We start from the raw sequence: 72089 nt of genomic DNA, 5'->3' as shown, positions 1-72089 counted from the left end.
TGTAAACAAATGTGCACAAAGCTGCATTAAACACATTATTACTCAATGTATATTTGAGTTCTCCTTATAGGAAAAAAAAACTAAAATTATAAAATTATCCACCCACATTCACATTCATAATACACATTCACCAAGACAGGGAGGCAACGCCGGGTGAATTACGCCACGATCTGCCAATGGATCGTGGACGTCTAGACTAAGGGATCAGTCTCAAGTGTTGTCCGTTTGTTTCGTTTAAAGTGCTATATAATCTGGTGCGCCTCAGTCCCAGTCTGGTCCCTGTCTCAGTTCTGGTCTCAGTCCTGATCTTGTCCTGGTCTGGTCCCAATCTCAGTCCTGGTCTCAGTCCTGGTCTGGTCCCGGTTTCAGTCTGGATCTCAATCCCGGTCTGGTCCACGTCTGGTCCCAGTCTGGTCCCGGTCTGGTCCCGGACTCAGTCCTGATCACCCGACAGTCTACGTAGGCGCACTTCTGGGCCCATCCCGACACTCCAGGTTCAGTCTTGGTTAAGTCCTGGTTTAGACCTGGTTTAGTCCTGGTTGAGTCCTGGTTTAATCCTGTTTTTTCCATTATTCATTTAAGCACAAAATCGAAAACTGAAAAAAATAAATAAATAAATACAAATAAAAATCATTATCTGTTTTTGTTTTGTTTTCATTTTGGTTTTGGAGACAAATAATGAAGAACATTTTTATTTTTTCATGTTCTTATTTTTGGTTTTATTTTGAAAAACAAATGAATGTTTTAAATGGCATATAATTATATTTTGTTTACTTCACACCTATTGCTATAACAGAAGAATTTATTACTTAAAATAAGATACTTTTTCCAAGATTATGTCACATTAGTATGGATGCAAATTGTAACTGCAAGTGCAATTATAAAAGTATTTACGGTTTTATTGTATGATATTCAGGAAGTGCACGTTAGCATCACTGCAAAACTCTGCTCTTGTGTCTGAGAGTTGTGAAAAGCACTTCTAAACTTAGTCAGATCATGGCTACCGAAGATGATCTCTTTTCTATTGAGATCATTTAGCGTCTATTATCTTGAGGATCCCCGTGTAATAGTTCCCACAAAGAACACATCTGAAAGTATTCTGAAGTACCATTAAATCATTATGCACCCTCTGTAAAGAAATTTCTGAGAAAAAGCCCCCTTGATTCACATGACATTTATATGACCGTGAATGACAGCAATAATAGTTGGGGCGAAAATACCATCTCTCTACTCCCCCCCCCATTCAGGTACTCGATTCAGCCGTATCCTAGCAACATGTCACAAAGGCTACGCCACCTGAAGCCTACGAGAAATCTGAGTATCATAATAATAGTAATAAAAACAGACGCAAACTTTCAGAGATGTTTGCAGCATACATTTTAAAATACAATGCTGTCAGAGGGATATTAGAATTGAATGACAAAGGGACAAAAGCTGTCACATTTCTGTCCATTGGGGTGGAACAGGTGTCAAAAGTATCAAAAATCAGATGCTAATTGATACTAAAGCTCATATCGAAACTAGATACACATCTGAGCAAGGTGCATTGTGTAATTTTTCTGGTAGGGGGTCCGTCAAATCTTTTTTTCTCCATGGAGATGTAATTGCTTTGTCTGGAATGTTTCACAGAATGGCATTAAACCTTTCTAACTTCAAACCAGACCAAGTTACAAGTCAGATCTGTGGAAAGGCAACCCCAAATTCCTGTTTTTCTAAGCATTTTCGAACTGTAAAACCACCTGTAATTGAATAAATGTAAGGTAGAGCTATAATAATTAAAAAAGGGGACGAGAAAAAAAAAAAGATTTGAGATTGTAATAAATAGTAAAAGATGTTGAAGGGAAATAATGATCGTGAAAATAAATATCATAAGTATAGGAACCAAAAATGTTTATTAAAAAACTGAAAAAATGGAGGGGAAAAAAAAGGGAGGAAGAGAGAGAGAGAAAGGGATTTTCAAATATAAATTGGCCAAAGATATCAATGTAAGGCACTGCTATGCTGCTTTTGTTGTGTTTAACTGAATTTGTGTTGGGGCAGGGGTTGTTTTGTTTGGTGTGGGTGCTGCTTTGTGCTTTTGTGTATTGTTTTTATGTTGACTATTGTATTTTGTTAAATGCTATATTTTGTTGTCTATAATTTTTTAAAAAAAAGGTAGAGCTGTTTAATCTCATACTGTGGAACATTACAGGCAGAGCCATAATATATCCATAGAGACAAGCAGGTGACGGACCCCCAAACAGAAAGTTAAATATTGCATCTTTAGTTGGACAAAATTTTCCAGTTTTAATGTCATTTTGTAGTGTCAAAACCTTATGCTACAATATTTTGTGTATGAAAATTACATTATATTACTAAAAAAGAAGTGTTTTATTTTTATTGCGGTATCATAATCGGTATCGGGTATTGAGTCAATTCCTTAGTATCGAAATTGACTTTGAAATTTTAGTATAGTGACACTAACAAATAGGCGTTCAGGTTTTTGTTGTGCATTTACTTCTACTGTTATCTGCACCACATGATTGGCCGTTTCTATTCCAGGGTTTCAAGGGTTTTTCTCGTGTTATATGTAACAATCTGAAGTGTCTTGCTTATGAACACAACAACAGTTTCCATAAGAGTCACTGTTACCTGCTGTGGCAACTATTATTCCCCACAGTCTCCCATCCAAGTACTAAGCAGACATCACCGTGTTTGCTTCATTTGAGGTCGTAACCTATAGCTCTTCCAAATTGCTCGCCTAGGGATTTCTGAATTATACCTATTGAACTGAACTTTTACCATTGCTTGTTCGCTAATAGCTGGATAATGGTTTTCTTTTATATGCATCTGACTGGACCCCATCTGAGGCCTGCCATGGCTACATACAATATTTCTTGCAAGCCCTAAAGTAGTGAGTAGTGAGTAGCTTTCTTTTCTTCTTTTTTGTTTGGAAAGGTAGTCCGTCGGAAGAAAAAGGATGGGGACCCCTTGTATATGGCATTGTAAAGTGCTTTGAGAGTTAGAATATACAAAGGCGATACAGAGGCTATAAATTGCCACCTAGTGACTCCGCTCAATATAATTTCTCTCAAGCGACTAGGTCAGGAATCGGAATACACTAGACGGTTTTTACAAGAACCCCGGAAGTGGAAGTTCGGGCACAAGCCAATCAGCGAAGAACCATACATTCTGTGTTGACAACGATTCCCGAGATCAAGGATTTAAAGTCGGAACAAAGACAATGAATGAATTTTATCAAGGGGAAAGACGTTATTGCCCTTTTCCCTACGGGATTTGGGAAAAGCTTAATATACCAGTTAGCTATTAGCGGCGCATTACATACGTCACGACCAAACAGCAGCAATTGGTTAAATTAAAAAAGTACCCGCCTACCATCGAGCGAACGAATCCTAATGCTGCGAGGTCAGACAGTTTCCACAAAGTGAAACCGGCTGATGAATCAGGCTAGTAAATTATGGAGCCAGTTTTCACATCTGGTTAGTGACGGCAGATCAGAGGCATTGTTTAAAAAGAGTGTGAGGAAATGTTTGATATTTCATGATCATGTTTGATCATCATTCAATTGTGGATGTTGCATTGTATTTTAATCCATGTTTGAATCAAATGAATTTCATCCAAGGTGTGTAATGTAAGTTTTTATTTTTTTATTTATTTTTTTATGCACAGCGATAATGTTCAATTTTCAATGTATTCATAAGGTGGAGGCTTTAGTATAGGCTCTTTTGGGGTTTTTTGCCTCTTCCTTCACCTACTTTTTAAAAATCTAGTATGTTTTTTGTATTGTTATGTTATACGTGCAAAATAAATAAATAAATAAATAAATAGGGATTTTTCCATAGGGGCAACAAAAAATGTTCCCTCAATCTAGTTATTTAATCAAAAATCACTGTTATTTATTTCTATATACATGTTAAAGCAATGCTGTCCTTGTACATGCATTTCAAGTATCATGACATACGGACCTACGTATATTGTTTTGAAACAGGCTTTAACCTGGATGCCCTTCCAGGTCTAACATCTCTTCTCTGGCTTAAAAGTTGAAACTCATTACAACCAAAACATTAAACAAAGCAACGCTGATTACTACAACACTCTGATTGAAATTCTTATTAAGGCATATAAACCAGAACTTTCAAGGGAAATAATAACCAAACTATATAAATGCATTCATAATTTGGTCAGCCACTCTATCAAATATATCAAAAATAAATGGAAAACGGAAGGTAATTTTGCTCTGACAAATGAAGAATGGGAATAATATATATATACATATATATATATATATATATATATACATATATATATATATATATATATATATATATATATATATATATATATATATATATATATATATATATATATATATATATATATATATACATCTCAATGGAGGGCCACAAAATCATATATCTGGAAAGAATTTGGGTGGAAAAATATATCATGTTTCTTTTTTTTAATAACACCATACGAAAGTGCCCATTATTCACAGGGAAATACGGGCCAACCATTACCATATGTTTTGAGATTGTCATGATCTATAAATATTGGACAGAAATGAACAAAACACTGCAAACAATTTTTTATGTGACTATACCACTCGACTTGAAAATTATGTGCCTGGACCTCAAAATCCCGGCCGTGGACACAATGAAATGGATATCTCTGGAGCTTACTTCTGGCGGCAGGGAAAAAGGCCATTACAAAAATTGGATGACACAAACAGCGCCATAAATCAAAGACTGGTCAGAAATTATAAATGAAATTCAAAAAAAATGGAATAACATTTGGATTTAATTTGAAAATGGACCTCTTTGACAAACTTTGGACTAAATGAGGATGCAATTTGTCTAATTTGTTCTCTCTCTACGTCGTGTTCAGTGTTCAGTTCAGTTTGTTATGTGCTGTTTATCTTTTTAGAAATGCTGAAAAAAAATACATATAGATATAAAAAGAGCTGAGACTGGCATGGATAATAGATAGAACAATTATAAGGCAATTATAAATACTCCAAAAAAATTACTGAAGTAGAGGCAGAGCTTTTTATCATGTGACCTACCCAAGCTACTCACCCAGTTTGTGTCTAAAGCCGGACAAACAACTAGGCCATATTTGAGCCCAATACTGTACTCCAACACTGAAAATGTGAAAGGAGATGAAATGATTGACAGTGTTGCTCGCTGGAAGAGAAGATGTCGGTGAGAGTAAATGAAAAGGGCAGGCGAGTTTGTTGTTTTGTTTTGTCTGCAACTGCCTAAATGTCTTATATTTCTAAATGTTACCACTCACTGTTTTTGTTATTTTACTTTTGTTCTGTTCTGCTGTTGTATTAAAATTTTGAAAAATTTAATAAATATTTCAGGGGACGACATTTTCGATTTGTTCAGGCTTAGTGCTTGTTACAATCAAATAGGCAATCTATATTATTTTCAGTATATGGATGAAACTGAATATATGTACCAAGCAAACCTATTCTGAATACTAATTTTGAGTACCTACCTAGTATTCAGAATGCAGTTACTTTTCTAAATTACAAGGAATACCTGATGATATTTGTAATTCATGTCGTTTTGGTTTTGAATAATTAGATGAGATGAGATGTGTGCGTGTGTGATTTTCAACTTTAAGTAATGCATAAGAAATTGCTGTTTGTAATAATATTATATTTTAATTCTCTAAATCAACTGTCTCCAACCTGTAGCTCTCCCACTCGTGAAGGGATTTCTGAATTATACATATTGCATTGAAAAACTCAAATTTGATTGATTAAATACCTATTTCCTTTGTAAATCTATAATTTTGATACCTAATTTTGTGCACTGATAACTGGATAATGAGTTATGTTTTATAAACATCTAACTGTACCTGATCTTTGGCTTACCATGGCTCTTATATTTACAACATTTCTGATGACCGCTAAAATTAGTAGCTCTCTGGCATTTTGGTTTTACATAAAGTAGTTCACAAGAGGAAAAAGGTTGGAGATCCCTGCTCTAAATAATGCTCAATATATGTTTCAATATAATGCTACTTGGTGTAAAAATATTCAGAATACAGTACTCTGATTGGCACAACTATCAGAATATGTTACAAAATACATTTTAAATTGGGTATTCAGTGTTCTGTAATTACATTTTGAGTATTCTTCCCATCACTAATTACATTATTAGACTTGCACACACACAAGCTTTAGCAATATACTGCAAATAAAAGCTATTATTCATGTTTATAAGTACTATTTTGAGCACTTCTCATCATTCAAAATATGGACTATATTGTTTTGAAGTGTGAAATGCTATTAGGGGCTGATTGAGTTAGGAAAAATATCTAATTGCAATTTTCTGATGAGCATCGGGATTAGATTTTCAGTTTCTGTTTTAATAATTCAGTTAAAAGTTCAGATTTTAAACACATCCAGAGGAATAGACAAAAGCACTGAAATATGAACTGACAAACAAATATAAAAATCACATTTCAGAACATGTTCGTGCTGACCTAAACTACAGGGGCAGTGTTTTCTATGCAGAATGAGAGAGGACATTTTGTTGTTTGTGGAGGTAATTATGGTACTTCAAAAACTGCAGCTTTTGCGTTTCACTAATTGCGTCCAACTCTTGTTCACAAATGAGGAGCGTGAGATTGACAGTCGGCTTGGTGCAGTGTCAGCAGTGATGGGGTCGCTGTATTGAACCGTTGTGGTGAAGACAGAGCTGAGCCGAAAGGCAAGGCTCTTGATTTACCGTCAATCTACTGTGCGTTCCTACCCTCACCTATGGTCATGAGCTCTGGCTAATGACCAAAAGGATGGGATCATGGAGACAAGCGGCTGAAAAGACTTTCCTCCGCGGGGTGGCTGGGCGCTCCCTTAGAGATAAGGTAAGGAACTTAAAGTCACACGGGAGGAGCTCGGAGTAGAGCCGCTGTTCCTCCATGTCCAGAGGAGCAGCTGAGGTGGCTCAGGCATATTTACCGGATGCCTCCTGAGTGCCTTGCTCTGGAGGTGTTCCGGGCATGTCCCACTGGAAGGAGACCCTGGGGAAGAATCAGAACACACTGGAGGGACTATGTCTCTCAGCTGGCCTGGGAACGCCTTAGGGTCCCCCCAGAGGAACTGGAGGGAGTGTTCGGGGTAAAGGAAGTCTGGGAGTCCCTGCTTAGACTGCTATCCCCGTGACCCGGCCCCGGATAAGTGAAAGAAAATAGATGGAATTGCGTTTATTCATATTGTTTAGATTTCATTTAGATTAATCTTGCAGCCCTAATTGCCATAGCAACTGTGCCCACTTTTCACTCTAACACCCATGTATAGGCAATCTATTCCATGACACATAATCAAAAATGTAATTCATTCTCTGTTCCTTCTGTCGTATTTGGCATACCACTGCTTGCATCGCTTTCACCCCCCTCCCTGTCGATCTACATGTGCGAATGTTTCTCTCACCTCATTGACCGGCTGCACACGTGGGCGGGACTAGCGGGAGCGCATAAATACCCCGCAAGACGCACAAGCAGCCCAGAGAGATCCACATTGTTGCGCTCTCTATCTCTCCCTTTATCATTCCCATTTACTCACCTAGAATCATGTCTTTAGAAGTGAAGGAGAAGACGGAGGTGCGCTTGGTTTTCCTTGGCGCAGCCGGTGTGGGCAAGACCGCTCTCATCCAGCGGTTTCTGAAGGACACGTTCGAGCCCAAGCATCGCCGCACCGTGGAAGAACTTCACCGGAAAGTCTACGAAGTGGGCGGAATCAAAGTCACCATAAACATCATGGACACGAGTGGCAGCTACTCCTTCCCGGCCATGCGTAAACTCTCCATCCAAAACAGCGACGCGTTCGCTCTGGTCTACGCCGTGGATGACCCGTCCTCCCTGGAAGCGGTGAAACAGCTGCGAGAAGAGATTTTAGAAGTCAAAGAAGATAAATTCACGCCTATTGTGGTGATAGGGAACAAAATAGACAGGCAGAACGAGAGGCAGGTGTCCAGCGAAGATGTCCTGTCCACGGTGGAGTTGGACTGGAACCACAGCTTTTTGGAGTCGTCCGCCAAAGACAACGTCAATGTTTTGGAGGCGTTCAGGGAGCTGCTCCAACAAGCCAACTTGCCCAGTAGACTGAGCCCCGCGCTGGCCAGGAGACGAGAAACTTTCCCCAAAGACAGCAGCAAGCATCCGCCTATGAACAAGACCAACAGTTGTCAAATATCATGAACGACCAGCAAAAGACTGACACATGTTTTTTTTTTTTTTTTGTACAGCATTGGTTTGCATAGACAATTTAGATGCAAAACCCTCTGAAACGTTGTTATAAAATGTGTTACAGCTGCAGCAGTATACTAGACCGGCTTTTAATATGCTATTTATGTCATATTTCAAGCTTGTATTATTACAGTGTTGATAAAAGTGCAATATCTGTGTTTTTTTATGCAAAGTGAAAGCAAGTTATAAGTGGCTTTTGTCCATAATCTAATAAAATATAGGTCATTATAACTGTATTACACAAAAGGACACTCTATAAATGATGACTGCATATTAAAAAAGTGTAAAGGCCATTTACTGTTACTCTGTATTTCAACTACGTCAAAGAATAAATTATTTTTTTAGTAACCGTGTTTGTTTTTCTTGTGTACTTACACTTAATATTTAACTTAAATGACACTGTGCTACTTTACTTCCACATATTTCTCAGTAAGGTGTCACGTAACTGCATTGTTCGTTGACAAGTTGACATTTAATTGAAAAAAAAATTAAATAATTACCAAACATGGGACATTTTTGCTGTAAATATGAATAAATAAATAAATAAATAAGTTAAAAAAAAATAATAACAACTCGAAATAAATATTACGTTATGAATTATGGGTAAGGCTGTCTGAGGTGATACTGCCCTCTGGTGGACATTATAATTAGGAACTTGAATTAAATTGGTTTAAAGTTATGAAAACGTAATTATTAGGCAGCACAACTTTACGGCACATCTCAAAATATAAGTGCAAAATATAATATAATGAAGAAATAGCATAGCAAAACAAAAAACAAAAAATATTTGACGCACACGTCTCCAAAAACGTGTAGAAAATTCAAATTCTAGCTAAATGTGCCGCGCGTACGCAAACTTTACGCACAAATTAAATTCAGGTAGCGTTTTGTAACTTTTTTTTTTTTTTTTTTTTTTTTTTTTTTTTGCACCTGTACCTGCGCAAATTCCCCAACATGGCCACACACATCTAGAAATTAAAAAAGATCCGCTTCCTCTTTCCATAAACGTTCACAGACTCGGTGCATTGTTCCCCAGAGTGTTACGAGGAAGTACCTTTGATTATCGGGTTTTAAGTTCCTCTTTACGCACGGTTTTAATACGCGGCTGCAAGTGCACAAAGACCGGTCCGGCACAGCACGCATGGTCACGGTTCGAGGTCGAGGTACCAGGCAGCTTTACCAGGTAGACATCACATTACTTTTGGTTAGTTTTGCGTCAAATTGATTAAAAATTATTGTCATGTTATGTTTGTTTTTTCAGTGATGGTGTTGTTTCGTATCAGATGTGTTCGTGGCTGTGCTCCTAGACTTGGTCAAAGCTCCTCAGTGTGGCATTAGTGGACTGAGAAGTTGTGAACAAGTGTAAGATCATTTAAAGGCCTATTACAACTACGCCTGGACTAGTTTCTCTCAGAAGATGTGGATAACTAGGCCTAGAATATCATGTTCTTCTAACTACTCTTTGTAGAAACTATAATTCAGCTGTAATTCATATTTTTAATAAGTTTACGTCTTAATTTTTGTAAAGGTCATTGGTGGTTTTCAGATTCTACAAAGCGATGATGCCATACTCCCAGATGCAGGGTAAAGGGTAAGAGCCAGATTTGCCTATCCATGAGTCCATGAGTTTCAGAGCTATAAATAGCTAGCACCGTTATCATAGCAATTATTAACTCAAAAGAAAATGTCAAAAGTCCTCAGATCTCGTCTATAACAAGGAAGCTGAACCTCATGATTCATAAAACTGTATTTTCATTAGAAATATTCCAAAAGTAAACTAACAAATGTTGAACCTGATCGTTTCTGCCCTCAACTGGCCCAAGAACCTGCCATATCACAACGGAAATTTGCATATACAGTAGCAACAATATTCATTTTAACGACCTGTATTAAACACTGTTGACCTATTGAATGTTGTGATATCACCTGAAATCCAGGACTATACATCATTATTGTTCCTGAAGTATATAAAAGAATGAATGAAAGTAGAGAAAGGAGACTGTATTCTCAAGTAATTGTAGTATTTTTATAAAAAAATAAATAAACAGAGCTCAAAGAATGTACTATTTTGGAATCTAATTTTAGTAAGTGACATTGGTGCTATTTTTGTAACCATGACATCAGATATCCTGGTAACAAAAGCTTTATTTTATTATTAAACTATGCTTATTTTTGATTATTAAACCCTGCTTTTAATACATTAAAAACTCCATTGTTTCTTTATTATCTTTTGGCATTTGATTCACTTTTGACCCATGGAGAATAACCCAGATGTGTGTAAAATCAATATTGCAAGTACCTGACAGACCAGAGCAAGCTTGTAAATAAAAAAAAAAAACTTGATACTTGAAATGTTCATTATTGTTAGAATATTTCATAAGTATTTATTTGAATACCCAGGAGACACACATGTAGCTTAAATGCTTTTATTTCATGTACAACAGCAGACCAAGGCCTGAAATGTAGGACTTGAAATATACAGAGCAGATGACAGTTGACAATGACCAGAATAGAACTAGCTGGTGGAAAAAAAACAACAACAATACAACCTTGTACCACCTGCGCCATCAGGCAGGAGGAATCTGACTCTGTTAATACAAGAAAATGAAGAAGTTTAGACAGAGGAAGGACAACCTGTAAATGTCAACAACAACAAAAAAAACAAAACAGCGACACAAAACACACAAATGGCTTAGAATATCCCTGAGCACAGAAATACTCATACAAAAAGTAGCAACCAGCACCAACCTAATTGAATTTTGTTAATTTAATTTAGTTTCTATAGGGTAACATACAGCTCAAGATATAAACAAATCGATAACTACACCTCGTAATAAAGCATGAACAAAGACATAATGGCCAAATGATTAAGAATGATTCAGGATTACTACTTATTACTTATATGAGGGTTAGGACTTATGGTTATGGTATTCATTAAAAATATTGTATTGTTGCTGGCCTTTAATCACACTTTGCTTTGGCATCTCATGTTTTAGAGCTTAAAATGATGGTTATCTACACCCAATATACACAGGTATGCTCAGTATACTGGGAACTGGGGTTAGGGCTCCATCTACTGGCAGCAGAAGGAGTTGCTATTGAATAAGTAAAGAAAAATGACTAGGTTTAGTAATATTTTCCAACATGAGAACAAGTATGCAGTTGGAATGAACAAAATTTGACAGCAGAATTGCTCCAATTTTGATTTATGGACTTAAAACATCCTGGACTTTTACATGTGATGTAAGAATACTGGTAATTTAAGAGAAACTTTACTGATCCACAAGGGAAATTACTTGGAGACAGTAGCTCATACATCACATCATAATAACAAAGAGAAAATATATATAATGGTCATAATAAATTCTGCATAAGTAGCAAAAAAAAAAAAAAAAAAAAAAAGAGACTAGACTCAAATAAGGCATATATATTAAAGTATATATACAACTAAAAATACAATAATAAATAAATAATAATATATATAAAATTGTGAGTTTTTTATTACTAAGTAGGAGCAGATGTGTTAAATTAGTGTGAAAATACAAATCCAGGCATGTTTTTTTGATGAGGGAACAATGTTAAAAGCTCTAAAAACAAAATTTCACTGAATCTGAAGTCTGAATCTTAATAAACTAGTCTTTGTTCATGCTTTATTAAGACTATTAAAATGTAGTTATTCAAAAAACGTGATCTTATTTTTTTGATTGCATGCTGCTGTTTAAAAATAGTCCACATACAGGCTCTTTATACGCAGTACGCTACATATGAAAAATAGACCCAATAAGATTTTTAAGACAAGACAGAGAAATTAATCACTGGAATTGGCTGAATTGTTTAAATATTAAGACTTTATTTTCATTACTATTTCATTTATGTTAAAAATATATCTCTTCTTTCTCGTTTACATTCAAAACACCATATAGATAAATGCGCACAGTGGGTTTCTTTATCCCATTAAACGCTAACACAGTGAGGTAAACAGTAAACAACAAACTGCTACTGCCCTGTTCTCCACCACCATCACGTCCTACAGTCTTTCGATGGTTTATTTCGTTTTTTTCACAGCAGAATTCATGTATATACTTCCATGTGGCAGAGTGTGCAAAAATCCAGCAAACGAAACAAGACACTTGAACGTCGTTTTAAAATACGCTTCTGTGAAAGTATTGCAATTAAAATCTAAAGTGAAAATATTGTCATTTATTTGTTTGCTTCAGTCAGTTGACGTGAGGTACCATAACTTGTGAGCTCAAGTTTTAGGCAGGTGTGAAAAAATGCTAAAACAAATCATGTATTTTTTTGTGTGTGTCATTTGTGGTTAACATCTGGACAAGAGAACTTTTACCATTTTGAGGAGGACAGCTGACTTTCACAATAACAAGGTTGATTATAAGGATTACACAAAGTTTATAGGCACTATATTTTCATTACCGGTCTGCTTTTGAGGAGGGCTGAGCGATGTGACGCACTGTGATTGGTTCAACCCACTCACGGCATCGCAACTTCCCATTCATATTTTGCATATAGACTCAAAAAAATGAAGTACGTCATCAGTGTATGCGGCTTTTGGCACCGGTGTACGACTTGAGGGGACTCTTTAGAGGTTAAATCATATCTTGAGCATATACACTGCTTGTCAAAAGTTTTACAACACCCTCATTTTTCCAGTTATTTATTGCAATTCAAGTCGTGCAAGTCCAATGAAAAGCTTGAAATGGTACAAAGGTAAGAACTGAACATCCAGAGGTTTAACAAAAAGATAAAAGATACAAAACACAAGTCCAAGCTCTGCCAAAACTACCTCAGGAAAAAGAACAAAATGGTAAACTTGAAAACATGGAGTGTCCAGCACAGTCTCCAGACTTAAACCCCATCGAGCTGGTTTTGGGATGAACTGAAGAGAAGAGTGAAAGCGAAGAAACCTACAAGTGCCACACATTTATGAGAACTTCTGCAACAGACTTGGGAAGAACTTTCTGAAGAATATTTCATTTCTATTGTAAAAAGAACGAGCCACGAGTGTGTTCAGATTTTCTATCTGCCAAAGGTGGACACTTTCATGAATCAAAAGTTTAGAATACGTTTTGGTAACAGTAGAGAGTAAAAAACTGGAAAAAAAAGTGTGGTGTTCTAAAACTTTTGACCAGTAGTGTGCTCCCTGTGCAATTTAATACTGTGGAGATTTAAGGTATAATGGTACGCGGTAGGTGTTGCTGAGGCAGTAAATGGAACAAAAATTCATAAAATATCTCAGCAATATACAATACACATTCTACTGTGTCATGCCATGTTGCAGGATTGCCCCTCAAGTCTGTAAAAGTTTATTTAAAACGACCCAGACGCACAGGGAGCCATGAACAAGCTTATCGCTTGTCATGCAGCGGGAAACTAGATTATGAACTGTATAAATCGCAAATTATCAACAAAATGACAGATAAACAGAATTTTAGGTTTTGAATTTTTTTTTTATGACTGAAAATCTATGTCTCATGAACAGTTACACTAGGGCTGTGCTAAAATATTGAAATATCAATATCGTATTGTATAATTTATTGTGATAATACAGTATTGATATCAGGGGCTGCTGTGTCGATGTATCGCCAAGAGTATTTTTTGGTATATTTCACTAAATTATTTTTTACAGAGCTAGAGTTTTATTTCTTGTTTAAAGAAAGGAAACTCATTTATGCGACACATTTGACATCTTCACAGTTTTGAGGATTAAAATGTTTGTGTTTCATATTCACTTTGCACAAGAAGTGGTTTAACAAAGACTTTTCGTATTACAGCAATGATTTAGCCATTATTTTTTACTGAAACGTATTGAATCGATTTGAAATGTATCATATCTAATCGAAAGGGCACTGTATCGAGATATGTATCGTATCGAAGCCTATGTATCGAGGTATGTATCGTATCGGCAACTTCTTAACGATACCCAACTCTAGTGACCACATATTATGGAAAATATGAATGGGAAATTTACACCCATAGAAGACATGATTGTAAATTTTCATTGCCATATCGCTCAGCCCTACTTTTACGTTTTTTTTTGCATTTTTTATTCACAAACTGCCTAAGACTTTTTTTCAGCACTATTTCCGCTTGAATTTTTTTTTTCAAATGAGCAGCATTACATTAAAATCCAAGCATATATTTACTCTTCTCGACTTATTTTCAGTACCGCGTTTTACAATTTACACCGTCTGAAAACTTCAATCTCTTTTCATGTTTGTTTCTTTGTTACTTTATGTAGTGTATTGTATGTGATCCTGGCAGGCATAGCATAACTTCATATTTGTACAGTTTATTTCTCACAGTTGGACCCACCTCCGCAGGTCTAGTCGTCAGTTGTGATGTTACGGAACAGGTAGGCCATGGACTCTCCGTTGTGGATTCGCCTGATCGCCTCGGCCAGGATCATGCTCACGTCCACCGTCTTGATTTTGGGACACTGCAGCTTCTGGACTTCGTGTGGGACGGTGTTTGTCACCACAACCTGATGAGAAAAAAAAGTACCGCACTGTGACTTTAAATAATACGTATGAAAGCACTGAAACTGGTTCTGGGCGGTTGACGTAGAAGTATTATATTTGGAAGGTACTATTGTGTGCTTGAAAAGGGAAGTGACACCTGAAACTACACAGTATAGTTTTAGTTCACCTCCGTTTATTAGTTTATTAAGCATGTGACAGTAACACAGTTGTACATAGATTACACTGTAAACCCGAATGTTCAATGTAATTAAATATACTCAAAGTTTTAGAAATAATCCTACAACTTAATTATGTCAAGTTGCTGTAACATGTTCTTCTTTTTGAGTAATTAACTTTTTTCTTTTTTTTTTCATTAAAAGGAACAAATGTGGGTATAAATGAGCATAATTCAAAAATATAGATGAGGTACAACTTAGTAAAATTAAATACTGTAATTAAATGCCGGGAATGATAAAGTCCTGTTATTTTTATTGTTTCAAATAGAGATGATTTAAAAATAAACTTAATTTATATAGTATGTGCTAAAATACAATACAATTTCAAAGCGCTTCACCAAACAAGTACTAAAATCTATCATAACAAATAAATTGCAACCACAAAAACATAATCATTTGATCAAGGCAAATGGTTTGAAATGTGACTAAATGTATTATTTTATTTTATTTGTATTGTTTTTAATTTGTATTTTATTTTGAAGTCATAATAAATTAAAATAACTGAGCTGCCTTAACAAAAAAAAATATGAGTCATATTAACTGCAAATATGTGACTTAAATTTATCAGCTTAAAATAATTGAGGTAATCGATTGGCTCAATTATTTTAAGTTCTGGTAACGTATTTGGGTTTATAGCGTACACTGTACTCGGTACCGTTATATCAAATTGTATTTTAATGCACAGTGTAGTAATAGCATTGGTAGTAGGATAGCACTAACATTATAAATGGAAAAATAAACATTTGCAGTCCTATTTCCATATCATTACAAGGAAAATATTGTCTAGGGTCGAGTAGAGTCTTCATTCTGAGTTAAAGATGAATTATATCACCACAAAACCAAGTAGATGTGTCCTGTTTTTATAAATAACTACAGTAAAATGACCATGATTAGGCTTCTTCTAATATTACACAAAATTGACTCTTATGAGCTTTTGGCAATATTATAATGCTGTTAACTCAAGTTGTATTTGGTTTCATTCACACACACCCTTTGTTATTTGTCTGGCTGCATCTCCAAAGCTCAAAATGCCATGTTCCACCTTGTGATGTCATGTAGTGGTAGTTTTCAAGTTAACAGCTCCTTTTACCTTTAGTTGAATAGAGATGGCCAATTCCAGAGCTGATATTATCCAAATTATTCTAGTGATGGAATAAATTTACAATGTAGCTTCCCTCACACCTTCATCCTCTGCACTAACAGATTTTCCCAGAAGCCCCAGCTGCCCTCTCACCTCGTCGATGGCAGACTCCTCGATGAGCCGGGGAGCGTCTGCGGACAGTAAACCGTGAGTGGCCATGATGTAGATCTTATAGGCTCCTCTCTCTTTGAGGAGCTCTGCGGCCGCAACAAAGTCTCCCACGTCGTCTATGATGTCATCCTGTCAAAACACAAAACTTTATTACTTTTGGAAGATATATAGATGAAACTGGGACTAAACACTGTAAAGGCCGCCACACACTAAAGGAGAATTTGCCAGATTATGGCTGTGATTTGCTTCTCCCCGAGTTCAGGAAGGGGTGATTGGACTTTGTGTCTGCGCTCCTCATGTGTGGTGCGATTCCAAGCTGCTCTTTCATATCATATACGGTAAAAGACAATAAAACAACAGAGTGTCAGGGACAAACGGAGTTACGGACACAGGGGTGCAAGATACAAACTCAGTATATTGAAAATAATTATTACTCACCTCTCGCAAAGGTGTAAAGTTAAACTGCAGTATTCATTCATATTAGAATTTGCCCTCTACAAATAATGACAGCCAGTCCACAAAACAGCGCTATTAATCCAGTTTGAGGCTTTCTTTAAAGTAAAACAGCGAGAATAGTTCCTCGTGTGTGTCCGTTTATATCCACACAGCGCACCGATCGAGGTGAAGCTGCAGATTAGTGATAGGGAGTCTACTTCCTGTGGACTTTATCGTTAGCCTTCTGTGCATTAAAAATCATGTATCTGAAGTTTTGCATCACATTTCACAAATAAACACTCAGATTTGACTTGTATTTTAACTAGAAGTGCAGAGCTTTGATCTTTAGAACACTCAAGAGTCTCAAAGTGAGTCATTTTAAGATTGCGCTCAAAAATGTATATCCTGTGGTCTGCAGACATTTAAGTCTCATAAGATTCTCCTCGTGTCTGTGGTGTGTGCTTTTTTTGTCACGCGTTTAAAAATCGTTTAAGACAGAAAACTCCTGTAGTGTGTGTGTCTTAACTCAACCCACAGCCACATTTCAATTGCTTTAAAAATTGCATTCATGTGAAGTCAGAAGATTGTGATATTATTTCAGATAGAGGGCAGAGGTCATTAGGACCTCTTAGGGTGATTCACAGTTTTTGTTTTACCTTATAATTTGTAAAAACTGGGAGAAACAAATTTTCTAGATTAATCTTGTCAATTTAAGTCTTCAACTATACGCCTGTGTCAGTGTTAGAATTATTCCACCATTTTAATACTAGTGGAAGGACTCATTCTACCTCATTTGTGTTGACGAGAAAGACACTGACGTTTATGGTAGTTCTTGTTTCATGTGGATAGGCCCAGTAATTACAAAGATATCAATCATAAACCAGGACAATACATAACCTTTTTACCTGGGACAGTCCCAGTTTTGAGCCCTGTGTCCCCTGTCCCAGCAGACATACAAAACCACTGATTTGTCCCAGTTTTATACAAAGAAGAAATGCCCCAGGTGTCCCTATGTTTGACCAATTTGATCTAACCAGGTCTAAACCAGGACTAAACTAAGACTAAACCAAGACTGCTCAACTGTAAACCAGGACGAAAACAGGGCTATCACAATTTTTGACTAATCTGACCCCCAGCAACAGTCAAGAGGAGCATAAAATGACATTTACTTAGCCAAAATACAGAAAAACATGTTTCAGAATGACCATAAATCAAAAAACAAAGCAGCAACTGAAGTCCCTCAGATTATGACTGACACAAGAATGCACAGTTTTACGCACTGTTTACACAGTTTTATTTATACCAACCTAGTGTCCTAGTTTAGAATTTTGAAAATGTGGTCACCCTAAAATTTTCACAATTAAAAATAAAACGCTATCACAGAATTCTGACCTGCCTTAATATTAAACTATAGACTGTTAGTAAAATGTTGTTTTGCCACGTGAATGCCACCTACTATTCACAAGAGCTCTAAAAATAAACTTTTTCTCATGAGGTTGTATAGATGGGAAAGTATGATGCAAGCACGGTAACACTTATGTAAACTACAGACAGTGACTGTTGCTCTTAGACCAAGTGGCTGATTTATTAGAGGGAGGTTTTCCTGTAGCCACGACCGCAGCTGTTCTCAGACAAACATTTATTTGCTGAATTAAACTCTGGGTGTAAATATGTATCTAGAGTGCTTCATAATTTACCATAGACCACCACACAGAAAGCACTCCTTTCCACTCCCTTTCTGTCAAGATTGTCCGACTAATGTTTAAGCTAATGCAGGTCCTGTTTACTGTGCCGGCTAAACACGCCCGTCACTCAAAGTAAACATACATTAGGTGTGGCGAGGAGGGCTGCGCCGCTAATAGGATTTTCATCAATTACTAATTAATTACAGAAGTGGGTGTATAAGGGGCATTTAAGGGGCATTAATTTTGCCCTTAAAGGTCCTAGATTACACGAAATGTATTCGCCGAGAACTTTTAGCCGTGCTGTTACCTCATCGCAAACATACCAGGAGGATTACACATGTTTGAGTAACCCTAAAAAGGCACTGTTCCGCCTTGTGATGCCGTGATGTCATGATGCAAATGATTCTCGTGAAGGCGTATGGAAAAAAACACAGAGGAGCGCTGTATTATCTCATCACATCACACATCACAAGGTGGAACATAGTGTATTCTATTTAAGAGAAGAACTCAGCCTAAATATGCAGGGCTTGTATGTTGAACATGTGTGAGTGAAATAAAAGGGCCCGGTCAAGCAGAAGTATACAGCAAGGTTAAAAATTCAAGTTAATGCATCTGATATAAAAATGTATTCAACAGATACATATGTACTCTAGTTTATGAAACTGTTTACCTTTTTTCTGTACCATTTTTGGTTCTAAAGTTACATAAGTTTTAAACAGACCATGTATGTAAAAATTTATTCCCAAATTTCAAAGACCTGCAAATCATGTAAATAAATTGATGTATTTCATCATATCTTGTGTTATTCGATCTTTGAACTGTTGATGAAGGTACATGATTAAAAAAAAATGTATTTAAAATGATAAAAATTTGCTTGGAAGGACTGACATATTTTATAGAAATAGTTACCTTTCATTTTGAAGTAATATTAAAGTATTCAGAAGAAAAAAAGCTGACAAATTATGCAAAATCATGCACCTTCTACTTGCTTGCACAATTTTCCCTCCGTTACTTTTCCCTCCGTTACCATGACCTTTCTTAATAAAAAATCTCATTACTCAAAAAGTAAGAGGTTTTTCAACCTAATCTTGTACCATATGGTAGAAAACTATATGAAGCAAATATTCAAACCAGTTTGTTAAGGATATGTGAGAACCGCTAGTTATCGCTGTTTGTATTTATTGCCCAAAAAGTGCTGCATATTTCATTCCCTCCGTTACCGACATGAGTTTTAAAATTTTTTGTCAACAACTTGAAAGAATATCACAGGGTTAACTTTACCCTGTTGGAGTGTTAACTCTTTCCTACATTCTAATACCTTACTTATTTCAATAGTCCCTCTAGTTTCTGAATAAGAGCTATTTGAATGTAAAAAATCTGCCCGTTTCCCTCCGTTACCGCTTGACCGGACCCAAAATTAAAACCCCAGGTATGTTTTTGATGAGGAAACAACAAAAACTAACATTAGGGATGAACAGATCCAAAATGGGCATCTGATAACGGCGCTGATTCTTAAACATTTGCTGAATTACTCAATATCCTAGTTTGGTTTATAAATTGGTGTAACCCTCTTCACAAAGGATAAGTACAACCTGGGGATGTCTGGTAATTTGTAAATTACCGCCCCACTTTTGTGTTACTTGCAGCGTTTTCGCAAGGGATAAGAGAAGTCCGTAAATGACTCTATTTTCCTGACTTTGACACAGAGATTGAAATAGAAAAGAACGCAGCAAGAAAAGAAAGAGATTGAAAAGGCGCGCAATTACAACAACTAGTATTATCACCTGACTCCTGAGTCTGGCGAAATATAGCAGGTAATTTGCGGCACAATTTTTACACACTTTTACAAATTACAGACATGGCACATTTGCACGTGATTAAGATCTTAAGCGTTCTCCATAATTATTACAAATCACCAAAGGTCCACAGGTCATACTAATCCTGTGCGAATAGGGCTTTTTCTGGTTGTAAATGGTCCAGAAAGTCTCATAATGTTTGAATTTTTATTTACAGCTGTTCTGTTGTTATTTCACAGATGAATAACACCTCCATAACATATCTGGAGCAGTTCAGCCTTATTTTATTTTAGTTTAAAAAGGAAAAATCTCTGTACTTGTGTCAGTTGATATCAGGGATCGGCAGATATTTAAAGCTATGGTATCGAAATTGAACGTGTTATTTTGCCTGTAAGTAAATAAATAAATGCCAGATAGACAAGTTTAAGGCCATACTGTGGACCATTCTAGCTAAAGCAACAGCATCTCCACGGAGAAAAGCAACTGACTGAGACCCCATCCACACTAGTACGTATTCGAGTTGTTTTCGTTGTGGATGCAGTGTTCATCCACACTCATCCGATTGAAAATGGCTCCACAGACGGATGAATTCATCTGAGTATAGATCTGAGTTGGCACTGTGTGGACACCTAAAAACGCTGATACGCTGATGTAGGTCTATGCACCTCGAAGTAATTAACGCAACGTAAGTAAAGCTAAGAGAGAATATATGTCCATTCATATATACGGTCTATGAGTATGACCTGCAGACGGATAATTTCTGAAAAGTTTAACATGAACCATCTCCAAAGTGATAGAGACTCACCATTAGCAGAACAACCCCTGTCACAAAAACACATATAATCCACTGAGTCGTGTCCTTTAGTCCGACAGAAGCTGAACCGCATCAGCGCACAATACCGAGCTGTTTTTTGAGCGCTCAGTTTATGCAAATTAGCCATGCGGTTTTAAGTTTTCTTTCTGTAAAACGTAAACAAATACGCTCAAAGCTGTGTGGATAGGGAAGACTCACGAACACAGAAATGAAGTGTGTGGACGCAGATCGTTTCCGATACGGTGATTTGCGGATTCGTTTCAGTGTAAAAGTAGTCTAAGCCTCACTAGAAAAGTTATGCATTGCACCTTTAATACTGATGACAACTTACCACAATGATGGCAATTCTCCCTCCGACATCTCCGACTACAGTGATGGGAGGCTTCTCTTTGGCCATCATCACTGAAATGGAAAACACACAAGAAGTCATATAAAAAAATAATAATAATAAAACATGTTCTGCATTAATCAAATTCATCTCAGGAGATTGGGTAAAATGGGTTGAGAAAATGCTTTGTGCTTGATGCAAAAATCATCATCTTCTATTATTGTTGGATTTCTGGGGCATATTACAGAAAGCAAATCACAATTTTTCTAGAGAATAATAATAATAATAACAATAATTGACCCCATTCTACCCCACCTGGAGATTGAACTGCGATGCCAAACAGAGTAGAGCACATGCCATGCAAAACCATCCGATGCAATGGGAGGGGGGCGGGTTTTCTGCCCAGGATACCCAATCAGAAGTCAGTGCTTGGACACACGCACACATACAAAGGCACATCATTGGCCAGGCCCAATACGGCTGTGGCAGGAACAATACAGCTGTCTGCATACTGTACGTGACCAATATGCAACAGGCAACTTGATCTTACAAGCACTGAGAACTTCACTCCAGACAGGTGAGGTCGGGGTTAGTTTAGCTGGACATCGCCGCTGCAGAACGCCGCCTTTACATGCACAAGCTACACCTCAAAAAACAACTATTATGTACAGTATTTCTATCGAGTATTTCTGATAAAAATGTTACGTAATAGGTTGGGTTAACATGACATCTGGGGGACTTACGGGGGATGAGGAGCGGGGTCTAGAGGACTAAAGGGAAGTCTAAACGAAGAGGACTAGGTCTGGAGGACTAAAGGGAAGAATGAGAAGGGGCAAGGTGTGAAGGACTAAAGGGAAGAGTAAGAGGGAGCGAGGTCTGGAGTACTAAAGGGGAGCTTGAGAAGGGACAAGGTTTGGAGGACCAAAGGCGAAAGTTAGGAGGGGCAAGGTTTGGAGGACTAAAGAGGAAGTGAGAAGGGGCAAGGTGTGAAGGACTAAAGGGGAGACTGAGAAGGGGCAAGGTTTGGCAGACTAAAAGGGAGACTGAGAAAGGGCAAAGTTTGGAGGACTACAGGGGAGCGTGAGAAGGGGCAAGGTTTGAAGGATTAAAGGGGAGAGTGAGAAGGGACAAGGTGTGAGGGACTAAAAGGGAGAGTGAGAAGGGGAAAGGTTTGGAGGACTAAACGGAAGTCTAAAGGAGAAGGAGTAGGTCTGGAAGACTAAAGGGAACATTAGGCAGGGTGGGATCTGGAGGATTAAAGGGGAGAGTGACAAGAGCCAAAGTTTGGAGGACTAAAAGGGAGATTGAGAGGGGTCGAGGTTTGGAGGGCTGAAGGGGAGAGTGAGAAGGGGGACGGTTTGGAGGACTAAAGGGGAAATTTAGGGAGAGTGGAATCTGGTGGACTAAAGGGGACAGTTAGAAGGGGCAAGATTTGAAGACTAAAAAGCACGTGAGAAGGGGCAAGGTGTTAAGGGCTAAGGGGAAGTGAGAAGGGACAATGTTTGGAGGTCTAAAGGGGAGAGTGATAAGGGACCAGGGTTGACTTACGAAATCTGAAAAGTATGTCATTAAACTCAAGAATGTTGTGACTCATGAACACAACCTATTCTTTCAGAAATCGCATGCGTACCCGAACTAAACTTAAAAAGTATCTGTCTAAATGGAACATTTAAATTTAACATTTAAACTAAACTTGAGCGTGTAAGCGTGTGCATGTAAACGCAGCGTAAAAGGGTAAGAGAGAAAGCAATCAGTCAGCCCATCTGATTGTGAAGGAGCATTAACAGAATAGATGGTTTGTTGAATACCACGAGGACCACAGCTTCAGAACCTGTCACACGTTTGCACGAGCGAATACACTATATCAGAATAAAATACAAAAAATACGTATGTAAGTGTATCAATGGATTCCGATACACACATAGTAGCTGACTTGGCTACTTAGGGCTGAGCTGGGCTGAACCATTCATTTTGTAGACCTCCATCATACCATCATTTAGCATTTTAGGTTAGCTTTCAAACCATGCTCAATCGTCATTACATGCAAAGAACAAATGTTAATCAGGTTTAAAGTAACAGGCTTTCAATGGGTGCACCATGTGTTGATTGGCAATATGAGTCCAGATATGAAATAATTTGAAGTTGAAATAAAAAGAAAAGTAGTTTGGCATGGTTTAGATTAGGTTCGTTAAGAATTTGGAAAACAAACTGATCACAAAAACAGGTCGGGTTTTGGGCATCTTGTTGTATTACCAGTCTGGCATCCAATACGTTTACAATGGTGAGAAAATAACTATCATAACGCTGATTTGAAGATTGGTTTCTGGCGTGTACGTGGATACCTGACTGGCAAATGACATGATGCAACGCAAACCCTGCTTAACATGCACAGATCCAAAAAAATAATAATAAAATTGAAGAGGAGTCAGTCATTTCAGAAGTACTCAGGTAAGTTAAGGTTACGGTCGTACTTGGGAGCTCTATGCCAGGGAACGGAGCTTGTTGTTTGCCTGCTATTATCAACAAATAAACACCACGTTAACAAAAAGCACATTTATCTGACATAAACATGTGAAGCCAAGACTGGAAAATCCTCTGAAAATAAAAGATTATTTCATTCATTCATTTTTGTCTTTGTCTGTTTTAAAAGAGGATTTTAAAGTCCAGGTTATCAGAGTTTCTCTTATAGTCTTAACGACAGAAGTGCTTTACATGTCTCGGCTACTTCCTGTAGCTTTTGTCAAAAGTATCAGAGGTGGAGTTGGAGTTTGTCCGGTGAAATGGTTTTGCTGAACAGCAGGGAAAGCTTCTGTGCCCCCTAGTGTCTGACACCTCTTCCAGGAGACAAAAGCTACAAGGAGTAGCCAAAACTAGTAAAGCGGGATACACTTCTGGTTGACTAAAAGAGAATTCTTAAAACTGTTAAAAGGTTGTAGTCTAAGAATGAACACAAGCTTACAGATACAGACAAAAATTATACTGGACAAAATGCTTGGAAGTCATTTGCCAAGGACACAATCTTTAGAAATTTTAGTATCTGTTTACATATGAGCTTTACACAATGTAGACACTGCAAATATGAAAAGAGCTGCACAGGAGCCTTGTTAAGACTGTCGGCAATTTAAAATGAGTCAATGAGCCTTAAAGCCATAAAGTAGATATTTAGTACTTGACTTTGCCGGTTAGTATTTCTGCTTCATGGAGAAACAATAATGCATATGTACATGCAGCGGCACAAAAAGGCACATCTGTGAGTATAACTGATGATATGAAGGATCCGTAGAGTTGAAATGTAGTGACTGCACGTGTCAGTGGTGTGACAGAGGAGTGGTATATAAGGATATATGTTGTGGTGCATCTTACAGGGCAGCTCAAGGCCGGTGTGTCCGGTGGTGTTGCGCACACTGGGAGGGGAGTGTCTGCCGTCAGCCATGTCTGACTCGGAGCATTGAGCCTCTCCGTGGATCACAGCCAGTCCCAGCCTGAGACGCTCTGCGTACGACTGTGCTCTGCACACACACGAAAGCACAATTACACTTCACACGTGTGTTTGTGAGGGGCTATCAACAGATCAATATGTGTCACAAACATTTGGTCCAACATAAATATTAGTTGGACAGACCTCATATGCACTCTCTCTGTTGTTGTTACTCACCTCTTGGCTGCTGCTGGTGACTTTGCAACAATTATTGCATTTCTGTAATCTGGAATCTGTCAACAGAAGAGAGTTTGCACTCAAACTAGGTGCAATATGTAATGTCACATTATATCACATGCAGTAAGATTTTAAAGTCCTTTATTACACAAAATTGACTCTTGTGAGCTTTAAGCCATGTTACAATGTTGTTACCTCCTCAAAAACAGACCTGGAGTTGTGTTTTGTTTCACTTCAAAACTCAAAATGCTCTGTTCCACCTTGCCCTTTGTTTTTGGTTTTGTTTGACCTTTTGTTGCATAGAGAATTCCGGGAAGTAAATGATGCACATTATTCCAGTAAAGATGTATGGAGTTTAAAAACACAGAGGAGAACTTCTTGTATTACCACACTACATCACAAGAACTCCAGGTAAGTTTGTGATGAGGAAACAACATAATACTGCAATATGGGCCCTTTAATGGTTGAATTGAGTTATAGCCCATCAATCAATCTTGCTACGGCGCTACCTATACACATATATCTCTAAATTTATGTGCTTTATGTTGTGTTATAACGTTACCTCCTCTTGAATATACTGTATCAAAAATGGGGAGGCACGGAGGTTGTCCACAGGAAAGCTGAAGAAGCCCTGGATCTCCTTCTGGTGTAGGTCCATCGTTATAATGTGAGTTAATCCTACGAAATACAAGAAATAACATAGATTTTTATACTAAAGTGTCACATAACCTAACAGTTACGTACCAGCTTTGGCCAACATGGACGCTAACAGTTTGGACACGATGGAGCCCCTCTTCCTCATCTTGCACTGTTTGCTGTAGGGGAAATACGGGATGACTCCGATGATGTTCTTGGCGCAGGACGTTTTGAGAGCGTAGGCCATGACCAGCAGCTCCATGATGGCTGTGTTAACATCTCTGAAAAGAAAAATCCAGAAATAATTTAACAAGGTAATCTAACATGTGTGTAAAGATCAAAATAATCATTCGGTTTTGCACTTACCTGGGTATAGTCTGGATGATAAAAATAGTCTGGCCACGTACGGACTCTTTGACATCCACTCTAGTCTCTGTAATAAAAAAGAGTAAAAGAGTAAAATACTTCTGAAAATGTTTAGTCTTTTCCATTATTTACATTTAGAGGATATAAGATCACATACAAAATTGAAATAATGAGTTTTTAACATCTTCAATAAGGAATTCGTTCATGATATATTGATTGTGGGATGAAATTTTTATATTGTTGAAGAAGTTGTTGAAACTGTAAACACAAATGACTCCATGGGTTTCAGAATGATTAAAAAATTCTCATCATCCAGTTTAAGTCTCAACTCGTTCCATGACAGAAATAAGCCTGAGTCTCACCAAATTTAACTCAATGGGCTAAAAGTGTGATGTTTTTGATGTTTTTAATGATTTGACTAAACGAGAGAGGAGCCACAGCGTGCACGGACAAGAGTTTGATTTGGGACACAGAACCTTTCCGGTGTTTCTGATCTGAGGAGCAAGAGGAAAAACACAACTCCCCGCTCTCCTGTTCGCTTCATAGGCACAGAGGAGGCTGGTTGTGGAGTGCAGAGCTGGTTTAATGCGGGGTACAGAATTAAGTTGCCTAACCTCTTCCCGATGCAGATGTAGAACCAGTAGATCTATGGGTAGTATGCACGGAGTTTAAGTAAAAGTAAAAACAGTAACGGAACTCTTCACATGTATCCTAACAAGAAATTACCAAATCTGTGTCGACATGTTTGCAGTTTTTGACAGGGAGCGAGAGACGGGAGAAAGAGGAGAAAGGGGCAGACGTGATGAAGGAGCGAACAGACAGAACCCACTGAAAACTAGTCCATCCTCAGAATCTAAACCAGCGTCTGTCTGTGCCCCTCACAACAGTCACATGTGCAAGATCATTTTAATATATTACCTGTGCCTTTTTTTATGAGTGCAGTGTCCACAGACAAGTATACAGCTGGTAAAAGTCTCAAGCCACACGCGACTATAAAAGTCACTTTTTCAACTATATCAGACAGAGACAGGTGTGTGACCGCACATGCTGAAGCTTTTGACTACACTGTTTCGTTAGACGTTCTTGGAGCCAGACTTTCAGTTTAGCTCGCTTCATGGAACACCCCCATAGGCCAATATTTAGTTTTGGTCTATCCACTGCCTAAAAAATACACACAAGGCTTTATTTTAAGTTTAACACTTTAACACTACACAGCTTCTGATTAAAAAAAGGGCTGTGGGTGATTTTGCAGTGAATTTAAACTATATACTGAGAATTAATTAATGAATTATCAAAATTAGTCTCACATATCAACACAAAAATATTGGCAGAGCTTATCAACCATCAGCTGCTTTGGATTCCATCAGCATTGGTCATGAAAAAACACATATCGCTCGATCTCTAGTGCATCCATTTTGTGTCGTCATCCTTGAACTTCAACTAAAATATTTTATTCCCGGCACATTTCAGCAAACTTCTGACAGATCGTAAAAATATTATTATTACGGCCATCCATTAATGCATCGAGTGATTGATGTGGGACAGCTTTGTTTGTCGGATTTGCGAGAAATTTATGCTTTGAGTGAGCCCAGTGTGTACAAAATTGTGAAACTAAGTAAACTAACTTGTCCTCACCTCTGTTGGATTCTTGAAATACCACAGACTTCCCCAGTTCAACTCCGAGTCGTCTGAAAAACACACACACACCCAGAAAATTTAAATCAAATAAAGACACGCGGTTTGAACGGTAACATAAATATTAGTTAATAAATTGAAACAGACAAGATGCTGCACTGGGGAGGCCAAAACTGTAATATAATTTTTCACACATATTTCTTAAAAACAGGCTGGGGAAAAAAATGGCAAGACAAATCATACTACACGCTTACGGTATGGTCATAAATTTAGAACTACCCAAAGGTTTCAGAATGATGAAAATGTAGGACTGTTGCCATAGTGATTAACAATAAAACAAAGAAATTTTACGTTTTGAAAGATTAAAAAGTCCAAAAAATGTTGGAGATGGACAGTAAACTGAAATGTATGAATATTTAATCTGTAATCTGTCATATTTTAGAGACAGTAAAGTGACATTTATACAGTATACACGTCAAATATTGCAAAAAATAACGTGATTAAAGCATGGATTTATTGTGCCAACATAGCCCTAGTTTAAATCTATGAGAACTACAGAAAAACTTGCAATTAATCTAAATATTTATGCATGAATGACTCGACTTTCTAACTATTGGCAATGGGCTGAAACGATGCCACGTAATGTTACTTACTCTGTTATCTTTTTGGCCAGTTCTGTGCAAGCTGCGGAGGAATTTGCGGAAAAAACGCGGTAGCCAGTTTTGGGAACATTCATCGTGGCTTTTATTTTATTTATTTTTTTGCTAAATAAATAAAATGACCTTGAGGTTCAGTTTGCTGAAGAATTTCTTGGTAAGTGCTGTTGTTTTGTTTAGCGGCGCACAGGCTAACCGGTTTTCACGAGCTTTACACGTAGTCAAAACGCACAATGAGCTCCGGGATGCTACACTACTACGTTTACAACTTTAACAACATATTAAGCGAATATTTTCCTGTTAAAAGAGCTGTTTCTTGACAGGATCGGACGGACAGAGGGGCAGTTAGCACCTGTCATACAGATGCGGGTATCTAACACGACTGCGTAACAATCTATGAGGCTGTGATAACGCTAGAGAACTGCTGGGTTATATTGTCGTGACAATCGCGGCGGCCATCTTGAAACTGTAAGAGGTGCAGATTTTGAATTGAAAACAATGTAAAACAGAAATTTAACTAGACACATAATGGTATATACAGTGTTGGGAAGTAACAAATTACATGTACCGGAGTTATGTAATCAGAGTACACATTATGAGTAACTGTATTCGGTTACAGTTACTGTTTCAGTGAGTGGTCATTGGATTACAGTTACTTTGTTGAAATAAATGGATTACTTGGTGATATTTTCCTGTTTTCACATTTTGAGCAATATCCCTTTTTTTTTTTCTTTTTTTTTCTGTAATTCCACTCAAACCAGGTCTAAACCAGGACTAAAACAGGACTAAAACAGGACTAAACGAGGACTAAAACAGTACTTAAACAGAACTAAAACCAGAACTAAACCAAGACTAAAATAGGACTAAAATAGGACTAAATCAGGACTAAACCAGGAATAAAATAGGACTAAACCAGGACTAAAACCAGAACTAAAACCAGAACTAAACCGAGACTAAAATAGGACTAAATCAGGACTAAACCAGAACTAAAATAGGACTAAACCAGGACTAAAACCAGAACTAAAACCAGAACTAAACCGAGACTAAAATAGGACTAAAATAGGACTAAATCAGGACTAAACCAGGAATAAAATAGGACTAAACCAGGACTAAAACAGGACTAAAACCAGAACTAAACCAAGACTAAAATAGGACTAAAACAGAACTAAACCAGGACTAAACCAGAACTAAAACCAGAACTAAAACCAGAACTAAACAGAGACTAAAATAGGACTAAAATTGGACTAAATCAGGACTAAATCAGGACTAAACCAGGATTTAACAGGACTAAACCATGCTGTATGGACCGTGTCTCCTCCTCCTCTTCTATCAATAATATTTTTTAATTTGGGCTTTTTATTGTCTTTTATTAGACAAAACATCTTATGTCACGATATTCTAGTCTTTGCTGCTTTACAGCAAATCAAGTAATCCAAAGTATTCAGATTATGTTACTCACTTTAAGTAATTTAATGGATTACGTTACAAACTACATTTTGAGGTACGTAATCTGTAATCTGTAGGGGAATACATTTTAAAAATAACCTTCCCAACACTGGGTATATATGTGGTTCTAATAATGCAAGGGACTGTCAGAAGATTTGTATTCAAACTTATGAAAATAAATGATAATAGATAGATAATTATTGCTGGGATTCACATATCACGGCATTCTGTAGTCCAATATTAATGAATATAATTGGGGGCAGATAAAATAATACAATAATTGAAAATACCAAGTTCAACATTTGTGACTTTACCTTTTGGATATTTCATGTTAAAGTAAAATGTAATTAATAGGAAAAACTGTCCCTTGCCTCCAATTATCACATTCTAGAATCTGAAAACTACTAATTATGTTTACTTTATGGTTATTTATATTATCAATATGAAAAAAATGTATATCTAGACCAGGGGTGTCCAAACTTTTTTCATCAAGGGCCATATATCTAAACACAGATGAAGCAAAGGGCCAATCGAGGGCCGTAGACTGATGCTCAGTACAGGGAATAATTGAAATATGTGCATGTTTAACACGTTAGAATGAACCATCATCTTTATTCATGCTAAGATCCTTAAAGCCACACACTAAATATTAAATATTAGCTTTATCAAGGCAGATTTTCAAAAAACTTGCAGTAAAAAAATATGTTTTAATTGATGCAAGGTAATTTGGGCCAATTCACCTGGAAGTCTGAGGGTCAAGAGCCATAGTTTGGACATGTCTGATATAGACGTTTTAACATCAGTATGGTAGTAGTAAAAGATTGTCTCCTTGGCCAGAGTCAAATTATTACAAATTTAAATTTCATCAAGAAAAAAAAAAGTATTTATTTATATTTTACAGAATACAGAATTAAAACGTGCGACTCCCTGTTATTTTACGTGAGTTTCAGCAGAAGCGGTTGTTGGTTACTATGGGTTACCATAGCGACTACCACTCTAGCTTTATTATTAACAACTATCAGAATGTACGGAAGCCTCAGCGGCTCAATCTTACTCACCTCTATTCGCCAAAGGTACGTTTCCACAGTTCTTAAAATAAATCTGTTATTTCTATCCGTTTACATTGACATAAACAATTTAAAATACTCTGATTAAAGATTGTGCATGACTTTAGCAGTTATTGCACTGTGACAAAACACGTGGGCTTTTTGTATGATTTTAGGTTTGCAAACGTCGACCCCATCACCTGAAAACGAGGTGGTATTAGTGTAGTAATAATTGTTCTGCGTGTTAAGTAAGGCTGTCATTCGAATTTATGATATAAACGTGCACATATGCATTGAAAAGCACGGTGCAATATTTACATTAGTCGGATCAAAGTGCATTTTAAAGAGACACGTGGTTGCGTTAGCTATCCTAGTTACTGATTCATCCCTGTGTCTCCTCTTCTACCACTGAATTTTGATTTTAACAAATGACATGATTTTTCTTTGAGAGACAGCCTAAAATCTCAGCTCTTGAGTATGAAACAGGGTATAGGTCAGGTGTTTTGACTGAAAGCATTTATGATTTAAAAAAAAAAAAAAAGAAAAAGAATATAAAAAAGTATATTTAAGGGGGAAAAAATTGTTAAAGAATATATATTGTTTTTCCTACCAATACTATAAAATGTAAATTGTGTAGTCATACCGCAGTTGTCCACTAGATGTCGTTATTTATTAGCTGCGTCACTGCACATGTCCTGAGAGAGATGCTGCTACCAACCCATATAAAATAGAAAAGTGTGCAAAGAAATAGAAATAAAATGAGGGAAAAGATGTCAGGGTTTGTGTAATGCTTTACAGATTGGTTTACTTGTGATTATTTCTTATTAAACTAGATATAAGATCTGTTCGCGTGCTTTTATTGCAAAATCCCTTGTGCGTTCTTATTTTGGCTGTAGTTATTTAGTTGATTAATCGGTTGAGTGTTGGTGTCTTAATTGATATTTACGTCAACTAATCATTTTGTTTATATTCTAATGATTTATATGGGACAGCAGAACAGCAGAAAGGAGGAGAGGTTAGTGAGTGAGCGTGTTGGCAAAAGATTTAGTATTTATATGTAAAAAGTCTTTGTACAAACACATTTTTCCTAGAACTTTTTTCTGCATAAATTGTTGTTTTTGCGTGTAACTCCGGTGCAGGTGCAGTCGTGTGAGTGCAGCTGGGGTCAGATACATAGAGATGCGTGATAGTTAAGAGAGTTTTTGCCACGTTGAGCAATCGATCTGCAATTCCGTCTTTAGTTGACGAAAAAATCCTTTAGTTCGCTACAGCCCTAATGCCTACAAGTTGATATGCACGATTTTTGGAACTTTTCATAATTACAAATAGTTGTAGTAGAGTCTAGAGTGTCTTACCTTGGCCAAATTATAAATAAGTTGATTAATATGTGGGGATGCAACGATCTGGACATCAGAAATTGGTGGCGATTAGGGCTAAGTATCATTAGTTGTCAATATGATACATAGGCCACCATTCGATACGGATTTCGATAGTGTACTTCCAGTTCAGTACGTTTCAGTACGATATATTTCAAAATGATTCAGTACGGTTCAGTAAAAAGCAAATCTTAAATCATGGCTGTTATTCTAAAAGTCTTTATTAAATGACTAAGTTCATATGAAAAACACAAATTTTACTTAAAACAGTGAAAATGTCAAGTGTATCACATAAACAATTAAACTTTCTCCAAACGAGCAACACAGTTGTGGCTCTTTCACAAAATAATTTAGTTAAATATACAAAGAAAATACTCTTGCCAATATATCGATACAACAGCCCACGATGTCAATACTGTATCACCAAATTAAACTATATGATATATCGATATTTCAGTATTTTTGCACACCCCTAGTGGCGATACTGAAAATTTGTTGGAGTGGATATCTGTTTTAAATATCGATTGAGCCGATATCGTAGCAGGACAGATAAATTGATATAATAAGACCATTTCTTGTCCGTAGTCAGCAGCAGAGAAAGTCTCATAATGTTAGTTTTTATTATTTTTATAGCGTTGTTTTTTATAGTTACTTGAGAGACACATAACAGCTCCATAACACATTTGGAGCAATTCTGTCTTATTTTAAAGGAAATAAATACTGTTATCAATCTCTGCACCGGTATATTGATTGATATCGCATATTGACAAATACATAAACGTATCGTATTGAAAATCGGGGTCAGAACTGAAAAAACTGAATCGGTTCATCTCTTCTCATGTGCAGCTTTGTACAAAACCACTTATTATTTGCCATGGTTTTTGTAGCCATATGTAACTTTACTTCACTGGCACTGTGTTCTGTTAGAATGTATGCATCTTTTTATAGTTATGTATCTTGATTTCTGTTGCTTATGTTCTCATTCTCATGCTGTTCTTGAACTTTATGTTGTATCACTGTACTTTCCTCAGTGCGAACAATCAAAGGTTTATTTTAATTATTTTATTGGCATTAAAATGATATAGACCACAGTAAAAATCTGATTTCTGATCTCTGTTATGGAGATCAGAAAACTGCCTGGAGTTGTGTTTTATTTCATTCACACACTCTTCTTCTCTCAGTGTCTATTCCACCTTGTGATGTCATGTGGTAATACATAAGGCTGCGCAATTAATCGAATTTTGATCGCAATTTTGATTTGTGTGTCAAACGATCTCCAAACTCATATAATCGAGTTGAAAGTTTATTTTGGGATATTTTTTATATAAATAAGTATATTTATAAATTTTTTTTAAAATATAGAGATTGTAGAACAGCTGGATATACAATTTATTTTGAATACATTTATGTTTTTCTATGCCTTATTTTATGTTCAAAATATATTTTAATCATTTTATGTTTTATACATGGCAAAACTGCTCTAAGGTTCATATTTGTAGCTGATATTTATTTTCAATTTGAAAGTTTTGCGTAAATTATCAATAACAAAGTGGGAGATAAATGGTGAATAAATGCATCATGTAACAAAAAAAAATAATCATTTGAATAATCGTGATTTCAATATTGACCAAAATAATCGTGATAAAGATTTTTTCCATAATCGAGCAGCCCTAATAATACAGAAGTAGAATCATTTAGATAATTGGATCATTTCAGCACTGGAATTGCACATTTCTACTGAACTAAAGAGAAAAGTTGGCTGTTATCTTAAAAACTACCACTGCATGACATCGCAAGGTGGCACAGAGCGTTTTGAGCTTTGGAGATGTGGACAGATTAATAATAAAGGATTACTCAAAAATGTGCGAATGAAACAAAACACAACTCCAGGTCTGTTTTTGATGACGTGACAACATTTTAACACGGCTTAAAGCTCACAAGAGTCAATTTGGCGTAATATTAGACCTTTAATCCTCGCACGGGACACGTCTTTAGCCGACCGTGAATTCCTTCAGTCGACTACAGCCCTACATACGTCTCACATTTCACATTTACCCCGTCTACACCAGATTTCGTGGCTTTTTCCTGTGCTGTTTCTTGCCTGAGTCTGCATGTGGTATACTATCAGGCACTCTGTCAATGTTTAACACTGGTTCACACCTACTGAACATTGCACCTCCCCTGTAAGGCTTTAAATAACCTCCTATCTGAAGCCTCTATAGCTGCCCTCTCTCTAACTTCTCTCGTGTAAAAAGCACTGGTTTCCTAAAACAAAACAGTCCATGCCCTCCTGAGGTCAGTCGAGAATAGGGTTGCACCGCATACAATACTGGGGTCGGACATCGCCGCCGATATTGGACATTTTGACGGATCGGATATCGGTTCAGTCGATATCGCTTCATTTAATATCCTATTTTTGTCTATAAATGTGTGTAATAAGATGATTTACTGGACAATATTGGCCCAAACACCTAATAATATTTAGGGATGTAACAATATCCAAATCTCTCTATACGATATTTTCACGTAATGTGTTAATTTTCTGTCATAATCCAGTAAAAATTGTTATTTCATCATGTAGAGTGGACTGAAACAGAGCAAAGGATCATGGTCTATGTAGTTCTTGCTGTTTTTTTAGCTGCTGCTGTGTCATAACTATGAATTTAAGCAAAAAAAAAAGTCATAATTTGATATATTGTGATGCCCCACGGTATTATTGTGAGGCTTTTGACGATACGATATCACGATATTTTGGTTATTGTTCGGTTAAGTTGTTCTGTAGTTACTTCAAATGATAAATAAGAGTTACAAAACACATTTGTATATATACTTTTTACCATAAACCAATGTGTCTAATAGGGCTGGGTAGCATTAAGAACTTGCCGATACGATACATAATTCGATACATAGGCCACGATATGATATACATCTCGATACAGTGAGCTTTCAACTCGATACGATATATTTCAAAGCGATTCGATACAGTTCAACAATAAAAAATAAAGGCTAAATCGTGGCTGTGATACAAAAAGTTTTGTTAAACCAAAACTTCTTGTGCAAAGTTCATATGAAACACAAACATTTTACTCATCAAAACTGTGAAAATGTCAAATGTGTTGCACAAAATTGTTTCCTTCCTCTAAATAAGCAACAAAACTGCAGCACTATAACAAAATAATTTAGTAAAACAAACCAAAAAATACTCTTGGTGATGTATCGTTAAAGCAGCCCATGATATCAATACTGTATCAGCACATAAAACGATACGATATATCAATATTTCAGTATTTTTGCACACCCCTAGTGTCTAAAGAGAATCATTTTTATTTTATTTTATTTAGTCTCTGTCCTAATATTGGCTGATATCGATTATGAGCAGATACTTCAAGCCAAATTATCGGCATCAGTATCGAAACAGGAAAACGCTGGATCCTTTTTCGAGAACAGTGTTGACAAAATGAGAATTTAGAGGCGATCCTTGTTACTCTGCCGATCCCAAGTGTATTTTTTTTGTTACCCTGCGAAACCCAAATCCAAAACAATCTAAAACCTGATCCGATTTGTAGTGCTGCTTCATCTGAACTGTTTGCTACAAATTCAATGTCATGGCAGCAGGTTAATCTACTCACAATTCAACTTCAGACGGATTATGTTTTATCCTGACGTCATGGCGACCGCTGATGAATATTGCATTTTTGATTGTCGAGTAAGGCTGGGAATTATTATAACAGGATCCAACGTGATTTGATATGAGACACGATGAGGTTTGCCACAATAATTACAATCGTATCAATTTATGGCTCAGTATATGATCGCTTTAACTATAATGTGAGATTTGAGCTGGAGAGAGTAGAATAAATAACTTCTGTGGTTAATTACTGGGTCAGTTTGACATTTATTTGTTGCAGTTCAGGCTTTTTAATGATAACATCTATTTAAAAATGTTTTCCTGGCATTATCTTGCTTTGTATCACTACCATAAAGTATTTCAGTATTATCGTGTATTGCAATATTTCTCTGAAGCAATATATCATGCTTCAAAATTTGTTATCGTGACAAATCAATAATATCAGCATTTTGCAATACATAAAATAGTCTATATATCAGTATATTGTGCGTGATATTCTAAAATATATTAGCTTGATTCATCAGACGATTTCACTTTGAGGAAACTGTCTGACCTCACAGCATTAGGATTTGTTCGCTCAACTTTAGGCTGGTACTTTTTTTATTTAACCAATCGCTGCTCTTTGGTCGTGACTTATGTAATGCGCTGACTGGTATATTAAGCTTTTCCTAAATCCCGTAGGAAGAAGGGCAATAACGTCTTTCCCCTTGATAAAATTCACCAAACATTCTTTTTGTTCCGGCTTTAAATCCTCGATCTCGGGAATTGTTGCCAACACAGAATATATGACTCTTCGCTGATTGGCTGGTGCCCGAACTCGCACTTCCGGGGTTTTTGGAAATCGTCTAGTGTATTCCGATTCCTAACCTAGTCGCTGGAGAGAAATAAAATTGAGCGGAGGCACTAGGTGACACGAGCCTGGCTAAAAATATAGAACTGTTTTTAAAGAACTAAGAACATGACAAAAAGCAGAACCGTAGTTATTTGTTAAACCACTACCTGCAGAAACCTAAAGGTGCATTGTGTAACTTTTCTGGTGGAGGTCTTATTGCTTTGTACTATTAAACCTTCCTATCTTCATGGAAACCAAAGCAGACAAAGTTACAGGTCAGATCTGTTGAGAGGCGACCCCACTCACAGTCAGAACGCCTATTTTTATAGGTTTTTTAAGCAATAAAACCACCTGTAATTGAATAAATGTAAGATAGAGCTGTTTAATGTCATACTGTGGAGCATTCTAGAGTAAAGACGTATCCATAGACTCAAGAAAGTGACAGTTCCCCAACCAAAAAGCTACACAGTGCACTTTTAATATCAATTTTAAACACCAAAATAGTGGATATGTAAAATGTACTGCATAAATGTGCTGCATAAACATTTTCTTTCTCTGGACAAGTAACAAAATTGTGTTTCTGTCACAGATTTAGTAAAATAAACCAAAAAATACTATATGTCTACGATATTTGTTTATATATTAGCCCACAATACTCAATCTTGTATCACCAAATTAAGTATCACGATATTTTCGATATTTTAGCTCGGGTTGTACGGTTTTAGAAAAAGGCGTTTTTACTGCAAAATTTCTGACACGTTTTGCGAATTTGCTGTTGCTTTAAAATTTGCGATCTGTGTTTAAAAGCTTAAAGTTGGAATCTGTCCAGAGTCCACGTTGTAAACAACTCCAGGAGTGTTAAGGTTCGAGAGAAGACTGAAATATAAACTGGAAAAGCAATGCTAAAATAAAAAAAAAAACATGAATTTCAGAATATCTTTATGGACATTCTTGTACATTATTGCAGCTTTTGATTGAGCTTTTATGCAAATTGTGCAACACTAATTTCACCACAAGGCTTCAGTTTGTGGCTGTCTTATCTCTCCCCGTGTTGTTACCATACCTCCTCCAAAGGTGAGGTGGGTAGAGACTGGAGAGAGAGAGAAAAAGAGGGAGGGAAAGCGAGAGAGAGAGGGAGAGAGGGTGCATGTAAGCGAGTGGCTCCTCCTCGTCCGCTGCGTGCCTTTTCTTGTGTGTCTCTCCAGCTCGGTGCGCACTCAACACTCAACCTCCAGTGGTGAGGACGAAAGAACACACCGTCGGAGGAGAGGAGGAGGGATACAACCAGGAATCCGGGACTATTTCTTCTCTCGTCCGCGAAAAAGGTGAGAGATGTAGTGTTTGCTTTTGCAGAAAGGGGGAAGGGTATCCTGACAGCAGCGGTGAGCGGGCTGAGGCACGTGCACGCTGGGGTTTTCAAGATTCATCTAAATTTGAATGGATGCAATTAGCGGATCGGAAAGGTAGGAATTTTTGAAGTAATGTAATTTGCTTCAAAAAACAGCAAAATATCTGGTGGCTGTAGTTGAGATCTGTGCAAGCATGTCCTGAAATGTGATTCTTGTATTAGTTTGCCAGTTCATATTTCAGCCTTTTTGTCAATTCTTCTGGTTTAAAATCCGAACTTTGAAGAGAATCCTAATGCAAAATCGCAAAATCGAAAAATGACAATCGGATGTTTTGACTGTGTGCTGTGTTGTCTGCTCAGAGGGATAGAGAAGATGCAAGGAGATGGGGAGAAGGACCACCTGGAGAGCCCCAGCCCGCTGACTGACAAGGAGAAAGTCATGATCCAGGATTCGTGGGCAAAAGTCTACGAGAACTGCGATGCTGCCGGGGTCGCCATCCTGATCAGGTGGGCATGTTTTTATTTTACTTTTGCGCACAACGCTGCACATTTTAGTTTTATTTGTATTAATTTATTTGATTTAATAGGGACAGTTACGCGCGTTAAAGAGATTGTATGTACGTAAGATTTTGGTTTACGCTTGACCTATCGCTTTCCCCATTTATGAACTAGACATGTCCAAATCAAATATAGCTTTTACTAGTGACAATTGTAGTGCTGATTTATTCTTAATTATAAAAATATTGGACATGGTAGTCAAGTGTTTTATGTTGTAATGTTCTCAAGAGGATTATCCAAGAGTCTCCCATTTGGGTTGCCAGTTTCAGTGTTGAAATCTAGTTGGTTTAATGCTAAAATGCCTCTCGCTGTCGGATCCGAATGGTCATTGCCAATTATTTATCAGTGCTAGTGCAGCCTCTGCAGCTCAGCGAGGGAATCCTGGAGGTTCTGAGCTTTCTGATGATGAGGTCTGTCCATAAACTGAGAATGAGAAAAACTTGGCAACACGGGTTCAGTTGAGATTGTAGTACCTTTTGGTTGTAAAGAGCGCTGGCTGCATCCAGTACCTTTTTAAACACGTAACAAACTGCACTTATATCCGAGGCAAATGTGCAATGCTCATTCGTAGAAGTTTGCATATAAATTTTAACATTCCCAGAAGTTTGCATGTAAATTTAACATTATACAAAGGCAAAACATTTCATTATGTCACCAGAAATTGTCTTTTAGTGTTGTCTGACTGACTTTTTTTTAAAAACCTGCTTAAATTCATGTTCAAAACCACCCCAATCGAAGTCCAGTTTCATCTCAGCTCTGTGCAAACTACTGAAAATGTAATATTCTAATAGAAGTGTTGGTTAATATTAGAGCTGCTCAATATACCATAATCAAAACCAAGTTGAAATTGACGCAATTATTGAAATCACGAAAGCTGCAACTAATTGGACAATAGAAAGTTCTATGCAAAGAACAAAATATAGTGTTAGTTATAGTGTCATAGACCTCTACAAACATGTTCTGAAATCTGAAATACGTGGGATTCTTATGTTAGTATCAGGTTCATATTTCAGTCTTCTCTTAAATGTTAACACTCCTGGAGTTGTTTACAATGTGCATGATCAGAATCCTACTTTTTAAACATATATCGCAAGTCCTATCACGATACTGCAGAAAAAAGAAAAAAAAAACTAGATCGTGCTGTCCTAGCCAATATTAAAGGTGCATAATATGTTTTAGATTGTTAATTACTGTATAGAAATTAGGAAATGAGCATGGGCGCTCTTCTGGCTCCATCAATTCACTTTGTATTGAAAAAAACATTGCCCCTCTCTGTAACTGCTGCTGTCAGACTCGTCATTTTGCTCTTAAAATGTTCATATTGACCCACTTTACATGCTTCTGGGGTTTTTTATTTCACTTTTTTTGTCCGTAAATCAATTCCTAATCCTAAAACGGATCTCTAAATTCTCTCCTATAACTGCTTGCCTCGCTGAGCTTCATTTGACTAGGTGACGTCACAGTTTCTTAGTCCACTTCTTTGTACAATCTATGGTCATAATCCTGTTTTATTTGTCCAGAAGTATCCTTGTTTTGGTCCTGTTTTGGTTTTAAGACATGATAGTAGAACCTTTTTAATGCCCCTTAGTACAGTAGAACAGTAGCAGTGCAATACGAAAAAAAGAAAGATATTCAAGATTCATTTTCCGATTTTTCTTTCCTGACACTCTCCATTAATTCACATTTTGGCATCGAAAGCACCACCATGCCTCTTACCGTTCCTAATCCATGTTGTCTAAATACAAACTCCCACAAATATCTTACTCCAATTGCCATATCCTCCTTACGCCTGAATCAACACGGGAATATTTTTAGGTCTGCCGATAAGATGATAAAAAAATGTGATTTCAGTAACATTTCTGCTCCGTTTTGATAAACCATTTTGACACTGCGAATTAAACTCAACCAAAACATATTGCTATCCCTTTTATTTACAAGTCGGGTTGTGTCTGGAGAATATCAGCATTCTATTTTTGTATATTTTGAAGTAGAGCTCCACTTTTAGGTTTATTTTTAACATTTATACATTCAGAATTGACAATCGTGCAATGAGAAGCATGGGATTAGCTCCGGTTAACGTTATCGATGGGTTTCAGAAGGTTTTAGGATTTGGAAAGTTGCCATACTAATTAACAATTTAGTGAAAAGTCCATAAAATGTTGTCTATAAAAGCAGCTAAAATCCAGTAAAAAGAAAAAGAAAGATTAGCCAATGCAAAACAGCTGAGTCTAACCCATAGACTCTATATATAAACTGACATACCGGTACTTAACGTGTGAGGTGCAAGTGGAAATGGAAGTGAGCACGGGCGCACTTCCAGCTCCATCGATTCCAATTCACTTCGTATTGAGATAATGTCGCCCCTCTCTGTGACCGCTGCTGTCAGACTTGCCATTTTGGTCTTAAAATGTCTCATAAACCTGCTCTACATGATCCAGGTGGTTTTATTTCACTGTTCTATCCGTACGTAAAATCCAATTCCTAATATGGAACCACTGTGAGCTTCGTTAGACTCGAGCCAAACGCTATTGGTGACGTCACACTCCTTTAGTCCACCTCTTTATACAGTCTGTGATTCAGCCAGTGCATCTGATTGGGTTGAAACCAGGCCTCAACTTGGAACTAGACCAGAAGTGGCCCTGAAGTGGACCTGAATAGTGGTGTGCAAAAATATCGAAATATCAATAGATCGTATCGTTCAATGTGATGATAGAGTATCAATGTCATGGGTTTCTGTATCTATATATCGCCAAGAGTATATGTAGTTTTTTTTTTTTGGTGTAGTTTACTCAATTATTTTGTTACAGCAGTACAGTTTAGTTGCTTGTTTAGAGGAAGGAAACTCGATTATGAACTGTTTTGATGATTAAAATGTGTGTGTTTAATATTATCTTTGCACAAGAAGTGGTTTAACAAAGACTTTTAGTATCACATCCATGATTTAGCATTTATTTTTTACTGAACCATATCAAAATCGATTTGAAATATATCGTATCGAATCAAAAGTGCACTGCATCGAGGTATATATCGCATCGTGGTCCATGTATTGAGGTATGTATCGTATCAGCAACTACCCAACCCTAATGGTAACACGAATAAAGTAATAATATTTTGTGTTAAAAACTTAAAAAAATAAGGGAATCTTTAAAAATGATCACTGTGTTCAAAATCTGTATCGAGCCTATACCTTAATATCGAAATCGAGTTCAGTCGGCAACTTCTTAATGATACCCAGCCTTAGACAAAAAGTAGACCAGAAGTAGACAAGGACTACTCCAGGACTAGATCCAGATCTAACCAAGTCTACATCAGGACTTAACCAGGACCAAACCAGAACACAGACACCTTTCAACCTGTAGATAAACTGCTCTTCACGGCTTTTCAGAATAACAAAATATAAGGACCATTGCCATAGTGCTTAAATAATACAAATTATCACATATTTTGAATGGTAAAAACCTGATGTTGGTTCCAGAAGGAGGCTGAAACCCACTGTTTATTGTACCTGATTTTTACTGTCTTAAAATGTGAAAAACAAAACAAGTTCAATCTAAACAGTTTGCAGTGGTCCAAACTAGGGGTGTGCAAAAATATTGAAATATCGATATATCGTATCGCTTAATGTGATGATACAGTATCGATATCGTGGGCTGCTGTATCGATATATCGCCAAGAGTATTTTTTGGTGTATTTTACGAAATTATTTTGTTACAGCTCTACAGTTTTGTTGCTTGTTTTGTGATAGAAAACTCGTTTATGCAACACATTTGACAAATTCACAGTTTTGATGATTAAAATGTTTGTTTATCATATGAAGTTTGCACAAGAAGTGGTTTAACAAAGACTTTTAGTATCACAGCCACGATTTAACCTTTATTTTTTACAGAGCTACAGTTTTGTTGCTTGTTTAGAGGAAGGAAACTTTTTTTATGCGACACATTTGACATTTTCACAGTTTTGATGAATAAAATGTTTGTGTTTCATATGAACATTGCACAAACATTGGTTTAACAAAGACTTTTAGTATCACAGACATGATTTAGTCTTTATTTTTAGAGAACTGTATTGAATCGATTTGAAATATATCATATTGAATCGAAAGCTCACTGTATCGAGATATGTATCTTATCGTATCGTGGCCTATGTATCGAGGTATGTATCGTATCGGCAACTTCATAATGATACCCAGCCCTAGTCCAAACGTATTCCTCGTTTACCGTATGCGTTCTGAGCATCCTAATTATCGACCACAATGAGTTTGTAAGTGCTGTACGGAGTTTTGCCGACCATACATCTTACAACAACTAACATGATAACACGCACTTAATTATCAGCCAATAAAACGTTTAAGCACGCAGCTGAATTATTTTGACTTCAAGAGCTGTTTATACTATATTATATCTGTAATGGGGCAAGACATATTTTGCGAATACATGGAAAAAAATCAGATACAGGACCTTTTTAAATATAACCATAACACACACGCTTACCGAATACATTCTTATAATAAAACACTGGCTTCCACTTCGAGCTACATTTCTGCATATCCAATATCCCCAACCCTCTCTCTCCTTCTTAATCCCGTTTATCACACCGCTGCTGGTGGGTAAACATTCAAACGCATCAGTCATACACCTTTGGCTGAGAGACCTGACTCCCCTCTCCTTATCGGGTGTTTGGAAATGTCGGCGTAGAAGGCATGGCAACTCCAATCCATCACCGGCAATCAGAGCCTGAAATCACCGGTTTGGTTTATCGCTCCGCTTCATTCACAATTCATTTACGGGCGTCCGCAGCTGTCTGTTACGCTGTCAAATATGAATGTGCACTTTCCTCTTAGGTTCAGAGCTTTGGAGATTCAGACCGACAAATAATGCAGGATTATTCAAACGTGTGTCAGTGAAATAAAACACAACTCCAGGTCTGTTTTTGATGATGTAGCAGCATTATGACAAGCTCACAAGAGTCAATTTTGTGTAACATAGGACCTTTTAAACACAAAAATAGTAAAATAATCAGTAGGGGTATGCAAAAATATATAAATATCGTATTGTTTAATGTGATGATACAGTATTGATATCGTGAGCTGCTGTATCGATATATCGCCAAGAGTATTTTTTGGTGTATTTTACGAAATTATTTTGTTACAGCTCTACAGTTTTGTTGCTTGTTTTGTGATAGAAAACTCGTTTATGCAACACATTTGACAAATTCACAGTTTTGATGATTAAAATGTTTGTTTATCATATGAAGTTTGCACAAGAAGTGGTTTAACAAAGACTTTTAGTATCACAGCCACGATTTAACCTTTATTTTTTATTGAACCGTATCGAATCGGTTTGAAATATATCGTATCATATCGAAAGTGCACTGAGGTATGTATCGTATTGTGGCCTATGTATCGAGGTATGTATCATATCGGCAACTTCTTAATGATACACAGCCCTAATAATCAGTATGTAACTTTCAGGAGGTGGCACATCATCGGCATGATTCAGTGGAATTAGAAGGTCAAAATCATACTTTGGAACATTCTCCTTGGAGACAGATCATTTTTATGTCGTACTGTGGAAAATTATAGCCAAAGGAACAGCATTTCCATGGAAAGAAGAGTCAGTTTTGTGGAGATACAAGCCCGCTCAGTGTGAAGGTCGCCATTTGCCCGATTTTGGCTACGATTTGCTTCTGCCTGAGTTCGGGGAGCCGTGACCCGACTTTGTGTCCTCGTGAGCGATTTTGAAGCCGCTGTGCCCCTCATGTTTGTGGAGTCAGTGTGACTCTGAGCTGCTCTGTCAGATCGTAACCACCAAACATCAGCCAATAAAACAGAGCGTCGGAGCAGATGGAGTGACGGACACAGAGGCGCAAAATACAAACTCGGGATATATCGAAAATAATGAGGAGACTTTATTACTCGTCTCTCGTAAAGTGGTAAAATTAAAGTGCAGCATCTCATCCACATTATCCACAGAAATTGTCCTTCGCAAATAATGACATCCAGTCTAAACCGAGCTATTAATCCAGTTTGAAGCGTTGTTTAAAAGTAAAAACGCCAAAGTAGTTCCTCACATGTGTCTGTTTGCAGCTTCACCTCGATCCGTGCGCTGTGTGGATGTAGGCGATAGTGACTCTACTTCCTGTGTACTTTATCACCAATCTTTTATGCTTTAAAAATCATGTATCTGAAGTTTTACACCACATTTCACAAATAATAATAACAGTTTTGACTTGTATCTAAACTAGAAGTGCAGTGCTCTGATCTTTTGAACACTTAAGAGTCTCAAAGCGAGTGGTTTTACTGTAGACAGGAAACGGCTGATGGAATCGCGCTCACAACTTTAAATCTTGTGGTCCGCAGACATGTCCCACTGAAGTGTTTGCGATCGGAGATTTTAAGTCTCATAAGATTCTCCTCGTGTCTGTGGTGTGCGCTTTTTGTTACACGTTTAAAATTTGTTTACAACCAAAAAATCCTGTGTGTGGCGACCTAAATGATGCGTGTTTTTCACTGCAATAAACAAAACCAAAATGACTTTTATTTGAGTTTTTTTGCGTAAAAAGTTACCGTAGCTTTAACATAATAAGTGACATTTTTAAATACATTCAAAATTTGAAAACTATCCAGTTGCAATTGTGGCCCGATCTGCAAACGTAAAAATAAAAATAGAATTCACCTCAAAGTGCACATCTTAAGCAAGTCCAGGAACATTAACATTTGAGAGAAAACTGATAAGACTGAAGACTGCTAATGTAACCCAGTGTAATCCAAGAATCCCATGCATTGCGGAACTTGCTTGTAGAAGTCTAAACTACAGGATTAGCAGGTTTTAAATACGATAATGAGGCACGTCATGTTGCTGGCAGACAAAACTAAAACTAATTGCACTTTTTCCGATTCGCCAGTTGGGTTTCTAATTTATATGTCAGTTTTGATTTTACCGCAATTGACTTGTAAACATCTTGAAACATGTTGAGATGGATCCATAACAAAACTAATCATCTTGAAATTTTCATCAGGACTAATTTAAGGTCCCATATTATGCTATTTTCTGATCTACGTTATAATCATCAGAAGCATACCTAGAGTTGTGTTGTTTGTGCATATTTAGCCTGAAGTCTTCCCTCAAACACTTTGTGATGTCAGGTGGTAATACAGGAAGTGCTCCACTGTGTTTTTAAACTCTATACACCTTCACTACAGTCCTTTGAACAATTTCAGCCCTGGAATTGCCAATCTACTGAACAAAAGGTAAAAAAAAAAAAAAAAAAAAAAAAAGGCTGTTAACTTGAAAACTACTTGCTGAAACCACATTTTGAGCTTTGGAGATGTAGACAGACTAATGATGCAGGATTACTCAAAACATGTGTGAATGAAATGAAGCACAACTCCAGGTATGTTTCCGTGGAGGTAACAGCATTATAACACGGCTTAAAATTCACATGAGTCAATTTTGTGTAATACAGGACTTTTAAATCAAGAATTTGAGAATAACCTAAATTCAACTAATGTAGATATTAGGGATGGGCATGATTAATCGATAATTGATCATTAAGAATTTCATCGATTACGTTAATTATAATCGACAAACCGAATGTAGGTTGCTGTGCGTAGCGTGACCAAACAGGGGTCCGTACATGTGTCTCTCTGCACTCAGAAGGAGCGAGACACAAACATTCGGTCAGTCTGCAGCGTACCGAAGCACAAATGCGTATTTAACTATGATTTGTACAAGAAATTCCACGCTTTCTGTTGCGTTCGGGACAAGTGTGAGTCCATGTGCACAGTGTACAAAGCAAGAACATATGTTTCGGTGTCCAGTGGGAAAAAGCTTTGCCAGGTGAGAGTCGCGCAATGTCAATGACGAGTCCCCACCTCCCTCCTCCCGTACGGTGTCCTGGTTTTGACAAACGCAAATATGGTCACACTAACCTGTATTCACCTGAGTCATGTCTTTTAATCCGACAGAAACTGACTGCATCAGCGCACAAGAGCTGTAGTTTTATTTTCGCTGAGTTTATGCAAATTAGCGATGCGGTTTTAAGTTTGTTTCTGTGAGAGTTGCACTAAACTGAATTAAACACATTATAATGTCAAACGGATTGATGTGGCTCTAGAGTCGTTACGGTTTATATGTCGTAAAATTGAATTTATTTATGCAGATTAGTAGTGCAGATAGTAATAATAATGATGATCATTTTAATATAAAAACGTTAATGATTAATCGATAATCGATCGTTAATTCTTCCGACGATCGATTAAGACAATTTCATCGAATGCCCATCCCTAGTAGATATTATGTTTTACAGTGTTGTAAAAAGAAAAAAGCAAACATGAAGCAAACATGCAAAACATGAAACTACACTGGTTTTTACAGACTTGGCATGTCAGTCTAGAGTTACTACATGACACTGTGCTCCTTTTATAATCCCTTTTGATGGTTGCAGGTGAAAGTTGACAGGCATTCATGTCTTAACCTTTTTATGTGTGTGTGTCTGTGGGGTTTTTTGTGTTTTTTGCAGCACTCCCAAATCTGTTTTCCATTTTCCGAATCCCACAGGAGATCAGAAATTTGAGATATGTTTTAGATGAATATTGTGATTTAAAACGTGCCAACTACAACAAAATGATCCACGTGTGTCAGAGATTATAACTACACAATAAACACAAGCAAAAATTTGTCTTCTTTAAAGTATCAGCCAATTTCAGTAAGAAACGTAAAAGTAGATGCAACTATAGTAACTGCAAATCAGATTATCTACATAAAATATATTGAACTTTTTTGATGTATTAAAGGCAGTGGCGGAGGGTAGCAAAGTACAAAAGTAAAAGTGCAATACTGAAGTACAAATTTTAGGTATCTGTACTTTCCTTAAGTACTTTTTACAGTAGATACTTTTTACTTCTGCTTCACTACATTTGAGAACATGCATTTGTACTTTCTACTCCACTATATTTTAGATCTGGACTGAAAAGTAAAATGTAGTTTCCTTTATGGTTTGAAACTTTATTTTTAGCATGTTTAATTTGAGTTAAAATCCCAACTCCAAATGAAAGCGACAAGATCAAAAATTAAGAAATAATTTGAATCACTTTAAAATCTGCTCAATTCTTTTTCAAAACCTTTACATTTCATCCATTAATTGTTCTAAAAATCTCAGCAAAATACTTTTACTCTTTACTCTTAAAGTACATTGCTAAACGGGTACTTTAATACTTTTAATTAAGTAGATTTTTGTCATGTCAGGCTCAATCTTTTGCCCCTGTATTTGTCCTTTTACTTGAGTAACAAAATTGAGTACTTCATCCACCTCCGATTAAAAGTAATTCCTTACTGTAGACACCCTCCTTAAAACATTCAATACTTTATGCAGTATTTTCCAGTTTGTAGCTGAAGAACAGATTTTTGCTTTAAAAATTTCAATTAAACATGAGCTAAAGAATAAAGTAGTTTTTAGTTTTTGTGTTATAGACCAGTATTCATGCAGGCGGGGGCAGCTAAAATGAATCTTGTTAAAATCAATAAATGAAATTATCGAGGTCAACATTCGTGAATGTACTTTTTGGATGCTTCAAAAAGGAAAATAAATCAGGGAAACTTTCTCTGGCCGCCCATCTGGGAGTATGATATCATCACACTGCAGACTCTGAAAACTACCAGTCGTTACGTAATGTCATTGTATTTCATCATATAATTTTTGTTGTCACTGTAAAACTTTTTTCACAACACTCCCAAATCTGTTTCCCATTTTCCAAACCCCATAGGAGGTCCGAAATCCGAGCCTTGAGCAGTGCAGGGTGAATTCTCTTGTTTTTCTCTTGCTCTTGACTCGGGTCGTGTCCTGGGGGCAGATGGGGACGTGAAAGCCAAAGTTGCGAGTGATTGCCGTTTATAATTGAGAAACGCTTCTTCAGTTAAGGGGGATTAAGGCTTCCAAATGACTGTTTAAATTTTCTCATTAAATTAGCTCCGTCGCTCGCCACCCTTGGACGCGCAAAGAGGTCATCACAGCAGGAGACGCCCCGAATCACACACCAAACTTATTATTAGAAAAGAAACAAGCGAAGTGAAAGAAAGTTAAGGCAAGTTTAAAGTGCCATTAGGAAGAAAGTCATTGTCAAGGAATAGAAGTACAAAATGGGATAAAAGCAAGATTTGATTGTGTCTTTTAAGTAACTGCATATAATATAAAACACTACATTTGTACATAAGTATAAGCAGTGTTGGGAAGGTTACTTTTAAAATGTATTCCTCTACAGATTACAGATTACATACCTCAAAATGTAGTTTGTAACGTAATCCATTAAATTACTTAAAGTGAGTAACGTAATCTGAATACTTTGGATTACTTGCTGTAGAGAAGCAAAGACGAGGAAATCTTCACATAAAATGTTTTGTCTGCTAAAAGAAAATAAAAAGCCCAGACTTTACTTAACCAAATAAAAAAATATGATTGATAGAAGAGGAGGAGACACGGTCCACACAGCATGGTTTAGTCCTGTTAAATCCTGTTTAGTCCTGTTTAGACCTGGTTTAATCCTGGTTTAGTCCTGGTCTAGACATAGTTTAGACATGGTTTTAGACCTGGTTTTAGACCTGGTTTTAGTCCTGGTTTTAGTCCTGGTTTTAGTCCTGGTTTAGTCCTAGTTTAGACCTGGTTTTAGACCAGGTTTAGAATTGGTTTGGCCCCAGGTTTAGACCTGGTTTGGACCTGGTTTGGACCTGGTTTAGTGTCCGGCAATGAGTGGAATTACTGAGAAAAAAAAAGGGAATAGCCCAAAATGTGAAAACATGAAAATACCACTGTGTAATCCATTTATTTCAACAAAGTAACTGTAATCCAATTACCACTCACTGAAACAGTAACTGTAACTGAATACAGTTACTCATAATTTGTACTCTGATTACGTAACTCCGGTACATGTAATCTGTTACTCCCCAACACTGAGTATAAGTATCTGTGCAGAAAGACAGTTTTCTTTTTTTGATGATTTTTGCTAAAAATGCAGTGTTCTGTAGTTACACGAACACACAAAGAAGGTAAATTAAGGTAAATAAAAGTATACATAGCATGCATCTACTTACTCAAAACATTCTTTGAGGAGGCAAATGTCAGAATCTGAATGAGTTTTATTGCCTTATTGTGATCCAGATGAAAAGATTTCTACTAGTTTTCTGTATTTGTTAAATGAAGATCAACTTAACATAAAATCGTAATGGAAAATACTTTAAAGCAGACCTATTCAGTTTAATTTCTTATATTTAAGATGTCATATTGTCAATCAATTCCAGTATCGGCAGACTTCCACTGCTCTGTACTTACTTAGTTCTCCAGTTTACTTTTCTTAGCTGGTGATATGTACAGGATTTGGCGGCATCACGTAGTTATTTTGATACAAATGAAAAAAAAATCAGCTGCTCGCTAGTGTGATCTGCAGTATCCATCAGAGGAGCCGACAGCTGTGCGACTCTTTGTTGTGATGACCTTTAAGGCGATGTCAGCTCCCACTGGCAAACACATATTTCTAACGTTGAAGGCAGCGGACACGTTTCTTTTATTAAGTCGTTTTAGATGAACATTGCCATATGCACCATCATTTTCACCTTTTAAATCACTTCTTAAGACTCATTTTTATCGCTTGGCTTTCCTTTAACTGGTTTTAGCTTGATTTTTTTTTTTTTTTCCTTATTAATTTTTATTCTATTTATTTTTATTTATTTATTATAATTTATTGGATTGTTTGCGTCATCGTCTGTTTTTGTACGGCCTCTGCATGCTTTTTTATGCTTTTTTTATTGCTCTTTGCTGCTTTTACAGTACATTGTAAATCTAAAAAAATAATAAATCTTTTTAAATTATTATTATTATTATTTAACCTGTCCAAATTATAATGTAATGATCCAGGGATGTCATAGATTATAACAATAAAGCAGACACAAGCACAATATGTTTTTTAATGTATCAGCCAATATCAATAAGAAACGTAAAATTAGATATAACTATAGCTTGAACATATATTTTATAAAGTACTGCAAATCAGATTAAGTTCAGTTTATTTTATGTAGTTACTTTTATTTTATCATTGTATTATTATTGTAGTTATTAGTATGTATTTGTGCGGCACTTTAGAAACTGTTTGTGAAATGTGCTATTGAAATAAAGTGGATTAGATTGGATTTTATGTATTAAAGTAGTTTTTTTTTATTGTAGATCTTCCTTAAAACTTGCTTTATGCTCTATTTTCCAGTTTGAAGCTAAAGAACGTATATTTTCTTTTAAAAATTCAGTTATACTTGCACTAAAGAATGAAGTACTTTTTTGTTTTAGTTATATTTTTCATCATATCATTTTGTCATCACTGTAAAAACTGGACGTACGTTGCGACAGGATGAGGAAGCTGGGTGACTCCACACATGATTCAGATTCATTGGCTGGACTCCCGCTGACTTTAGGGAGGGGCTTTTAGGCTTGGCACATTCCTGCAAGGGTCAATGTGCCTCCGGAGTCATGTGGGGATAGACGAGACTGGGAAAAACATTGGCAATCGGATGGTATTGTCAGGACAGAGGACAGCAGGTTTCAGCATGTGGACAGTCAATAGTTATAATAGACCGTTAGACTATTCAACTGTCAGGATTAAAAGCCCTGCCTTATGCAATCGGACACTTTGCGCTTTGGTGTTTCGTGATTTACTCAAACTTAACGGCACTTTTTATGATCTTTAAACTGTTTGCACTTGTCTAAAATATTCCTTAATTTCCTAATTCATTCCCAGCATCGTAATTATTCACTGTGATGAGTTTATAAGCGCTTTTGGAGTTTGGCTGTCACTGTAATCCGAAGAACAATCAGTATGCTAACAGTGCACTTCCTGGAGCTGCTTTTACAATAGATCTGTAATGCAACTTTCTTAGATGAACTAATTATGTCTATGTATATATGACATTTTGAAAGTAGCTACCCATTAGAGCTCGGTATCATTAAGACGATGCCGTTAAGATACACAGGCCATGATACGATACATATCTCGATACAGTGCACTTTTGATTCGATATGATACATTTCAAATCGATTTGATACGGTTCAATAAAAAATAAAAGCTAAATCATGGCTGTGATACTAAAAGCCTTTGTTAAACCACTTCTTGCGCAGTTTATATGAAACACAAATGTTTTAATCATCAAAACTTTGAAAATGTCAAATGTGTTGCATAATCGAGTTTCCCTCCTCTAAATCAGACATGTCAAACTCAGGCCCGGGGACCAAATTTGGCCCGCGATATAATTAGATTTGGCCTACGGGATCATATCAAATATGTATTAGAGCTGCCCACTGGCTACAGATCGGCTATAGAGACATTATTTATTTAAAATTTTGTTATTATTTTATATTTTGCTTGTTCTGAATTCAACATTTTAAGCAAAACTATTATTAAACATTTATTTTAATAAGAAAAGGTTTAACATTACATATCTTGACAGAAGAGAAAACCTGCAGATGTTGTTGAAATATTTACTTTGGCCCACGACTTTGTCCCAGTTTTTAATTTTGGCCCTCTGTGAATTTGAGTTTGACACCCGTGTTCTAAACAAACAACAAAACTGTAGCGCTGTAACAAAATAAATTAGTTAAATCTACCAAAAAAAAAAAAAATACTCTTGGCGATATATCGATACAGCTGTCCCCGATATCGATACTGCATCATCACATTAAACAATACAATATATGGATATTTTGATATTTTTGCACACCCCTAATACCAAGTGACGATAATGTGCCAGTGTTGCCAGTAGAGGGCAACAAATATTTTTTATGAGCTGCTATAGGTATTGGCGGGAATATACGTTATAATGAAGGCTTTTGAGTGATGACAGTGTCGAGGTTTGTTTGGTAAAGGTGTGCTGCGTGACATTTCTAGTGGAGAGTCCGTCACTTGCTTATCTCCATGGAAATATTCTTGCTTTGTTTAGAAGGTTTAATCTATACTGTGGGACATATCTACTACAAGATTAGCGTTACTAGATGTCTCTATTTACTCTGGAACCATGTGTCCCCTGTCCCAGCAGATTTATCCAAAACCAGTGATTTGTCCCAGTTTTATACAAGAAACGTCCCAGGTGTCCCTATTTTTGACCTGCCAACAGTAAAGAGAGGCATACATTGTGATTTGTTGAGGTAAAATACAGAAAAGCTGCTTAAAAATGACCAAAACACAAAGAAAGTGTGACTATACTGACTTACATGTTAGTCATGGTCTCTGCAGAACGATTTTCACATTTTTATTATTGGCAATCACAGAGAGTCATCTCTGTTTCCCAGAAGGAATTACTGTATTTTTGAGCAATAGAAACACCTCTTAATGAATAAATGCTATAAATTGATATATTTAATGTCATACTATGGAACATTCCAAGCAAAGCAATGCCATCTCCATGGATACAAGCAGGTGTTGGACCCTCCACCAGAAAAGTTGCACAGTGCACCTCTAAAGAAGGGCTTGATGGAGTAAAGGGAGGGTACTAGGGCTGGGTGTCATTAAAAAGTTCCCAATACAATACATACCTCAGTACATAGGCCTTGATACGATACGTTTTTCGATACAGTGCGCTTTCAATTCAATATGATTCGATACGATATATTTCAAATCTAAAGGCTAAATCATGGGTGTGATACTAAAAGTCCACGAAGTCCACTAATTTTGTGCAAAGTTAATATCAAAAACACCCATTTACTCATCAAAACAGTGAAAATGTGAACACAATTGTAGTTCTAAAATAACTTTTGGTGATATATCGATACAGCAGCCCACGATATCGACACATCATTAAATTAAACAAGATGATATATCAGTATTTCAGTTTTTTTGCACACCCCTAGAGGGCACTAGCCTGATTCACCAGCCGGTTTCAATTTGTTTCACTTTGTGTCACTTTGTCTGACCTCGCAGTGTTAGAATTTGTTCGCTCGACAGTAGTTAGATACTTTTTATCATTTAACTAATCACTGCTATTTGGTCGTGACATATGTAATGCGCTGCTAATGGGGCAAACTAGTATATTAAGCTTTTCCCAAATCCCGTAGGAAGAAGAGCAATAACGTCTTTCCCCTTGATAAAATTCCCCAAATATTCTCTTTATTACAGCTTTAAATCCTCGATCTCGGGAATCGTTGACAACACAGAATATATGGCTCTTCGCTGATTGGCTGGTGCCCAAATTTGCACTTCTGGGGTTTTTGCGAACTGTCTAGTGTATTTTCATTCCTGATCTAGTCGCTGGAGAGAAATGAAATTGAACGGAGGCACTAGGTGGCGCCAGCTTGGCTAAGAGGGCACCACCTTGTGACATCATCAGCTGGAACAGAGCATTTCAAGTTATTTCTGAAGGAGCCAGAGTACCATGCTTGCCATGCACGATTACTCAAAATTGCATGAATGAAAAGTACAATTCTAAGTTTATAAGACAACATTATTATTATTACATTGTTCAAACATCCTCAAAAGTCTATTTATGATAATATCAGCACTTTAAGGAGAAGAAGGCATCATGCGAGGTGTTAGATTGCGTGGGATGCTAGTTTTGTTAGGTATTTCATTTGTTTATAGTAGATTTTCTGTAGCTTGTATGCATAAAACGAACAGTCTTACATGAAGAGCAGTGCATTCTCGTGGAGTTCCTGAAACGTTTAGACCGTAGTGATTGATGGAATGTGTGTTGTTGAAACCCCATGGTAAATATTATCTTTCGGAGAGGAAGTCCGAGACAAGTTTTGTAGCTCACTGTGAGTGTTTTCAATCCACATTTAGTTTGGCTGCTCGTTCCACTGAGATGCCCTCTGGACTGAAGAGGAAACGGGCTCGTATCTGTGCTGGATTGTCTTCACACCGAATCCCTGGAAAGTCCACTCTCCAATAACAAACAGGCTTTAAAGGGTTATTCAGGGACATTACGCTTGCTTTTATATGATTTTTGTTTGTTGTTTCTTTGGGGTTTGCTGCCTTGGCGATTTGGCTGTTTATTTTTTCTCTCTTTCTTTCAGTTTGGTCTCTTTGCATTCAAGCTTTCATGTGGAAACAACAACACACTGCACTGAAAGATGTTTTAATATTTAATCCACCGCGTCCAAAGATTTATATGGGACATTGTCATTTCAAAGACTGTTTTCTAAAAAAGCAGGATCACCCCTTTGAATAAATAAGTACCTACATACACAAAACTTTCCAATCCTGTACTTAAACTGATAGATTTTGATATCTTATTCCACTACTGATTTATTGAAGTTTTATCTCCAAATAAATGGAGGCAAACTTAGAATTTGTATGCAATTTTTCTGTGGGATTTAGTTTTCTCAAATACTAAATAAGATATCCAAAATCCCTTCTGTATATTTTTAGTATCTAGTATGACATCAAAATCCAACCAACAAATTAAAACCTGTTTTTTTTTTTTCTTGTTTCTGTTTTGAATGTCCCAAACATTGTCCATTTGGGCGGTTTTACTTAGTCAGGCTGGTGCCACCTAGTGCCTCTGTTCAATTTCATTTCTCTCCAGCGACTAGATCAGGAATTAAAATACACTAGACAGTTCGCAAAAACCCGGAAGCGCGAGTTCGGGCACCAGCCAATCGGCGAAGAGTCATAAATTCTGTGTTGGCAATGATTCTCGAGATTGAGGATTTAAAGAGAATGTTTGGTGAATTTTATCAAGGGGAAAGACGTTCTTGCCCTTCTTCCTATGGGATTTGGGAAAAGCTTAATATACCAGTTAGTCCCGTTAGGGGTGTATTACATACATCATGACCAAATAGCAGCGATTGGTTAAATTAAAAAAGTACCTGCTTAAAGCTGAGCAACGAATTCTAACGCTGCGAGGTCAGATGGTTTGCACAAAGTGAAACCAGCTGATGAATCAGGCTAGGTTTTACTACTAGTATATGAAAATACTATATGATGAAAAATGTGTATAATTTTTTTTTCTTAGATTTATGTGAGTAAATTACAGAAGAAGCTCTAAATTAAAAAAAATATTTCCTTCTCACGCTAAACCAGATGCAATTCCTGGTAATGTTCTTGTTTTAGATCGGGATGTCACAATATATTCTTTTGTTTTGAGATTAGGGCTGAACGATTTGGGGAAATTATCTAACTGTTTGTTTGTTTTTTTCTGATAAGCATTGTGATGGTGATTAGCTTTGCAATTTAGGTTTTATTCTGTTCAAAGTTCATTTTAAACAGGTCCAGGAGAATTGACAAAAAACTGAAACATGAACTGAGAGACTAATACAAGAATCACATTTCAGAACATATTTGTACAGATCTAAACTATAGGGCTAGCACCTTTTATGCAGAATAAAAAAGGTTATTTTGTTGTTTGTGGAGGTAATTATGGTACTTAAAAAATTGCAGTATTTGCAAATTCAATTTTGATTCATCTAGCAGGCCTAGTTATGATCACTGTCAGTCCAAATATCACAATTTTATGATAATCCACATTTGCTGACCCCTTAACCAAAAAAAACTATGCAATCCTTAATTCACTTCAACATTCCCTAGGAGTGAGATGCTAACTAGGGGCACTGTTATGTCTGAAACGCTATTAGACTTTAATCAGAGCTTTAATTTCACACAATCTGACTAAAAAGAACTGATTTAACTGAGTTGATTTGTACGCTCAAACAAGTCTCATAAAATGACAGTTCACAGGCTCCTGAAAATGTGTTTTTTGTGACGTGTTTTTCAGACAATCTAAAACCGTACCAGGCTGCGTTTGTTAATGTGTGCATTGTGTCACCATGATAACTGCAGAAAACTCCTCCATAGACATACATGCAGAATACCCCACCAGTGTGATGTCACTGCAAAGACCTGAAATGACTTGTGTTTACTTCTAAAATTCTCACGTCCTTACAACTTTGTTACGGAGCAGAATAATCACAGTTACTGATTAACCAAATTATCGCACCGCCTTGTCGGCAATGGCTTGAATAAACTTTTTACAAGCCACAATAAAGTTTATTCAAGCCATATCAATCTTGAGCTGCGGATTGCCAATATACCTTGGCCACTGAAATAAAATAGAGAAATAAATGCTGAACAAATATTACAATTACACAATAAAGACCTATAAATGACATAAAACAGATATAAAAATTCCTCGTAGGCTGATCCGTTCTTAGAAAGTAGAATAACCTTCCTTGTCAAACACGTGTGCATCTCAGTCGAAAGTCCTGTGGATCCAAATAAAACTACAGATCCTAAATGCTGAGTCCCAAATTGAAAGAACTTAATTACACACACACATGCGCAAAAATGACCTATCTGTATTTAGCACTTTAAATCATTCCAATGCAGAGTTTAATGCTCAGGAATTTGGTTACAAGAATGTGCTCTTACCGCTTTAAAGTACAATCACAACTGAACTTGGGGGTCCAGTTCCATATACAGAGGACAAATATAGTTTTTTTTTTTCTTTCTTAGTATCTGGAGAGACCATGACTTATGTGAAAGAAGCTCCAAAACACCCTCCCCGTGCTGCAGAGGCTGCACTAGCACTGATTCATGGTTGGCCGCAGATGCTGGGGTGTTTATGCCGTGACCATTCAGATCAGAGGGAGGCATTTTAGGTTTAAACCAGCTGGATTTCAGCACTTGAACTGACAACCCAAATGAGAGAGCCATGTGAGGGGAGATTGGGTAATCATTTTGAGAAACAAAACACTAAATTCTAACATAAACAACTTGACCATCAATGACAAAACAAAATCCAAGCACTCCAGAAAAGTGAGTCTTCATCAGGGCTTCCTCAGAATAATTTGACATTGGCCATTTAAATAAAGGCCTTTGAACTATACTTTTCCTTGTGGAACTTTTACTTTTCTGGAGTGCCTGGATTTCATTTTGTCTAAGTTTTCATATTTTTTTTCCAAGAGTGATAGGACCACCTGCGGCAAACAGCCACATTTTTGTTTGTACAGCTTCCAATGTTTTCATGATTAAAGTAAATGCAAAATCAATTTATTTGACATTTCTACCATGTTATAACATTGTTTCTTGATTAAAAACATGCCTGAAGAGGTTTGAGATGTCATCCATGCATGTTTGAGTATTTTAGCAATTTACCCTATTTGAACCCTCTTTATGGTTAGCTGAAAGATTCTGTGCAATGACTACAGACTAGTTATGTATGAAAATTATAAAAATTTGGTGGATTGGTAGCGAGTTTTGACCCTGCAACCTTCTGATTTGTGGGTGAACGTCTTTACCAATCTCCACATCTCTGACTCGCCATTATCCTGTGAAGATTTTAGATTTTCCAACTGCTACAAATCACTAATTGACCTTAAGTGCATGTCATTTTTTATGATCTATTACATATTTTCAGATAGAAAAATGTTGAAATGATGGATCTGACTTGATAAAATGGGCAAATGAGAGTGCACTGTTTCTGCTCAACTTAATGGGTTCCCTCCATGTTTTTAGATTGCCTGTAGGTGTGGGAGATTCTGACCTAACATACCAAGAAATGAAGGACTTTTGGGTGGATTTGTTCCAGTTAAGGAGGCTGTGACAGGGAGGGCATCTGGCACATAGACATAGACATATCACATTACAGTGCTTTTGTTTTTGTATGGAGAGTAATAGAGATGGGAGGTATGGCTCAATGGAAACTAGACTTTTCCACAGCATGACATTAAGCATATCAATCTCCAGGGAGACAAGCAGGAGACAACACTAGGGGTAAGATCTGTGAAGATTGGGAAGTTTGACCTCTGTCCAAGCAGCGTTGGAGAATGTGTCAAATGGAATCTGGTTGAAGGCACCCTGTCAGGAGGAATGTTTTGGGTTCAAGGATTCAAGGATTTATTATGATTGTCACAAGTAACAACAAAATTACATTTAGAGCAGGGGTCACCAAACTTTTTTTCTCTGGGGGCCACATTATTGCTCCTGACTGTGATGGGGGCCGGGGTCGGGTCGGCCGACAAAGGAATACGTGCTGTTGTGCAGCCAGTCCACCTTTCAGCCGCCAAATCTTGTCTTTTCTCATTTGTCCTCGCAAACCAGCATACTCTTTGTGGCGGGTTTCGTAGTGATAACACAGATTATATTCTTTGAAAACCGCCACACTTTCTTTAAATATCAGACAAACTGCACGGTCCTTACACTGAACAAAAAAATAATCTGTCGTCCACTGGTCTTTGAAAACTCGGCGCACTCTGTCAACTTTTCTTACGAGACATTTTGTGTTGACTGTCTTTGTTTGATCTCGAGCTTTCAGGTGATGAAAATTCAGTGGCAAATGTAAATACATACAATCAAGATGCAAATGCGTTGTTATTTGCCAAAACATATCACATTACAGTGCTTTTGTTTTTGTATGGAGAGTAATAGAGATGGGAGGTATGGCTCAATGGAAACATTTATATTATATAAATTATTATATATTTCTCATTTTGACAATTACCCCCCTTTTCACTGCCACCCACCGGCCTAGTCCATTACTTTGTTCTCCAATTTTATTTTCTTAATTGATGATACGCATATTATTCATGAGTGTTGCATAGTCGTTTTGGTATAAATGCAACAAAAACATCCAACAACTTCATGTTTTTTTGTTGTGATGACGTTTATGGCGACATCAGCTCCCACTGAGAAACTCAGTTTTCTAACACAAAAGTCAGCAGACTTATTTCTTTTATTAAGGTTTTTTAGATGAATATACACAATACACAATAACTTAAAAACTTGGTGCGATGTGCGAATGCATGTATATTGTGTTGTGATGGCACTCTGAAGTGAGATTGACTTAGCACAGAGAGCAAAGGGAGGGGTTAGGGTTTATTTAAAAACAAAAATGAGACTTATAAAACATGTTAATACGCATTCTGCATATATACCATTTGCTATATATAGCAGGTGCTAGTGTTTGCTAACTTTGCTGTCTTGCCAGCTCTGGAGTTGCGCCAAATCAAATGCTTTGTGCAAGAGATTAGGAGATACTCACTCATTCACTCACTTACAACAGCTGCTTGTGCTTACATTTCCCTCTCTCCCCTCTTCTCCCTCTTTTCGCAGACTGTTCGTAAACTTCCCCTCATCCAAGCAGTATTTCAGCCAGTTCAAGCACATTGAGGAGGTAGAGGAGCTGGAGAGCAGCGCCCAGCTGAAGAAGCACGCCCATCGGGTCATGAACGCCCTCAACAGTCTGGTTGAGAGCCTGGAGAATGCAGAGAAGGTGGCCCAGATCCTCAAGTCTCTGGGCAAGTCGCACGCACTGAGACACAAGGTGGACCCGGTCTATTTCAAGGTGAGACACTTCAGCAATAAACCACAATATGGCCAAAGGCTGGTGGTTTGAACCTTGTACCCACATATACGTGAATACTCTTGTTTTTGTCAATAGGCAAGGCACCTGACCCACCTTTCCCAGTGTCTGTAAACACTATACACTCATAATTACATAATTTGGAGTTTTGGTTCTCATGACTAATTGTTCACTCAAGTAGCAGAATGAGATTCAGATGAGTCTCTTATTTGGGTGAAATCCAGGTGGTTTAAACCTAAGATGGCTCTCTCTGATCTGAATGGTCACTGCCTAAACCCCAGCATCTGCACTCAATCATGAATCAGCAGCCTCTGCAGCTCAGGCAGTGAATTCTGGAGGTTCTGAGCTTTGAGGCATCGCTTATCTATATACTGAAATTTGTCCCCTCTTATCTCAAAGTTTAGGCACTAGCAACACAGGCAATATATTTTTTAAAACCACAAGAGCATAGAGTAGATACACTTCCTTTGAAAATTAAAAATGTTATTTCAACATGTCTACTGACATAAAATATGCACCAATACATCTGGGTCCAGCAAATTTTTCCTCAGGACACTGAGGAGGCAAACAGGTGTGTGCACCTCCTTTTATATCGAGGGACCTGACAAACTCCTCTGAGAATTTAGAAGAATGTGTGTGGATATTCACATCTTATTTATAAACACAATAAATCTGGATGTATGTACCAAGAGTAATGAATTTGATAATACACCAGACTAATGAGTTGCAAACAAAAGTGGACTTGTATAAGAGCTATTGTCAAATCACAATTTCACACAAAGATGCAGAGTAGAAGTACTCAGAAGTACTAAGTCTACATTTTTCCTGATGAATCTTATGGATGAACATGTGCTTTGTATTTGTGCCTGGTGGAATCATCTGCTTGTCTCCACTGAAAGATAAATGCAGTGTCATACTGTGGACCTTTAAAGGTATTTCTATGGCGACAAGGACCAAAACTTTTACAAAACTGTGAAAAGCTGCAATATGTTTGTTTAGAAGTCCTATATCTGGTAAAATTGTCTCTTATGAGCTTCAAGCCATGTTAGAATGTCGTTACCTCATCAAAATCATTCCTGGAGTTGTGTTTTGTTTTATTCATATGTTTGAGTAACCCTTTATTATTAATCTGTCTACATCTCCAGACCTTCATAGGCTGTAGTTCCAAGAAATTCACATCCACAGTGACTATTGATTACATCTGTAAAGTATCGACAGGACACGCAACTGACACCAAAAATATTGTTCCCTTCCAGATCCTGAGCGGCGTGATCCTGGAGGTCCTTCCCGAGGCATTCCCACAGGTGGTCACTCCGGAGGTGGGCGCGGCGTGGACCAAGCTCCTGGCCTCTGTCTACTGCGGAATCTCTGCCGTGTACGAGGAAGTGGGCTGGACCAAGCTGTCCACGTCCAGCGGGTGACCTGTCCGGATCGTACCAACCGGGATCACGTACCACACAGACGCTTGAATGGCCTCTTTACCTAAGGAATCAACTCAACTTAAACTCTATAAAAGAAAGCAATGTATCTGAGAAAATGTATAAAATATAGTTTGTGTAACATTAGATAAAACTGGATGATTAATATGCATATACAATATTATAATGTACCAATAATAATAAATGAGTAGGTATCATAGCCTATAGCAGCAGATGCACGTATACTGTTAAAACTGCCACTATCTTTACCATAGTTTGGGACCAATGGATTGCAATGAAGGGACAAAGTCATAGGAAATGCCAGCAGTGGACTCAGCTCTTATTGGACTTGGATGTGCCTTCTATTGAATGTGTATATCGAGAAACTGCCATGTAAATACCATTCGGAAATCCTCCTCGTGCTGTTTTACTATTAGAAGTGTCGACCCACACGTGTCCTAGAGAGATGTTTTTACATTTATAACAGATTATAGTGACGATTGTACATTTTTACATTATCCTTTGTATATGTATTAAACACACTATATGAAAAAAAAACTGTGAATCCCATTTCTTATTTTTCCATTGCAGTAAGGAGGCCTAATCTTAAAGGTGCATTATGTAACTTTTCAAGAGGAGCGTCTGCAACCAGCTTGTTTTTAAACAGCTGTTATTACTTTGTCTAGACTTTTCCACAGCATGACATTAAACATATCAATCTCCAGGGAGACAAGCAGGAGACAACACCAGAGGTAAGATCTGTGAAGATTGAGAAGTTTGACCTCTGTCCAAGCAGCGTTGGAGAATGTGTCAAATGGAATCTGGCTGGAGGCACCCTGTCAGGAGGAATGTTTTGGGTTCAAGAATTCAAGGATTTATGATTGTCACAAGTAACAACAAAATTACGTTTAGAGCAGGGGTCACCAAACTTTTTTCTCTGGGGGCCACATTATTGCTCCTGACTGTGATGGGGGTCCGGGGTCGGGTCGGCCGACAAAGGAATACGTGCTGTTGAGCAGCTAGTCCGCCTTTCAGCCTCCAAATCTTGTCTTCTCTCGTTTGCCCTCGCAAGCCAGCATACTCTTTGTGGCAGGTTTCGTAGTGATGACGCAGATTATATTCTTTGAAAACCGCCACACTTTCTTTACATATCAAACAAACTGCACGGTCCTTACACTGAACAAAAAAATAATCTGTCGTCCACTGGTCTTTGAAAAGTCGGCGCACTCTGTCAACTTTTCGTACTTTAACATGAGACATTTTGTCTTGACTGTCTTTGTTTGATCTCGAGCTTTCAGGTGACGAAAACTCTGTGGCAAGTGTAAATACATACAATCAAGATGCAGACGTGTTATTATTTGCCAAAAAGTAATTTTAAAAAATAAGCCATGACAACTTTTGAGGACTACCTCATAGGGCCAGTTCAAGTGGTGGGGGGCAGAGGGGCTGGGGGTCGGTCAAAGGGGCGTGGAGGTGCAAAACTATGTCAGGGCAATTCAAAAAAGTGCAAATACTGGAATGCAAATGTTTACACTATAGCAGCATATTATATGAGTAACATAACAATATGACTTAAAGGCAGAGGTTGATGTAGCAGTATAAAGTGCAGAGTCCAGTTCAGTTATGGCAGGTGTGACGAGTGGAAGGTTATGTGGGGACGTAGGTGGAAGGAGGGGGGAGAGGGGAGAGGGGGTTAGTGCACAAAACGCCCAGAGGAAACCCACTCAGACACAAAGAGAACATGCAAACTCCACACAGAAAGGCCCAGGCAACTCGGGAGTCGAACCCGGACCCTACGTGCTGTGAGGCATGAGTGCCACCGTGCCATTCTTCATCAAACACTTGTAACTGATTTCAAGATAAACAAGTTTAATGTAAACACTCCAGCAGAAAGGTTACATAGTGCATGTTTACTAAGTTTATCTTGATTTGGATCGATTTTTGACTCATTGCTTTATAACTTTATAACATGGAAATAGCATAAATAAGATGGAAAGGGCAAAAAGTCTCATTGTAGGCTCGTAGTCGACTGAAGACGTGCTGCCGATTGATTAGCCGACTAAAAAGGGGCATGGCAAAAGCTCTGAAAACTGTTATGAATCTGTGTATCTGACCTCAGCTGCACTCACAAGACTAGAACTGCACAGGAGTTGAATGCGAAAACAAAAGTATATGCAGAAAAAACAAACCAAAACAAGTAAACAATGTATTTTTATAAAGACAGATTAAACTTGTGAATCACCTGAATTTAATCAGCCTTTTTACATATACATATCACAATAGTATATTATAATAATTTAATTAACCCAGTACCTAATTTTATATGAAGAATACTGAAACATGGTTAGTATTTTGTTAGCTGTTTATTTTCATTCACACATGTTTGAGTAATTCTTTATTATTAGTTTGTCTACACCCCTAAAGCTCAAAGTGTTCTCTTCCACCTTGTGATTTCATGAAATTAACAGCTCATTTTATCTTTAGTTCAGTAAAAATGGGCAATTTGAGGGCTGAAATAATCCAAATGATTGTAGTGAAGGTGTATGGAGTTTAAAAACATGGTGGATCACTTCCTGTATTACCAGATGACATCACAAAGTGGAAGGAGTGTTTTCTGTTTGAGAGAATAACTCAGTCTAAATATGCAGGATTTGTGAGTTAAACATGAGAACTCCAGGTCTGCTTGTGATGAGGAAACAACATTATAACAGATCAGAAAATGATGCAAGTTGGTTGGTAAAAAACACTCAAATCAAGATAATTCTCTCCTTGATACACTAACACTTCATTCCTCCTTTAACTTGCCCTAGTGATCCCTTACTCTCCGCTTGAGTCAGCAGTGCTAATTATAAGTAGCTTGGAGGTCTGTCTATTTTTATCTCCATTTATCCCACTATGGCTTTTCTTCTCCTAATATATTGCAGGATGGTTGCAGCGAGCCTAGGGGGAAGTCATTACGCCGGTATTTTTAGAAACAGCCTAGTAATATCTCCAACAATGATCCGCTGGGCCCTATTTTCGGTCGAAGCACAATAAAAGACTGCTCATTGAGATTCCTGCAAAGAGAGAGTTGCTATAGGATTGTCATAATGAAAGGGCCTGTAACTGATTTTAAAGAAGGAGTATTATGCAAAATGGACTTTTTGGAGATTTCTGCTATGTCATAACGTTCAAAAACAGTAATTTGGCGATCTCTCTGGGGGCGTATTTGAAAGTTCCCTACGGTTAGTTGTAAAATTCTGTACAATGCTGAGCCCACAAGCCTATCCATGTTCCCACAGGACAATTTTTCATAAGTGTACAAAAGCAGAATACAAAACAATGCACTACAACTTCACAAACCGGATGCAATGTGCAGTAGTTTCATTAGCGGGATGCAAGCTGATTGTGTTGTATTTGGCTCTGAAGGGGGAGCGACTTAGCATAGGCAGGAGGGACTCAAAGTGTCAGGAAAGAAAATAAAGCATGAAACAATAATATAACATTTTTCAATACCATAAAAGCTTGCATAGTGATCTAAATATATTGACTGTTAGTGGTTAATATCCCATATAAATGTAGTAACACCCAGTTTTTAAAGTGACAGTCTGGAATTTTGGACAAAGGACCTCATTTCCTAGTGAGACAGAGTGTTGGAGACATGTGGAGACACTTTTTTAAATATTCCATCCAGTCCATGTATTTGCAGAGGTCGCTGGTGCTAGACTAGTGCATGTCAATGGTCATAGTTATCCTGACACTAAAAACAGTTTTACCCACTCCACAAAACACCCGAGACAAATCTATTATTACACCAGACTGTCGATGTGAATGTCTGTGTTGATAGAATAATGTTTGAAATACACATGTTGAGGGACTATTTTCTCATATTTCAGTCCGCCACTGCCAAGTTTTCTATCAAGAAGGAACAAGTCGCTGCTGCTGCTCAGACATAAATCCTTCAGATGCAAGGTTGGTTTTACTTCTAAAATTATTCTATCAACACAGACATTCACATCGACAGTCTGGCATAATAAAATATTTGCTTTGGGTGTTTTGTGGAGTGGGTAAGACTGTTTTTAGTGGCAGCATAACTATGGTCAATGACATGCACTAGCCTAGCACGAGCGACCTCTGCAAATACAAGGACTGAATGGAATATCTAGATAGAACTGGAAGGAATTAAAAAGTGTCTCCACACGTCTCCAACATTCTGGATAACTAGGAAATGAGGCCCTATGTCCAAAATTCCACACTGTCCCTTTAATTTATTCACATCACATTCACATTCACATTCAGATGCTATTTTCATCATGTATTGTATGCTAAAAACTGCTAAATAACTAAGAAATTGAGACTTTTATATAGACTCTGTTGATGTAATAGATAATTTTCTCAAGGAATATCTCCTACAAAAACTACGTTGTCACCTTTTTTCGTCCAGTCAGGCACATTGTTGCTATGAGTCATGGGAAACCAAGTGCCTGTGGCTTAAAATCAAACCGTAAGCATAGGAAACTATAATGCAATAACTGCCTGACACTGTCCCAGGTGCTTGTTTTTGTTTTTGTGTTATGGTGCAATATCACAGGGGCACAATGGACCAAGCGGGTGGGGCCAAAAGTACAAATTGTTTCAAACATGTTTCTGAGTAATGGTTTGAAATCAGTTATGCAGAATCGATAGGTGGGGTTCAGTAGATTAATGATATGACGAACAGTTAATATCTGTGTAATTATGTGTTGTGAAATCAACCAGCACTGTCTCAAAGTTCATCGTCTTCTCTGACAAATGAACCCAATCAGTTATTCAGTTGAAATGTCAATAAAGCTGCTGTACCTGATGTGACAAATACAGTAGAACTAGTTCGTTTTAAACAGTTTGCAGTGGTCCAGCGTTATCGCTCACTTGCTTTACACATCCGAATATCCTAATTATTCACCTCAGCTCTTTTCTCAACTCTCAGAAACCAGTGCGGAGTTTAGTCCAATGAGATTCATTTGGTCTTCCGATATTTAATGTTATTAGGTTCTTTATTCAGACCTGGAGTTTTGTTTTATACCTGACAGTTTCGACTGCTCACTAGCGGTCTTCCTCAGAGTGGAACATAGAACAGAATGCGAGAAGGAAACAGCGAAGGCGTGCACACGAGCAACAAAACACAAAGCAGAACAGGAACAACTCAAATCGGCCATTTCTGACCATTGTAAAAGAGAGAACCACATTATGGATTGGGATGGAGCAAACATCATTGGGACAGAGGAGAACAAACATCGCCGCTGGATTAAAGAAGCAATCGAAATACGGGAACGTGCCCACAGGACTGTAAACTGGGACGAGGGGGCCTTTTTACTCTCACACACCTGGGATACTGTCCTGAGGAAGTCGGACTGCAGATGGCGCTGTCGTCCTGCCTCCACCGGTAGGAAGGCAGCGCCAAAACCTGTTTAAATCAGCTGACCAGACACGTCACAGCAACATCACGTGACTCTGAGGAAGACCGCTAGTGAGCAGTCGAAACTGTCAGGTATGAAACAAAACTCCAGGTCTGAAAAAAGAACCTAATAACATCAGTGTGGAGTTTTGTGGTGAGTGTAAAGGTACAGCTAGCTAATTTGTTTACCTGCTTTATATGTTTTGGCCAGAAGCGTCATGTGATGGTGTAGTGTTGTGTCTTGAATGCTGCTTTACTTGGTTTTGAAAGACAGTAGGGGAAGCTCTCTATGGTCTTGATGCTTCTCCAGGATTGCATCCCATGTGTGCGATAAGGTGTGTGCTCCCTCGTCATGATTCATGCTTCTTGGAACTCATTTGCGGATATTGATGGTCAGTCTGTGCCGGCCCTGGTGTTTGTTGCTTTCAGGAAAGTAAGTGAAACATTTAAAGCAGGTACACACTGTCCTGTCTGACAAAAATAATTCCTAATTCTAAGTTTAAAACTGAAGACAGAATGAACCTTTACCAAAAATGGAAGCATGCCAACAGCGCTTCCTCATTATCGGACAATAAACGCTTTATAATTGGAAGCAGACAGTACACAACAGATTTATTTTGACGTCAAGAGCTGCTTATACAAAATATCTGTACTAGTTTAAGACACATTTTGCTCAAATACATGGGGAAAAGTCTCTAAAGGGACAGTCCGGAATTTTGGACATAGATCGTCGTTTCCTAGTTATCCAGAGTGTTGTAGACGTGTGAAAACACTTTTTAAAATATTCCATCCAGTCCTTGTATTTGCAGAGGTCACTGGTGCTAGGCTAGTGCATGTCAATGACCATAGTTAGCTTGCCACTAAAAACAGTCTTACCCACTCCACAAAACACCTGAAGCAAAACTATTATTACACCAGATTGTCGATGTAAATGTTTGTGTTGATAGAATAATTTTAGAAGAAAAACCAACCTTGTATTTGAAGAATTTATGTCTGAGCATCAGCAGCGAGTTGTACTTCTTGATAGAAAGTTTGGCAGTGGCGGACTGATATATGAGAAAATAGTCCCTCAACATGCGACAATTCATGCGATGCAAGCTTATTTTTATTTCAAACATTATTCTGTCAACACAGACATTCACATTGACAGTCTGGTGTAATAATACATTTGCTTCGGGTGTTTTGTGGTGTGAGTAAGACTGTTTTTAGTGGCAGGAAAACTATGGCCATTGACATGCACTAGCCTAGCACCAGCGACCTCTGGAAATACAAGGACTAGACGGAATATTTTAAAAAGTGTCACCACACATCTCCAACACTCTGTCTCACTAGGAAATGAGGTCCTATGTCCAAAATTCCAGACTGTCACTTTAATTATTTCTCTCCAAAATCGTGAACCCCTTGAGTTAAACTGACTTCTGCCTTCCATCTTATTCAACAACATTAGGAACGTGAGCTCTAGAATTTCCGATCGGGACTCCTCCGTGTGCACTGATGAAGCCCACAGCCTGCTCTGTTTACCTCCTCCAGTCCTGTCTGCGAGTCCTAACCCCCTCCCTGATCCGCCTAATCCTCCACAGCTAATCTCCACAGTTGTGAGTGCAGCCGGGTGGAAATACGGGAATAGACCCAGTGTGGCTCCTCGCACCAGTCACCATTGGCGTTTTGGATGGAAGCTCAGGTCTACAGGAGATAGCCCTCAGCCCTCCGCGCCACCATGTGTACCACCATGATGGTCCTCACCAGCATCGCACTCATACTCAGACAGCTCTTCTTCCGCAACAAAGTCAGGCCGTGAGTACAAGTATTCTTAAAAAATGCTCATGCAGTAGTCTTTTTATACTTATGTACTTTTTATAGTGCTTTTCTAGACTCTTTTTCAATGTGTAATCTTGTTTATTTACATGTAACATACACTCAAACATGGCGGACATTCTGCACCGTCAGCTTTTTCAACAGCCATAGTTACATGAGTAAGCAGGTTATATATGGCAACACAGTGGCACAGTGGAAGAAGGTCTTGGGTTTGATTCTGGGGCAGCACAGGGCCTTTCTTTGTGAGGTTTGGATGTGGCTTCCTGTGGCTGCGTAGGTTTCCTTTGGGCATGTCGGTGAAAACATCTACAGTAGGCCAAGACCTCCCTGAAAAAGAGATACTTACACTAATCTTGGCGGAACTATCCAGGTTAAGTAAAGATCAATAAATCTAAATATAATGGCAAAGAATGTGGATTTTATTTTCCAAGCAGTTATGCAAAACAACAGTCACTTTGCATTGATAGTAATTGTAAACTTGTAGCGATGTATTATTTCACAGCCAAGTTAAAGGTCCTGTATTACGCAAAATTTGATTCTTGTGAGCTTTAAAGCATGTTATAATGTTGCTACTTCATTCATCCGTGTTTGAGTAACCCTTTATTATTAGGCTACGTTTATATGATGACGGTCTGAACAGAAGACGCAAAAGTGGCGTCACGTCTTCACTTTTTATTTTGCTTTTAGACAAGCGTTTTCGGGAAGAAATTTGTGCGCATACGGTGACGCAAAAGTGTGTGGAATTCGATTGGGTATGCATGCCAGGCAGCTCGGTGGTGGTTCAAGGGCCGACGCATGGAAATGATCCGACATATTTCTGTGTACTGTATGTATGTGACGTAAACGTGTACGTGACGTGAGCAGATCTGACTATAGTTTTGCATTTTGATCAGTGTAGATGGAAATGCTACAGCGGAGTGTATTCAGCTTTTCTGCTCTGGAGGGTGGTTTCAGATTTTTGCATTTTTAAGCCCCAAAAATGCCGTCACCGTCTAAACGAAAGGCACTTCGGATAAAATATTTTGTCATTTTTACCCGCAAGCGTTCTCATGTAAACAGGCCCTTAGTCCGTCCTTATCTCCAAAGCTCAAAATGCTCCGTTCCACCTTGTGATGTCATGTAGTGGTAGTTTTCAAGTTATCAGCTACATTTTACCTTTTGTTTTGTAGAAATGGGCAATTCCAGAGCTGAAATTACCCAAATGATACTAGTGAAGGTGCATGGAGTTTAAAAACACAGTGGAGTACTTCCTGTATTACATTAAAGTGGATCAGAGTATTTTGTTCGAGAAAAGAACTCAGCCTAAATATGCAGAGTTGGTGTTAAACATATGTAAATGAAACAAAACAAAACTTCAGTAATATTGGTCTTTTAGATTCAGAGAGGATCAGGGTTAGGTTCAGGAACATGTATTTTCATGTTAAGCTTGGACAGGTTTAAGATCAAGGCCTTGGCAGAACTGCGTTGGTGAACCAAACTGACATGGCATGTAAAAGCTGGTGGAATCATAGTCCATGTCGGTTTATAACAGCTCCCACATGGCAGAGCGTCACAGACTGGGTCAGACCTGTCTGCATCATTGATTCCACATCACGGTGTAATTGTTGGGAGTTTGCCCTCAGCCACAGTGTGTGCTTTAAGTGGCTCAATACATAACAAGCAAGCGTTTGACTTTTGAATAGAGGCGCTGATGGAGGGTGAGCACCACAGCTCTTCACTCTATAGTCACTAATAGAGCTAAAGTGCAGTGTGCAAAGCCTCTGGCCCCTTGTGCACTCACTCAGCACATGTGGACCTGCACCAGCCTCAACCATAACAACACGTGCTAGGGCTGCAAGGTTCAGTGCAAAAGAAAACACAAATCACAATTTTTTTACCATAACACCATAGTACTATAATTTACTCCACAAAAAACAAGATACACTACCAGTCAAAAGTTTGGATGCATTTTATGTTTCTGCTTTTTAAAAATTTTTTATACGTTTCCTACTTTCTACATTTTATATAGCCTGATTCATCAGCTGGTTTCACTTCATAGAAACCTTCTGATCTTGCAGCATTAGAATTCGTTTGCTCGATGGTAGGCAGGTACTTTTTAAATTTAACCAGTCGCTGCTATTTGGTCATGACGTCTGTAATGCGCCGCTAACGGGTCTAACTGGTATATTAAGCTTTTCCCAAATCCCACAGGAAGAAGGGCAATAATGTCTTTCCCTTGATAAAATTCACCAACATTCTCTTTGTTCCGGCTTTAAATCCTCGATCTCGGGAACTGAAAAATGTACGGCTCTTCGCTGATTGGCTGGTGCCTGGACTTGCACTTCAGGGGTTTTTGCCATCTAGTGTATTTCGATTCCTGATCTAGTCGCTGGAGAGAAATGAAATTGGGTAGAGGCACTAGGTGGCGCTAGCCTGGCTACATTTTATATACTCACAGACGACATCAAATATATGGTATTATGGTATATGGTCACATTTTTATGTAACACTATTCCACATTCAAGGCACTCAAAGCTTTATATCAAGGAAACACTCATCCATTCACACACACATTGATACACCAGTGTACACAGAACCTGGGCACGAGGTGGTTTAAGTTTCGTGCCCAAGGACATAACGACTGTGGGAGGTGGAATCACAGCAGCCGGCCTGTGGATCAGTGGATCTGACCACTCAACCAATGATGTTGTTACACTGAGAGTGGGATTCAAACCACCAACCTTCAGCTCAGTGGACAAACGCTCTACCAACTGAGCTACTATTGCCATCAAAGCTGCTACCCTTTGCCTTGTGGACAGGGCTGCAAACCCTTGGCCAAGGGCATGAGCTTCTTCATGAAGTCTCCAGAAATTATTTTCACTTCAGTGCGGTGCCTTGTCAGGGTCAAGAAATGCAAAACACTATTCAAAGCAAAGAAAAATCTAATGGTATTGTACTTATTATTTATATCAGTACAAACATGTTCTGAAATGTGATTCTTGTATTAGTTTGTCAGTTCATATTTCAGTCTTTTTGTAAATCGCAAATCAGAATTCTTGTCAGAAACATTCAATATTTTCCCAAATTGTTCAGCCCTAGTTTAATGTAGAGTTCTGTTTGTCACTTTTCACAGGCAGACGGAAGCTGCAGACAAAGACATGCCTTACACTAGGTCAAACGGAGACGCAGACGAAAAGACGTGAAAGCCAGGAACATCCTCAGGTAAGTCATCAAACACGGGAGTCACATCATCATCAGATCTCTACATAAACTCGGCGTTCCCCTTTGAGACTATGTTGGGCCCATATGGTCTAATTTTTGCCTCCATAATCTAAAAACAACCTGAACAAATAGTGCTTGCTCAAACTTCATTGCCATAAGGATCAGGGATAGTTCTTTTACTCAAACATGTGCGAATGAAACAAAACACAACTCCAAGTATGTTTTTGATGGAGACAACATTATAACAGATCAGAAAATAGTGTAATATAGGCAGTGTTGGGGAGTAACAGATTACATGTACCGAAGTTACGTAATCAGAGTACAAATTATGAGTAACTGTATTTCGGTTACAGTTACTGTTTCAGTGAGTGGTAATTGGATTACAGTTACTTTGTTGGAATAAATGGATTACACAGCAGTATTTTCCTGTTTTCACATTTCGGGCTATTCCCTTTT

The 72089-nt window shown here is 37.6% G+C and overlaps 3 protein-coding genes across 5 annotated transcripts; 2 read left to right on the top strand and 1 right to left on the bottom strand.

The window, feature by feature from the left end:
• The first annotated feature begins 7533 nt into the window (after positions 1 to 7533).
• On the top strand, positions 7534 to 8607 carry rasd4 (rasd family member 4). The gene has a single exon (XM_020925287.2). The coding sequence runs from the start codon at positions 7585 to 7587 to the stop codon at positions 8209 to 8211; it is 627 nt and encodes a 208-aa protein (XP_020780946.1). The 5' UTR covers positions 7534 to 7584; the 3' UTR covers positions 8212 to 8607.
• Positions 8608 to 10669: 2062 nt separating this feature from the next.
• LOC110160490 (phosphoribosyl pyrophosphate synthetase-associated protein 2) lies at positions 10670 to 28615 on the bottom strand. 3 transcript variants are annotated; one of them, XM_020925149.2, is made up of 12 exons: positions 28227 to 28615; positions 27574 to 27626; positions 25939 to 26005; positions 25681 to 25853; positions 25499 to 25614; positions 24937 to 24992; positions 24645 to 24790; positions 23753 to 23794; positions 21285 to 21355; positions 16206 to 16352; positions 14590 to 14758; positions 10670 to 10847 (listed from the first exon to the last, which is right to left on the bottom strand). In XM_020925149.2, the coding sequence occupies exons 1-11, from the start codon at positions 28307 to 28309 to the stop codon at positions 14600 to 14602; spliced, it is 1113 nt and encodes a 370-aa protein (XP_020780808.1). In that variant the 5' UTR covers positions 28310 to 28615; the 3' UTR covers positions 10670 to 10847; positions 14590 to 14599. The 3 variants fall into 3 exon arrangements, with proteins under 3 accessions (XP_020780808.1, XP_020780800.1, XP_020780815.1); XM_020925141.2 differs by having other exon boundaries at positions 10670 to 14758; XM_020925156.2 differs by lacking the exon at positions 23753 to 23794 and having other exon boundaries at positions 10670 to 14758.
• A 9135-nt stretch (positions 28616 to 37750) lies between these two features.
• Positions 37751 to 61762, top strand: LOC110160588 (cytoglobin-1-like). Its single transcript, XM_020925265.2, has 4 exons — positions 37751 to 37882; positions 38266 to 38412; positions 59537 to 59768; positions 61043 to 61762. Exons 2-4 carry the CDS (start codon positions 38279 to 38281, stop codon positions 61205 to 61207), a joined length of 531 nt encoding a protein of 176 aa, XP_020780924.1. The 5' UTR covers positions 37751 to 37882; positions 38266 to 38278; the 3' UTR covers positions 61208 to 61762.
• Positions 61763 to 72089: the final 10327 nt, after the last annotated feature.

This window comes from Boleophthalmus pectinirostris, unplaced genomic scaffold (assembly GCF_026225935.1).
Source record: "Boleophthalmus pectinirostris isolate CB_2022bp ecotype Guang Dong unplaced genomic scaffold, ASM2622593v1 HiC_scaffold_17, whole genome shotgun sequence".
NCBI classification, from domain to species: Eukaryota; Metazoa; Chordata; class Actinopteri; order Gobiiformes; family Gobiidae; genus Boleophthalmus; species Boleophthalmus pectinirostris.
Note: the sequence above shows the minus strand (reverse complement) of the source record. Positions and strands in the feature narration are given on the sequence as shown.

Bases quoted from the DNA above. Each gene is read 5' to 3' on its own strand.
- rasd4 (XM_020925287.2), top strand. From the start codon at position 7,585: ATGTCTTTAGAAGTGAAGGAGAAGACGGAGGTGCGCTTGGTTTTCCTT.
- LOC110160490 (XM_020925141.2), bottom strand. From the start codon at position 28,309: ATGAATGTTCCCAAAACTGGCTACCGCGTTTTTTCCGCAAATTCCTCC. The intron at 25,854-25,938 runs GTAAGTGCAAAA...TTTTCTTTTCAG, and splicing joins ATCATCCAGACTATACCCAG to AGATGTTAACACAGCCATCA. The intron at 24,993-25,498 runs GTAACGTTATAA...TTCTGTTGACAG, and splicing joins TACAGTATATTCAAGAGGAG to ATTCCAGATTACAGAAATGC.
- LOC110160588 (XM_020925265.2), top strand. From the start codon at position 38,279: ATGCAAGGAGATGGGGAGAAGGACCACCTGGAGAGCCCCAGCCCGCTG. The intron at 38,413-59,536 runs GTGGGCATGTTT...CTCTTTTCGCAG, and splicing joins GGGGTCGCCATCCTGATCAG to ACTGTTCGTAAACTTCCCCT. The intron at 59,769-61,042 runs GTGAGACACTTC...GTTCCCTTCCAG, and splicing joins TGGACCCGGTCTATTTCAAG to ATCCTGAGCGGCGTGATCCT.